General features: G+C 42.7%; 4 non-coding genes across 4 annotated transcripts; all 4 read right to left on the bottom strand.

Annotated features, from left to right (window-relative positions):
- Positions 1 to 503: 503 nt before the first annotated feature.
- Positions 504 to 694, bottom strand: LOC140397808 (U2 spliceosomal RNA). Its single transcript, XR_011937235.1, has one exon. It is a non-coding gene; the product is annotated as a U2 spliceosomal RNA (small nuclear RNA).
- Positions 695 to 1,479: 785 nt separating this feature from the next.
- Positions 1,480 to 1,670, bottom strand: LOC140397591 (U2 spliceosomal RNA). Its single transcript, XR_011937024.1, has one exon. It is a non-coding gene; the product is annotated as a U2 spliceosomal RNA (small nuclear RNA).
- Positions 1,671 to 2,456: 786 nt separating this feature from the next.
- LOC140397132 (U2 spliceosomal RNA) lies at positions 2,457 to 2,640 on the bottom strand. The gene has a single exon (XR_011936718.1). It is a non-coding gene; the product is annotated as a U2 spliceosomal RNA (small nuclear RNA).
- A 6,145-nt stretch (positions 2,641 to 8,785) lies between these two features.
- On the bottom strand, positions 8,786 to 8,975 carry LOC140397842 (U2 spliceosomal RNA). The gene has a single exon (XR_011937267.1). It is a non-coding gene; the product is annotated as a U2 spliceosomal RNA (small nuclear RNA).
- Between the last annotated feature and the right edge of the window lie 51,973 nt (positions 8,976 to 60,948).

The raw sequence follows: 60,948 nt of genomic DNA, 5'->3' as shown, positions 1-60,948 counted from the left end.
GCCGAACAAAGGGCAATCCGTGCAAGCAGCAAGTACTGGCGGAATCCAACAGAGGGCAATGTCTACTCTCCCTGAGCTCCACCCTGGCGTGTTGGTCGTGGAGTCAGGAGAACGAAAAGAGACGCCGTGAAGGTGTACCTACATCCAAACAGGATGCCGTTCAGTCTGTCGCCACACTTCCCCGTTGTGCAGGATGAAGGGATGTGGTAACTGAAGTGAGGAGAAGGCAAGTCGGCATCCGAGGGTGAGGGTGAGTGGCCTGTAAAAAGCAGCAGGAAATCTGTGCGGCATATCAGCTGAAAACGGAGCCTCGCTGCCGAAAGTCCTCGAGTCCATCGACTCGCAACATTAGTGCACGAAGCTCCCGCCAGCAGAAAAGCTAGCAATGCTTTGGAGCTTGAAATGCCTTAAATTGGTCACAATGAGGCAACTGGACAACAGAGAAAAGGGGTAGGCAGGTTTTGCGGCATTTTCTGCTTTTATACATTTCCGCCCCAAAGCAGGGTGAAGGCACCATTCCTGGAAGCACTGCAAGCCCAGGTTGATGCGTGGAGCGGAAGGAACAAGCCCCTGAACCATCTCCGAGTCCTAAAAATCAATTTAATATTCGGTCTCCATATTGAGGACATATCAGATATTAAACTGATAAGAACAGATACTACACTTGATCTGAGCTAAAAGACCGAGAAGCGATAGCCCATATTTTCCGGCAATGGCTCTTGTCCTCCTCATCCACCGACATTCAGGTGCACCTTGCTGCGCTCGACTGTGCTTTGGAACTTTTGGTCTACGCTCACTGTTGGTCAAGAAACCTCCAGCTTGGCCGAGCACGGTGGAGTCTGTGTATGCAGAACCAGTAAAACACAACACGAAGACATCGTCTGGCAAGCCGTCCCCTGTCGTCACCAGATGAAATGGAGACGCTGTGAAGGCCAGTGACACACAACGGAGGGAGTGGAAGAAATCTCCACCTTTGCCGAAAAAAGGACAATCCGTGCAAGCAGCAAGTACTGGCGGTATCCAACAGGGGGCTATGTCTAGTCTCCCTGAGCTCCACCCTAGCGTGTTGGTCGTGGAGTCAGGAGAACGAAAAGAGACGCCGTGAAGGTATACCTACATCCAAAGAGAATGCCGTTCAGTCTGTCGCCACACTTCCCCGTTGTGCAGGATGAAGGGATGTGGTAACTGAAGTGAGGAGAAGGCAAGTCGGCATCCGAGTGTGAAGGTGAGTGGCCTGTAAAGAGCAGCAGGAAATCTGTGTGGCATATCAGCTGAAAACGGAGCCTGGCTGCCGCAAGTCCGCAAGTCCATCGGCTCACAACATTCGTGCACGAAGCTCCCGCCAGCAGAAAAGCTAGCAATGCTTTGGAGCCTGACAGGCCTTAAATTGGTCAGGATGAGACAACTGGACAAGAGAGAAAAGGGTAAGCCAGGTTTTGCGGCATTTTCTGCTTTTATACATTTTGCACCCCAAAGCGGGGAGAGAGCACCATTCCTGGAAGCACTGCAAGACCAGGTTGATGCGTGGAGCGGAAGGAGCAAGCCCCTGAACCATCTCCGAGTCCTAAAAATCAATTTAATATTCGGTCCCCAGATTGAGGACATATCAGATATTAAACTGATAAGAACAGATACTACACTTGATCTGAGCCAAAAGGCCGAGAAGCGATAGCCCATATTTTCCGGCAATGGCTCTTGTCCTCCTCTTCCACCGACATTCATGTGCACCTTGCTGCGCTCGACTGTGCTTTGGAACTTTTAGTCTACGCTCACTGTTGGTCAAGAAACCTCCAGCTTGGCCGAGCACGGTGGAGTCTGTGCATGCAGAACCAGTAAAACACAACACGAAGACATCATCTGGCAAGCTGTCCCCTGTCGTCACCAGATGAAATGGAGACGCTGTGAAGGCCCAGTGACACCCAACAGAGGGAGTCGAAGTCATCTCCACCTTTGCCGAACATAGGGCAATCCGTGCAAACAGCAACTACTGACGGAATCCAACGGAGGGCAATGTCTAGTCTCCCTGAGCTCCACCCTGGCGTGTTGGTCGTGGAGTCAGGAGAACTAAAAGAGACGCCGTGAAGGTATACCTACATCCAAACAGGATGCCGTTCAGTCTGTCGCCACACTTCCCCGTTGTGCAGGATGAAGGGATGTGGTAACTGAAGTGAGGAGTAGGCAAGTCGGCATCCGAGTGTGAAGGTGAGTGGCCTGTAAAAAGGAGCAGGAAATCTGTGTGGCATATCAGCTGAAAACGGAGCCTGGCTGCTGCAAGTCCGCGAGTCCATCGGCTCGCAACATTCGTGCACGAAGCTCCCGCCAGCAGAAAAGCTAGCAATGCTTTGGAGCCTGAAAGGCCTTAAATTGGTCAGGATGAGACAACTGGACAAGAGAGAAAAGGGGAAGCCAGGTTTTGCGGCATTTTCTGCTTTTATACATTTTGCGCCCGAAAGCTGGGAGAGGGCACCATTCCTGGAAGCACTGCAAGACCAGGTTGATGCGTGGAGCGGAAGGAGCAAGCCCCTGAACCATCTCCGAGTCCTAAAAATCAATTTAATATTCGGTCCCCAGATTGAGGACATATCAGATATTAAACTGATAAGAACAGATTTTTTTTTTTTTTTTTTTTCAAAAAAATATACTTTATTCATAAAAATTTATCATGAGCATTTCAGAAACATTTCAAATTGTCTTGACTGTACATTTCCGGCAGGGTTACATGTTGCCTTGACTTTCTTTCATTCACTTTTGATATTGTCGTACACATATCACTCTTTACATTACAATTCCTTCTTAAATATTTACAGTGGCATGTTTGTTTTATACATTGAAGTGTTGGTTGCCCCAACTGAGGGGCTTTACACTGTTACCGGCCCCTCGGTGTACATTTGCTGGAAAGACTTTACACAGTGGTCTTTCCCCATTGCGCCTTGGCGGCAGCTGCCCCAAGCTTGAGTGCGTCCCTCAGCACGTAGTCCTGGACCTTGGAATGTGCCAGTCTGCAACACTCGGTCGAGGACAATTCTTTGCACTGGAAGATCAGCAAGTTTCGGGCAGACCAAAGAGCGTCTTTTACCGAGTTGATGACCTTCCAGCAGCAGTTGATATTTGTCTCGGTGTGTGTCCCTGGAAACAGTCCGTAGAGCACAGAGTCCTGTGTCACAGATCTGTTTGCGATAAACCTTGACAAATACCACTGCATCTCTCTCCAGACCTTCTTTGCAAAGGCACATTCCACAAGGAGGTGTGTGACCGTCTAATTTCCCCCACAGTCACTCCGAGGGCAGCGTGCATTGGTGCAGAGCCTTCGGGTGTGCATGAAGAATCTGACAGGGAGGGCCCTTCTCACCACCAGCCAAGCTAGGTCTTGGTGCTTGTTTGAAAGTTCTGGTGATGAGGCGTTCTGCCAGATGACTCTGGCAGTCTGCTCAGGGAACCATCCAACGTCCTCCACGGTCTCCTTTTCCCTGAGGGCCTCGAGGACATTACGTGCTGACCACTGCTTAATTGCCTTGTGGTCAAAGGTGTTTTTCTTCAAAAACGTTTCCACGAAGGACAGGTGGTACGGTACAGTCCAACTACTTGGAGCGTTCCGCGGCAATGAGGCCAGGCCCATCCTTCCTAACACCGGGGACAGGTAGAACCTCAGTATGTAGTGACACTTGGTGTTTGCATACTGGGGGTCCACGCACAGCTTGATGCAGCTGGACACAAAGGTGGCCAACAGGATGAGGGAGGCGTTGGGTACGTTCCGCCCTCCCTTCTCCAGAGGTTTGTACATGGTGTCCCTTCGGACACGGTCCATCTTGGATCGCCAGATAAATTTGAAGATGGCCCGGGTAACTGCTGTGGCGTAGGGTCGGGTTATGGGCCAGACCTGCGCCACGTACAGTAGCACCGAGAGTACCTCACACCTGATGACCAGGGTTTTGCCCGCAATGGAGAGGGAGCGTTGCTCCCACCAGCCCAGTTTCTGTCTTACCTTTCCTATGCGTTCCTCACAGTTTTTGGTGCACGCCCCAGCAGCTCCGAACCATATCCCCAGCACCTTCAGGTAATCTGACCTGACAGTGAAGGGGACAAAGGACCGGTCGGCCCAGTTCCCAAAGAACATGGCCTCGCTCTTGCCCCGGTTTACCTTGGCTCCAGAGGCCAGTTCAAACTGGTCGCAGGTGGTCAAGAGCCTGCGTACAGACGCAGGATCCGAGCAGAAGACGGCAACGTCGTCCATGTACAGGGAGGCCTTGACTTGCATGCCTCCACTGCCTGGAATCGTCACTCCTCTTATACCCGGATCCCTCCTGATGGACTCGGCAAAAGGTTCTATGCAGCACACAAAAAGGGCAGAGGAGAGAGGGCAGCCCTGCCTGACTCCAGATCTGATCTGGAACTTTTCTGATTCCCACCCATTGATTGAGACTGCGCTATAGATGTTTGTGTAGAGCAGTTTGATCCAATTGCGGATTCCCTCCCCAAACCCCATTTTGGAGAGCACATCCATCATGTAGGTGTGCGATATTCTGTCAAAAGCCTTCTCCTGGTCAAGGCTGATGAGGCAAGTGTCCACCCCCCTGTCCTGCACGTAGGCGATCGTATCCCTGAGTAGCGCGAGGCTATCAGAGATCTTCCTGCCGGGTACAGCACAGGTTTGGTCAGGGTGGATCACCGACTCCACAGCAGACCTGACCCGATTGGCGATGACCTTTGCTAGAATTTTGTAGTCCACATTCAACAGTGAAATGGGTCGCCAATTTCGAATTTCTTCCCTTTCCCCCTTCTGCTTGTAGATGAGGGTGATGATGCCTTTCCTCATGGACTCTGACATGCTGCCTTCCAGAAGCATACTCTCGTACACTTCCAGCAGGTCTGGGCCCATCCAGTCCCACAGAGCCGAATACAACTCAACCGGTAAGCCGTCGCTTCCGGGAGTTTTACTCGTCTCGAAGGACTTGGCGGCCTTTGTCAGCTCGTCCAGAGTTAGTGGTTTGTCCAGGTTTTCCAGCTCGCTGTCGCCTATGACCTCCGTGATGGTCGACAGGAAGGTCTGGGAAACAGTGCTATCTGTTGGCTTCAGGTCATACAGTCCGGCATAAAAGGATTGGCTGATCCTCAGGATGTCAGGCTGCGATGACTTTTCAGAGCCATCTTCTTCCTTCAGGCTGCTGATCACAGAGGTCTCTCTGTGCACCTTTTGGAAGAAGAAGCGTGAGCACTTTTCGTCCTGCTCCACGGAGCGGACTCTGGAACGGAAGATAACCTTGGAGGCCTCCGAGGTGTAGAGCGAGGCTTGCTGGCTCTTCACCTCTTGGAGATCCTCCTTGACATCTACCCCCATCGACTGCAGCTGGAGCACATTTTGCATACTTTTCTGGATCCTGGACATGACCCCTCGTCTCTCTCTCACCTTTTGAACGCCCTTGAGGATGAAAAACCTCTTGATATTCCCCTTGATTGCTTCCCACCAGAGATGCGGGGCCTCAAAGAGGGGTTTCACGGTTCTCCAACCATTGTAATCCCTCCTGAGTTCCTCGATGTTCTCAGGGGTCAGCAGTTTTACATTTAGCTTCCATGTCCCCCTGCCTACCCCCTGGTCTTCCTGCAGGTGGCAGTCGGCCAGTAGGAGGCAGTGGTCAGAGAAGAACACGGGCGTTACGTCGGTGGACCTGACCGTGAAAGCTCGGGACACAAAAAAGAAGTCTATCCTGGAGCGGACGGACCCGTCTGGCCATGACCATGTGTATCTACGCTGCGCGCCGTCTGCAGGGTTGCTGCAGACGTCGAGCAGCTTGGCGTATTTTACCGTTTCCATCAGGAGTCTGGACGTAGCGTCTAGTTTGCTGTCGGCTTTGCTGGATCGTCCAGCCGCATCGATGATGCAGTTGAAGTCACCACCCAGGATGACCGGATTGGAGGTGGCCAACAGCAGTGGGAGTTGCTGAAGGACTGCCAGCCGCTCACTTTTTACGGCCGGGGCGTACACATTAAAAAGTCTGAGAGGGCTGTTTTTGTATTTCACGTCTGCTACGAGGAGGCGCCCGCCCACCACCTCCTTAACGTCAGAGATGGTGAAGTTGCCTCCCCGAAGCAGAATACCCAGGCCGGAGGAGCGGCAGTCGTTTCCTCCTGACCAGATGGATGGTGCGTGGGACCACCAGCTCGACCAGCGCCTGTAGTTGCTGAGGTGCGGAATTCCGCACTCCTGCAGGAACAGTAGGTCAGCTTTTGCATTTGCCAAATAGTTGAGTGTGGCTACAGACCGCGAAGTATCTTTGATGCTTCGCACATTTATGGATGCAATTTTTAAACCCATTATAAAAAGGTAGATTTACCAGTCTCAAGAGTCCAGAGTCTATACAGTTGGCTGTTCCAGCTGTTGAATGTTCCCCAGCATGCCGGTCGTGCTCGCAAACTTTAGCACAGGTGCAGGGCTGAGGAAGCTGTTCTGGTCCGTACTGGCCCCGTGGTTTTGATGCAGATGCATTGGGGGTGGGGGGTGTATTCCTGGGGTTCGTCGTGGCAGTCAGTAGGTGTTGGGGTTGCAGGCCGGTCTTCACCTGGGTTGTTGCTGCTCGTTACTATCGGGGGTTGGTCTGTGACCTTGTTTTCTTCCCGGTCGGTGGTCTGGGGGGTCTGTGCCTTCCGTTCCACGTTGGTGCTTTGTCTGTTTATTTGAGGCCGATTCTTGTCCTGTTTTCCCTCATCGGATGAGGTGTCGGCGCTAAGTGCGCCGGCTGAAAGGTGTCGCTTTTTGCCACTACCCCTCGGGGGGTTCTTCAGTTTGTTTTTTTGTTTCCGCTTTCGTTTGTCCCTGTTCACTGTTTCCCAGGGCTCTTTATTCTTTGTCCCATCCTCTTCCTCTTCCATTGAGTGTTCCTCATCAGATGGGGCTGGGGCTGGGTTGTCAGGAGGTGCTGGGGCCTCCTCTTTTTGTTGGCGGCCCTTCTGTTGCTTTTCCTCATTCTGAGCCGTGGTGTCTTTTTCGGTGGAGGGTGTATGCACCTCCTCTCTGGTCGCCTTTTTGACTCCACTGCTGATGATTTCAGCGTATGTCGCCCCGCGTTTCGGGCAGGCCCTGTAAAGATGGCCGGCCTCCTCACACAGGTTGCAGGACTTGTCTTCCTTGCATTCCTTAGTCATGTGTCACTCCTGCCTGCAGTTTTTGCAGAAGGTCACACTGCAGTTTGCTGCAAAATGCCCCGTTTTGCCACAGGTGTGGCATACTCGTGGCTGTCCCACGTAGTAGAAGTAGCCACGATTTGCTCCAATAGCGAAACTGGAGGGGGGATGCAGGATGGTTCATTTGCTGTCTGTTCATAGAGTCACCTTGACCTGGTGCTCACTTGTCCAGATGCCGAAGGTGTCTTTCACTTGCACGCTGTCACTTTTCAGTTCAGCGTACCTGGCGAGGAACGTGAGCACATCAGACACAGGGACGTGGGGGTTGTACGTGTGCAGTGTAACAACCCGATTTCGCTGCGACGGTAGCGTAAACAGAGGATCCGCAGTCAGGATCGACAAGGGACTCTGGTTACCTTTTTCCTTGAAGACAATCAAGAATTTGCTGCACGCTGCGACGCTCTTGAAGGTGACATCAAAAAAAACATTGTTGGGGAAGTTTTGCAAGCAGAAGATCTCTGTTGCTTTAAACCCTCAACACTCGAGCAGCACCCTCTTCACGAAATGTTTCCTGTCCACAGGTGACTCTTCTTCCGTTTTCTTCACTGTGACTCGGACAGTGTTTCGCACTCCCCAGCCTGGTGGTCGGGGTGAAGCTGCATCCATAGCTCGTACGTTGGGTCTGAACTGTATCGGCGTTAGGCCTAAATCAGAGGTTTAGGCCAGTATGTAGATCCACCAATAGCAGCCGGGCTCCAAACGTTTCCTCTTTGACGACTTCAATCCCTCCGAGTTCTCCAATCCACGATCGTCATCGAGATTCTCAGCTTCCCTCGATCAAATGAGACTACACTTGATCTCAGCCAAAAGGCCGAGAAGCGATAGCCAATATTTTCCGGCTATGGCTCTTGTCCTCCTCGTCCACCGACATTCAGGAGCACCTTGCTGCGCTCGACTGTGCTTTGGAACTTTTAGTCTACGGTCTCTGTTGGTCAAGAGACCTCCAGCTTGGCCGAGCACGGTGGAGTCTGTGCATGCAGAACCAGTAAAACACAACAGGAAGACATCGTCTGGCAAGCCGCCCACTGTCGTCACCAGATTAAATGGAGACGCTGTGAAGGCCCAGTGACACCCAACGGAGGGAGTCGAAGAAATCTCCACCTTTGCCGAACAAAGGGCAATCCGTGCAAGCAGCAAGTACTGGCGGAATCCAACAGGGGGAAATGTCTAGTCTCCCTGAGCTCCACCCTGGCGTGTTGGTCGTGGAGTCACGAGAACGAAAAGAGACGCCGTGAAGGTATACCTACATCCAAATCAGGATGCCGTTCAGTCTGTCGCCACACTTCCCCGTTGTGCAGGATGAAGGGATGTGGTAACTGAAGTGAGGAGAAGGCAAGTCGGCATCCGAGGGTGAGGGTGAGTGGCCTGTAAAAAGCAGCAGGAAATCTGTTTGGCATATCAGCTGAAAACGGAGCCTGGCTGCCGCAAGTCCGCGAGCCCATAGGCTCACGACATTAGTGCGCGAAGCGCCCGCCGGCAGAAAAGCTAGCAATGCTCTGGAGCCTGAAAATTTTTTAATTGGTCAGGATGAGACAACTGGACAAGACAGAAGAGGGGAAGCCAGGTTTTGCGCCATTTTCTGCTTTTGCACTATTTGTGCCCAAAGCGGGGTGAAGGCACCATTCCTGGAAACATTGCAAGACCAGGTTGATGCCTGGAGCGGAGCAAGAAAGCCCCTGAACCATCTCCGTGTCCCAAAAATCAATTTAATATTCGGTCCCCCGAAGGGGACATACCAGATATTAAACTGATAAGAACAGATACTACACTTGATCTGAACCAAAAGGCCGAGAAGCGATAGCCCATGTTTTCCGGCTATTTCCCGAGTTATCCTTTTACCCTTAATGAGCTGGTAAAATTACTTAGGACGTTCGTTCATTTTACCTGCCTGTATCCTTTCATGTACCGTTTTTGCTCTCCTAATTTCCTTAAGTTCCCAGTCCACATTGCGACAGCGGCCCCGGGTCACTGGCCGCGTGGAGTTTGCACATCCTCCCCGGTTCTGCGTGAGTCTCACCCCACAACTCAAAGATGTGCGAGGTAGGTGGATTAGCCACCATAAATTGGAAAAATAATTGACTCCTCTAAATTTTAAGAACTGTGTATTTCATTGTTAAACAAAAAAGAGGCTGTCAGAGACCCCAGAGATTGTCCTGCACGGTGAATCTGTGCAGTGCAGAGTCCAGGAGGCTGCAATCCGGTGTCACAGTAGTTTGCACGCTTGCCTCAGCGCGCCAGCAACCCAGGTTCAATTCCAGCCTCGGATGTCTGTCCATGTGGAGTTTGCACTTTCTCTGACACGGTTTCCTCTGGGTTCTCTGTTTTCCTCCCACAGTCCAAATATGTGCAAGTCAGGTGGATTCGCCGTGCTAAATTTCCCTTTAGGTTAGTTTGGGTTGCGAGAATTTGGATAGGGTGGCGGTGTGGGCTTAAATAGGATGCTCTTTCTAAGGGCTGGTGCAGACTCGTTGCGCCGAATGACCCGCCTTCCGCTCTGTAGGGATTCTATGAATCTATAAAGAATCGTAACCTGCATTCGAGCCTGACGTGGGATTTCGAAACAATCCAAGGCGAATGGCACAGGCAGATTGGCTTCTGAAGTACAGCTTGGGTCAGTGGGTGTGGACAGTGGTTAGGAAATGAAACACATACATGTTCGGCTGCAGGGCAGGTGCATGTGTCCGTTGGAGCACCAGGTTAGAACGCAAGAGCGAAATATTACTACAGACTATATCTGGATGTGTTCAGCAGAGTGCACTGGGGACACGCAGATCTCGTACAGCTCAGCTTGATCTGTTTTTATGAACAATAGAGCCAAAAATGACACAGAAAAGTCAGTCCAAAGTATATCTCGACGTAGTGCGCTGATGTGTGAACAGCAGTGTGGATAGGAAGGCAGAATTGTCCTTCTAAAGTTCACCAGCTTCTTCAATATAGAACAGTCGGCTGGATAGGAAAACAATTATTCTTCCTGAGCATTGCTGGATATGGTATTGTGGAAAGTCCGGTGGATTGGGACACTAACTAAGGTGGGATTTATGCAGTCGAGCAATTGGGGGCAGAGGATCTATCCATTTCTATCATTTAAAAAAAATCTTTATGACGTTGAAGACTTGTTTAAATTCCCCCTAACCTCCTGCGCTCCAGAAAGACGAATCCCAGCTTCTACACACAACTGGGTTGCAGGACAGCCACATCCATCGTCACAGGGATGTGTGGGGCGGGCGGGACCATGAGGAACGAGGGCTCACCACTGCGCTATCCTTCTCCCAGTTTTACTGGTGCTTCCAGTCCCATTTTCAGCCTGTCTCACAACTGGCGTGTCCCGTCCATCGATGAACTGTTTCATCCCTAAGCTGAGGGCTTTTAGGTGAATAGCCCCCGGTAGAAGGTCTCAAATGCCTCGTAGACATTTTTTGGCTCTGCCACTGGATTCGGTCTGCTGCTTCTAATCTGAGCTATTACCCCCGTGGCTGCCTGCTTTCTCAGCTGGCGAACCAGCAGTGGCTGGCTTTATCTCCGTGTTCGTAAAGGGTCTCCCGTACCTGGCGGAGTTGCTGCAATGCTTCCCTCGTGGAGAGCAGATCAAAGTCCATTTGTAGCTTTTTCCTCTCCGCCAGGAGTTCTTTGGTCGGGCCCTCAGAGTATCGCCTGTCGACCTCCAGTATGGAGTCCACAACTGTCGCCTAGCCGCCCTCTCTACCTTGTCTCTACGTGCGTTCTTGGCCATGATATCACTCCTGATCACAGCCTTCGTGGCCTCCCAGAGCGTGAAGGGCGGGACTTCTCCATTCTAGTTATTAATAATATAGTCATCTGTGGCCTGTGATATTTTCTTGCACAAAGCATTCTGGGCAAGTCGGGCCATGTCCAACCTCCATGTGGGGGGCGTGGTAGCAGGCATTGAGCAAAAACGTATTAATCTGGCTGCATATTAATATGGAACCATATTGATATGGAACAGCATTAATTTGGCTGGATATTAATATGGAACATTATTCATATGGAGCAGTATTAATATGGCTGCATATTAACTTGGAACCGTATTAATATGGAATAGTATTAATATGGCTGAATATTAATATGGAACAGTACTAATATGGAACAGTATTAATATGGAACCATATCTTCACAGCTCCAGGGTCCCAAATTTGATTCCTAGCTTGGGTCACTCTCTTTGCGGAGCCTGCATGTTCTCCTGGTGTCTGCGTGCATTTCCTGCGGGTGCTCCGGTTTCCTCCCACAAGGCCAGAAAGACGTGCTTGTTAGGTGAATTGGACATTCTGAATTCTTCCTCTGCGTACCCGAACAGGCGCCAGAATGTGGCGACGAAGGGCTTTTCACAGTAACTTCGTTGTTGTGTTAATGTAAGACTACTTGTGACAAAGATAATTATTATTAATATGGAATGTGGCTGGATGTTAATATGGAACTGTATTACTATGGAACAGTGTTAATATAGCCGGATATTAAAATGGCCAGATATTAATATGGAACAGTACTAATATGGAACAGCGTTAACATGGCTGGATATTAATATGTAACAGTAATCATATAGAACAGTATTAATATGAAACACTACTAATATGGAAAAGTTATAATATGAGCGAGTATTAATATGGAACAATGTTTATATGCTGGACATTAATATGGAACAGTACTCATTTGTAACGGTCTTAAAATGAAGCAGCACGAATATGGAACAGTATTAATATGGAACAGTATTAATGTGGAAGAGTATTAATATGGAACAGTATTAATATGGAGCCGTTTTAATATGGCTGCATATTAAAATGGAGCAGAATTAATATGCTGTATAGAAATATGGAACAGTATTATTTTGGCTGGATCCCGTTCAGTTTTTGGAAGGGCATATACTGGCCTCGGGAAAGTTGTTTTTTAGGTCTCCAAAGCAATTCGCTTTACATAAACATGTTTAATGTTTAAAAACATGATTTATTATCGGGCACATTTTAAGTCCGATTACAGTAGGGCACTTTTAATTGGTGTGTTACTGTAAGGCTCTGTTTAAATAAGGTCCGTTTGACTGTAGGGCACTGTTTAAATACATTTGATTGACTATAGGGCACTGTTTAAATGCATTTGGTTTACTGCAGGGCACTGTATAAATGCATTTAATTTCCTGTAGGGCACTGTTTAAATGCATTGATTTACTATGGGCACTGTTAAAATGCATTTGGTTTACTGTAGGGCACTGTATAAATGCATTTGGTTTACTGTAGGGCACTGTTTAAATGCATTTGATTTCCTGTAGGGCACTGTTTAAATGCATTGATTTACTATGGGCACTGTTAAAATGCGTTTGATTTATTGTAGGGCACAGTTTAAATGCATTTCATTTACTTCACCGCACTATTTAAACGCATTTGGTTGACAACAGGGCACTGTTTAAATTCTTTTAATTTACTGTAGGGCACTACTTATATGCATTTGAGTGTTGGGCACTCTTTAAATACATTTAGTTAACTGTCAGAAACTGTTTAAAACCATTTCGTATACTGTAGGGCACTGTTTGAATGCATTTGATTCACTGCAGGGCATTTTTAAAATGCATTTAGTTCACTGTAGGATACTGTTAAAATGCATTTGATTTATTGTAGCGCCTGTTTAAAAACATTTGATTTACTATGTCACTGTTTAAATGCATTTGGTTTACTGTAGGGCACTGTTTAAATGCATTTGATTTAACGTAGAACGCTGTTTAAATGCTTTTGATTTACAGGAGGGCAATGTTTAAATGCATTTGAGTATCGGACACTGTTTAAATGCAATTAGTTTACTGTAGGGAACAAAATGCATTTGATTTACTGTAGGGCACTGTTTAAATGCATTTGATTTACTGTAGGATACTGTTTAAATGCATTTGATTTATTGTAGCGCCTGTTTAAAAACATTTGATTTACTATGTCACTGTTTAAATGCATTTGGTTTACTGTAGGGCACTGTTTAAATGCATTTGATTTAACGTAGAACACTGTTTAAATGGTTTTGATTAACAGGAGGGCCATGTTTAAATGCATTTGAATATCGGGCACTGTTTAAATGCAATTAGTTTACAGTAGGGAACAAAATGCATTTGATTTACTTTTGGGCACTGTTTAAATGCATTTGATTTACTGTAGGGCACTGTTTAAATGCATTTGATTTACTGTAGGGCACTGTTTAAATGCATTTGATTTACTGTGGTGCACTGTTTAAAAGTATTTGTTTTACTCTTGCACAGTGTTTAAACGCATTTGATTGACTGTCGGGGCACTGTTTAAATACATTTGATTTATTGTCGGCACTGTTTAAATGCATTTAATTTACTATAAAGAACTGTTTAAATACATTTGGCACCGTTTAGATATAATTGATTTATTTTAGGCCACTGTTCAAATGCATTTGATTTACTGTAGGGCACTGTTTAAATGCATTTAATTGACTCGAGGGCACTGTTTAAATGCATTTGATGGACTGTTGTGCGCTATTTAATTATATTTGATTTACTGCAGTACACTGTTTAAATACTTTGGATTTATTCTGGGGCACTGTTTAAATACATTTGATTTACTGTCGGGCAGTTTAAATGCATTTGATTTACTGCAGGGCACTGTTTAAATGCCTTTAGTTTGCTGTCGGGCACTGTTTAAATGCACTTGACTTACTGTAGGGCATTGTTTCAATGCGTTTGATTTCGTGTCGGACACTGTGTAAACGCATTTAATTTATTCTAGGGCGCAAATTTAACTACTTTTGATTTACTGTCAGGCACTGTTTAAATGCAATTAATTTACTATAAATCACGATTTAAATATATTTGGCTCACTGTGGGGCACTGTTTGAATGCATTTGATTTACTTCATGGCACTTTTTAAATGCATTTAGTTTCCGGTAGGGCACTGTTTAAACGCATTTGATTTATTGCAGCGCCTGTTTAAATACATTTGATTTACTGTGTCACTGTTTAAATGCATTTCATTTACTGCAGGGCACTATTTAAATGCATTTGATTGACTATAAGGCACTGTTCAAAAACGTTTGGTTTACTGTAGGGCATTGTTTAAATGCATTTGATTTAACTTCGGGCACTGTTTAAATGTATTTGATTTACAGTCGGGCACTGTTGAAATGCATTTAATTGACTCGAGGGCACTGTTTAAATACAATTGATGGACTGTTGTGCGCTATTTAAATATATTTGATTTACTGCAGTGCACTGTTTAAATACTTTGGATTTATTCTGGGGCACTGTTTCTGTACATTTGATTTACTGTAGGGCACTGATTAAATGCCTTTAGTTTGCTGTAGGAAAAAGAAAGGGAGAAAGAAAGAGATAGAGAGGAATAAGAAAGGGAGAGAGACGGAAATAAATGAGAGAGAGAGAAGAAATAGAAAAGGTGAGAGAAGAAAGTAGAAAAGGAAGAATAGCCCCAGCAGAACAAAGAGAAAGAGAAAGGGAGATACAGATCAGGGGAAAAAATAAAGAGAGAGAGTTTGAACTTCAGAAAATAGCCATGAAACATGACAGTCAGTTAAAATTGGTAGACGCAAAGGGAAACGTACAGTTGGATGATAGTGATGAGGATAGTGAGAAAGAGCGTCAAAGTTGAAGGCTTGGTGGAATTTTTATTTAATATGTCCAAGCAGTGCCAAGGTTTGACGAGAAGGAGGTAGAAGCCTTTTTCATTTAATTTGATAAGGTGGCTAAACAAATAAAATGGCCCCAGGACATGTGGGTATTACTGATTCAAACAAAGCTGGAAGGTAGAGCCAGTGAAGTGTTTGCATCACTACCGCAGGAGGTATCTGGGACGTATGAGGAGGTGACAAAATCCATCTTAGGTGCATATGAACTCGGGCACGAAGCTCACTGACAAAGGTTTAGAAAATTAAAGAAACAATTTTGTCATACATACATGGAGTTTGAAAGGCTCAAACAAATTAATTTTGATAGGTGGATAAGGGATTTGAAAATAGACCAAACGTACAAAGCTCTCAGAGAAATTATACTTTTGGAGGAGTTTAACATTGAATTCCTGATGCAGTATGCACTCATGTGCATGAACAGAGCGTTAAAATTGCGAGATTAGCAGCAAAATGGCAGATGATTATGAATTAGTTCATAAATCAAAGCTTGGTTTCCGACATCAGTTTCAGCCTGTGAGGGATAGAAACTGGGGACATGAGAAATACTCAAGTGGTAAAAGTAAAGGTGATGTGATGGGATATAATAAGGAGAGTGTACCTCAGAGTAAAAATCCAGGAGGGTGGAAGAGACATGAAAAGGTTCAAATGTTTTCACTGTAATAAACAAGGCCATGTAAAGTCACAGTGTTGGTGCTTGAAGAAAAGCGCTGGGAAGGCTGATGTGGTAAAACAGGATAAGACAGTGGGGGTAGTTAAAGTGGTAAAGGAAAGCCCAAATGAAGCGAAGGAGTTGCAAAAGATTGTACACCTGATCAAGAGGTGATTTATCAAATGGTGCCAGATCTCTTTAAAGAATTTACTTGTGTTGGTAAAGGTTACTCATGTGTATCATGAGGAGTAGGTCAAGAAGTCACAATTTTAAGAGATACGGGAGCTAATCAATCTTTAATGGTAGGAGATGAGGAGTTATGTAGTTTGGGAAGAATGCTGCCAGAAAAGGTGGTAATATGTGGAATTCAGGGTGAGAGGAGTAGTGTTCAATTATATAAGGTAAGGTTGGAAAGTCCAGTGAAGAGGCGTGAGGTGGTAGTAGGAGTAATAGAGAAACTATCTTGTCCAGGAATACAGTTTATCTCTGGTAATGATACAGCTGAATCGCAGGTGGGACTGATGCCCACGGTGGTTGATAATCCAGTGGAAAATCAGACAACTGAAGTGTTGAAGTATTTTTCCGGATTCTGTAGTTACAAGGTCGCAAAGTCACAGGTTAAGACAGGAGGGGAATTCAGAGAGTGAAGATGAAGTTGAAGTGCAATTATCAGAAAGGATTTTTGATCAGATGGTTGACAAAGGTGGAGGATGAGGCGGATATTTTTAGTTCAGGAAAATTGGCAGAGTTACAACAGAAAGGTGTAGAAATAAAACGGATGTATCAGAAACATACACGGAAGAGTGTATAACAGAGTGTTATTACCGTAAAAGTAATGGCTTGATGAGAAAATGGAGACCTTTACATATGCAGGCTGATGAAAAGTGGGCAGAAGTTCATCAAGTAGTATTGCCGTTGGGTATGGAAAGGAGGTGTTGCGAGTTTCACATGAGGTTCCAGTGGGAGGTCATTTGGGAATAAGGAAAACTTAAGCTAAAATACAAAAACAATTTTATTGGCCTGTACGCCAGAAAGATGTAATTAAATGTTGTCAGTCATGTCACACATGTCAAATGATAGGGAAACCTCAAGCAGTGATAAAAGCAGCGCCCTGAATACCCGTTGCAGCATTTGAGGAACCTTTTCCAAGGGTCCTAATTGATTGTGTAGGACAACTTCCTAAAACAAAATGTTGGAATCAATATCTTTTGGCGATAATGGAGGTGTCTACTAGGTTTCCGGAGGCCATCCAGTAATATTACAGCTAAAAAGATTCTGGAGGAATTACTTGAATGATTTACTAGCAATAGACGACCCACAGAAATACAACCGGATCAAGGGTCAAATTTTACCTCCTGATTATTCAAAGAAGTTATGGATAGTTTCGGAATAAAACAATTTAAATCAACTGCGTACCACCCAGAATCGCAGGGAGTATTAGAAAGGTAAATGTCAGAAATTAAAGACAGTGTTGAGGGCTTAGTGTCACGATAATTGAGAGGATTGTGATAAAGAAATTCCATTCGTACTGTTTGCAATTATGGATGCACCTACTGAGTCAACCAAATTTAGTCTTTTGAACTAACCTTTCGTCATGAGGTACGAGGGTCACTTAAATTGAGTAAGGAAAAATTGGTGCGTGAGTAATCAGAAATTACATTATTGGATTACGTGGCAAATTTTAGGGAACTATTAAATAGAGCAGGTCAATTGGCTAGACAACATTTCAAAGTTGCACAAAATGCGATGAAACGGGTAGCGGACAAGAAATCCAAAGTTTGTTGTTTCGCCTGTGGAGATCAAGCTTTAGTATTGTTCCAAGTGGGAGGTGAACTTTTAAAAGCTAGGCTTTGTGGACCATATCAGATTGAAAGGAAATTAAGTGAAATGAATTACGTGGTAACAACACCAGATAAAAGGAAGACTCACCGAGTGTGTCATGTGAATATGCTTAAAAGGTGCTTGGAAAGGGAAGGAGAGAAAAAGGTTTTAATGATTCTAACTCAAAATGACCAACCAAATCCAGATGACTGTGAATTTGACACACCTCAAATTAAATTGGAAAACGGGGATGTTCTTAAAAATTGGGATAAATTGTAGAGTTACCTTCCAGAGGAAAAACGGACTGACCTGAAAGTTATCACATGGGCAAGTTTGTGGACATAAATTGGGAAGTACTAAAATGGCTATACATGATGTAGATGTGGGAAATGCTGTTCCAATCAAACGACATCCATGTAGACTTAATCCTTTAAAATTGGCACAGGTTAACAAAGAGATGGTGATTATGCTTTAAAATGGCATAATTGAAGTGGGTTGCAGCCAATGGAGCTCGCCCATAGTGATGATACCAATACCAGACGGTACCCAACAGTTGTGTGTAGACAATAGAAAGGTTAATGCAGTTACAAGAACGGGCTCTTACCCTATCCCACGTTTGAAGAATTGCATTGAGAAAGTGGGACAATCAGCTTTTATTTCCAAACTGGATTTACTTAAGGGTTGCTGGCAGGTACCTTTATCCGAAAGGGCGAAGGAGATTTCAGCTTTTGTGACTCCAGATGGTATATAACAATTCAAAGTTATGCCATTTGGCATGAAAAACGCCGAACCACGTTTAAATGGTTAACTAACAAAGTTGTTTCAGGATTACCCAATCGTGTGGTATACATCGACGATCTGATAGTTTTCAGCCAGACATGGAAAGAACAGTTGAAACGTCTGATGGAATTATTCGATCGACTTCAGGAGGCGGGTTTGGTGATAAACCTAGCCAAAAGTGAATTTGGAAAAACCCAAGTCACTTTCATTGCGAAGTTTCCGATACCCTCAAACGTAGGGAAATAATGCGATTTCTTGGCATGAGTGAATTTCATTAAACATTTAAGTAAAATTTCATGTTGAAAGTGACTGTCAATCGAGAAGGGCTTCAGTTGAAGGAAGAAGAACACAAATGGACTATATTATTATCCCTGTTTGCGTGTGTTGTTTTTAGAAACGCAAAAGTGTGTTTACTTCGTGCATTTCTTAAAGGATAGTGACAAGGTGAAAAATGAAACCATCTTGAAGTTGATGGTTTATATTTTTTCTTGGGCGGAGGTGTCATGTGAGAGTACCTTTAAGAAATGGGTGTTTAAGAAATGAACCTTTAAGAAACGGGTGTTTATCAGTGATGTCAGAATATGGGTGGAGCTGGGATGTCTGGCAGCTTTTTACTTTCGTTTTAGGCTGTTTGCTGCAGGGTGTGTTTTAGTTTCAGTGTTGGAGCAGAAGCCAGACAGAGCAGGTGTACTCTTGATCTCTCTGCCATGAAGCGCCTATCTCTTGATCATTTGGTGAAGTCAGAATTATAAACGTTTTCAGGAGTGACGTTAACCAGATGTGCTTCTGTTAAAGGTTCTGTTTTTTGTAAGTCTTCTGGATGTTAAAAGGACAGCGTAAGCATTACTTAGTGTTGTATTCTTTGGGGGTTGTAGTTGAATTAATGGTTGCTAAGAAGTTCACTGTATGTTTTAAAAAGGTTAACTTAAATTCATAGAATAAACATCGATTTGTTATTTAAAATATATTTTCCATTTCTGCTGTACCACTCCTGTAGAGTGGGCCGTGTGCTCCCCATACCACAGTCTATTAAAAGTTCTGGGTCAGGGGCGTGAGGTGAACTTCATGATACACTTTGGGAATCTCTAAACCCTGGCCCAGAACAAATAAGATTGATGTACTGTAGGCACTATTTAAGTGCATTTGGTTTATTGTAGGACACTGTTTAAATGCGATTGATGTACAGTAGGGCACTGATTAAATGCCTTTGGTTTACTGTAAAGTACTGTTTAAGTGCCTTTGATTTACTGTAGTACACTGTTTAAATACATTTGATTTAATGTCGGGCACTGTTTAATTACCTTCATTTAACTGTCGGGCACTGTTTAAATGTATTTGATTTACTGTAGGGCACTGTTTAAATGCATTTCATTTACTGTAGGGCACTGTTTAAATGCATTTTATTTACTGCAGGGCACTGTTTAATTCCAAGTGATTTTGCATCAGCGCACTGGTTAAATACGTTTGGTTTGCTGTAGGGCACTGATTAAATGCATTTGATTTTCTTCAGAGCACAGTTTAAATGCATTTGCTTTAGTGTCGGGCACTTTTTAAATACATTTGATTTACTGTGGTGCACTGTATAAATGCATTTGATTTACTGTAGTGCACTGGATAAACGTATTTGGTTTATTGTAGGCCGCTGTTTTCATGCATTTTATTTACTCTGGCGCGCGGTTTAATGCATTTGGTTTACTGTAGGGCACTGTTTAAATGCATTTGATTTACTGTAGGGCACTGTTTAAATACATTGGATTTTCTGTCGGGCACTGTTTAAATACATTACATTTTTTGTTGTGCACTGTTGAAATGCATTTGGTTTACTTCAGGGCACTGTTTCCCGTATTTCCCGTACCGACTCCCCGAACAGGCATCGGAATGTGGCGACGAGGGGCATTTCACAGTAACTTCCTTTGAAGCCTACTTATGACAATAAGCGATTTTCATTTCATTTCACTGTTTAAATTTGTCTGATTTACTGTAATGCACTTCAAAGGCATTTGGTTTTTGTCGGGCACTATTTAAAAGCATTTTATTTACCGTAGGGCACTGTTTAAATGCATTTGATTTACTGTAGGGCACTGTTGAAATGTGTTTGATTTACTGCAGGGCACTGTTTAAATACATTTGATTTACTGTCGGGCACTGTTTAAATGCATTTGATTTACTGTAGGGCACTGTTTAAATGCATTTGATTTACTGCAGGGCACTGTTTAAATGCGTTTGATTTACTGCAGGGCACTGTTTAAATGCATTTGATTTACTGCAGGACACTGTTTAAATGCATTTGATTTACTGCAGGGCACTGTTTAAATACATTTGATTTACTGTCGAGCACTGTTTAAATGCATTTGATTTACCGGAGGGCACTGTTTAAATGCGTTTGATTTACTGTCGGGCACTGTTTAAATGCGTTTGATTTACTGTGGGACACTGTTTAAAAGCATTTGATTTCCTGCAGGGCACTGTTTAAATGCGTTTGATTTACTGTAGGACACTGTTTAAAAGCATTTGATTTACGGTAGGGCACTTTTTAAATGCATTTGATTTACTGTTGGGCACTGTTTAAATGCATTTGATTTACTGCAGGGCACTGTTTAAATGCGATTGATTTACTGTAGGACACTGTTTAAATGCATTGGATTTACTGTCGGGCACTGTTTAAATGCGTATGATTTACTGTAGGACACTGTTTAAAAGCATTTGATTTACTGTAGGGCACTGTTTAAATGCATTTGATTTACTGTAGGGCACTGTTTAAAAGCATTTGATTTACTGCAGAGCACTGTTTAAATGCGTATGATTTACTGTAGGACACTGTTTAAAAGCATTTGATTTACTGTAGGGCACTGTTTAAATGCATTTGATTTACTGCAGGGCACTGTTTAAATGCGTTTGATTTACTGTAGGACACTGTTTAAAAGCATTTAATTTACTGTAGGGCACTGTTTAAATGCGTTTGATTTACTGCAGGGCACTGTTTAAATGCGTTTGATTTACTCTAGGCCACTGTTTAAAAGCATTTGATTTACTGTAGGGCACTGTTTAAATGCATTTGATTTTCTGCATGGCACTGTTTAATTCCAAGTGATTTTGCATCAGGGCACTGGTTAAATACGTTTGGTTTGCTGTAGGGCACTGATTAAATGCATTTGATTTTCTTCAGAGCACAGTTTAAATGCATTTGCTTTAGTGTCGGGCACTTTTTAAATACATTTGATTTACTGTGGTGCACTGTATAAATGCATTTGATTTACTGTAGTGCACTGGATAAACGTATTTGGTTTATTGTAGGCCGCTGTTTTCATGCATTTTATTTACTCTGGCGCGCTGTTTAAATGCATTTGGTTTACTGTAGGGCACTGTTTAAATGCATTTGATTTACTGTAGGGCACTGTTTAAATACATTGGATTTTCTGTCGGGCACTGTTTAAATACATTACATTTTTTGTTGTGCACTGTTGAAATGCATTTGGTTTACTTCAGGGCACTGTTTCCCGTATTTCCCGTACCGACTCCCCGAACAGGCATCGGAATGTGGCGACGAGGGGCATTTCACAGTAACTTCCTTTGAAGCCTACTTATGACAATAAGCGATTTTCATTTCATTTCACTGTTTAAATTTGTCTGATTTACTGTAATGCACTTCAAAGGGATTTGGTTTTTGTCGGGCACTATTTAAAAGCATTTGATTTACCGTAGGGCACTGTTTAAATGCATTTGATTTACTGTAGGGCACTGTTGAAATGTGTTTGATTTACTGCAGGGCACTGCTTAAATACATTTGATTTACTGTCGGGCACTGTTTAAATGCATTTGATTTACTGTAGGGCACTGTTTAAATGCATTAGATTTACTGCAGGGCACTGTTTAAATGCGTTTGATTTACTGCAGGAATCTGTTTAAATGCATTTGATTTACTGTAGGGCACTGTTTAAATGCATTTGATTTACCGGAGGGCACTGTTTGAATGCATTTGATTTACTGCAGGGCACTGTTTAAATACATTTGATTTACTGTAGGACACTGTTTAAATGCATTTGATTTACCGGAGGGCACTGTTTAAATGCGTTTGATTTACTGTAGGGCACTGTTTAAATGCGTTTGATTTACTGTAGGACACTGTTTAAAAGCATTTGATTTCCTGCAGGGCACTGTTTAAATGCGTTTGATTTACTGTAGGACACTGTTTAAAAGCATTTGATTTACTGTAGGGCACTGTTTAAATGCGATTGATTTACTGTAGGACACTGTTTAAAAGCATTTGATTTACTGCAGGGCACTGTTTAAATGCATTTGATTTACTGCAGGTATCTGTTTAAATGCATTTGATTTACTGCAGGGCACTGTTTAAATGTGTTTGATTTACTGCAGGGCACTGTTTAAATACATTTGATTTACTGTCGGGCACTGTTTAAATGCGTTTGATTTACTGTAGGGCACTGTTTAAATGCGTTTGATTTACTGTAGGACACTGTTTAAAAGCATTTTATTTACCGTAGGGCACTGTTTAAATGCATTTGATTTACTGTAGGGCACTGTTGAAATGTGTTTGATTTACTGCAGGGCACTGTTTAAATACATTTGATTTACTGTCGGGCACTGTTTAAATGCATTTGATTTACTGTAGGGCACTGTTTAAATGCATTTGATTTACTGCAGGGCACTGTTTAAATGCGTTTGATTTACTGCAGGGCACTGTTTAAATGCATTTGATTTACTGCAGGACACTGTTTAAATGCATTTGATTTACTGCAGGGCACTGTTTAAATACATTTGATTTACTGTCGAGCACTGTTTAAATGCATTTGATTTACCGGAGGGCACTGTTTAAATGCGTTTGATTTACTGTCGGGCACTGTTTAAATGCGTTTGATTTACTGTGGGACACTGTTTAAAAGCATTTGATTTCCTGCAGGGCACTGTTTAAATGCGTTTGATTTACTGTAGGACACTGTTTAAAAGCATTTGATTTACGGTAGGGCACTTTTTAAATGCATTTGATTTACTGTTGGGCACTGTTTAAATGCATTTGATTTACTGCAGGGCACTGTTTAAATGCGATTGATTTACTGTAGGACACTGTTTAAATGCATTGGATTTACTGTCGGGCACTGTTTAAATGCGTATGATTTACTGTAGGACACTGTTTAAAAGCATTTGATTTACTGTAGGGCACTGTTTAAATGCATTTGATTTACTGTAGGGCACTGTTTAAAAGCATTTGATTTACTGCAGAGCACTGTTTAAATGCGTATGATTTACTGTAGGACACTGTTTAAAAGCATTTGATTTACTGTAGGGCACTGTTTAAATGCATTTGATTTACTGCAGGGCACTGTTTAAATGCGTTTGATTTACTGTAGGACACTGTTTAAAAGCATTTAATTTACTGTAGGGCACTGTTTAAATGCGTTTGATTTACTGCAGGGCACTGTTTAAATGCGTTTGATTTACTCTAGGGCACTGTTTAAAAGCATTTGATTTACTGTAGGGCACTGTTTAAATGCATTTGATTTTCTGCATGGCACTGTTTAATTCCAAGTGATTTTGCATCAGGGCACTGGTTAAATACGTTTGGTTTGCTGTAGGGCACTGATTAAATGCATTTGATTTTCTTCAGAGCACAGTTTAAATGCATTTGCTTTAGTGTCGGGCACTTTTTAAATACATTTGATTTACTGTGGTGCACTGTATAAATGCATTTGATTTACTGTAGTGCACTGGATAAACGTATTTGGTTTATTGTAGGCCGCTGTTTTCATGCATTTTATTTACTCTGGCGCGCTGTTTAAATGCATTTGGTTTACTGTAGGGCACTGTTTAAATGCAATTGATTTACTGTAGGGCACTGTTTAAATACATTGGATTTTCTGTCGGGCACTGTTTAAATACATTACATTTTTTGTTGTGCACTGTTGAAATGCATTTGGTTTACTTCAGGGCACTGTTTCCCGTATTTCCCGTACCGACTCCCCGAACAGGCATCGGAATGTGGCGACGAGGGGCATTTCACAGTAACTTCCTTTGAAGCCTACTTATGACAATAAGCGATTTTCATTTCATTTCACTGTTTAAATTTGTCTGATTTACTGTAATGCACTTCAAAGGCATTTGGTTTTTGTCGGGCACTATTTAAAAGCATTTGATTTACCGTAGGGCACTGTTTAAATGCATTTGATTTACTGTAGGGCACTGTTGAAATGTGTTTGATTTACTGCAGGGCACTGCTTAAATACATTTGATTTACTGTCGGGCACTGTTTAAATGCATTTGATTTACTGTAGGGCACTGTTTAAATGCATTAGATTTACTGCAGGGCACTGTTTAAATGCGTTTGATTTACTGCAGGAATCTGTTTAAATGCATTTGATTTACTGTAGGGCACTGTTTAAATGCATTTGATTTACCGGAGGGCACTGTTTGAATGCATTTGATTTACTGCAGGGCACTGTTTAAATACATTTGATTTACTGTAGGACACTGTTTAAATGCATTTGATTTACCGGAGGGCACTGTTTAAATGCGTTTGATTTACTGTAGGGCACTGTTTAAATGCGTTTGATTTACTGTAGGACACTGTTTAAAAGCATTTGATTTCCTGCAGGGCACTGTTTAAATGCGTTTGATTTACTGTAGGACACTGTTTAAAAGCATTTGATTTACTGTAGGGCACTGTTTAAATGCGATTGATTTACTGTAGGACACTGTTTAAAAGCATTTGATTTACTGCAGGGCACTGTTTAAATGCATTTGATTTACTGCAGGTATCTGTTTAAATGCATTTGATTTACTGCAGGGCACTGTTTAAATGTGTTTGATTTACTGCAGGGCACTGTTTAAATACATTTGATTTACTGTCGGGCACTGTTTAAATGCGTTTGATTTACTGTAGGGCACTGTTTAAATGCGTTTGATTTACTGTAGGACACTGTTTAAAAGCATTTGATTTCCTGCAGGGCACTGTTTAAATGCGTTTGATTTACTGTAGGACACTGTTTAAAAGCATTTGATTTACTGTAGGGCACTGTTTAAATGCGATTGATTTACTGTAGGACACTGTTTAAAAGCATTTGATTTCCTGCAGGGCACTGTTTAAATGCGTTTGATTTACTGTAGGACACTGTTTAAAAGCATTTGATTTACTGTAGGGCACTGTTTAAATGCGTTTGATTTACTGCAGGGCACTGTTTAAATGCGTTTGATTTACTCTAGGCCACTGTTTAAAAGCATTTGATTTACTGTAGGGCACTGTTTAAATGCATTTGATTTTCTGCAGGGCACTGTTTAAATGCGTTTGATTTACTGTAGGACACTGTTTAAATGCATTTGATTTACTGTAGGGCACTGTTTAAATGCGTTTGGTTTACTGTAGGGCACTGTTTAAAAGCATTTGATTTACTGTAGGGTACTGTTTAAATGTGTTTGATTTACTGTAGGACACTGTTTAAATGCGTTTGATTTTCTGTAGGGCACTGTTTAAAAGCATTTGATTTACTGTAGGGCACTGTTTAAATGCATTTGATTTACTGCAGGGCACTGTTTAAATGCATTTGATTTACTGTGGGACACTGTTTAAATGCATTTGATTTACTGTAGGGCACTGTTTAAATGCGTTTGATTTACTGTAGGGCACTGTTTAAATGCGTTTGATTTACTGTAGGACACTGTTTAAAAGCATTTGATTTACTGTAGGGCACTGTTTAAATGTATTTGATTTACTGCAGGGCACTGTTTAAATGCATTTGATTTACTGCAGGGCACTGTTTAAATGCGATTGATTTACTGTAGGACACTGTTTAAAAGCATTTGATTTACTGCAGGGCACTGTTTAAATGCATTTGATTTACTGCAGGAATCTGTTTAAATGCATTTGATTTACTGCAGGAATCTGTTTAAATGCATTTGATTTACTGTAGGGCACTGTTTAAATACATTTGATTTACTGTAGGGCACTGTTTAAATGCGTTTGATTTACTGCAGGAATCTGTTTAAATGCATTTGATTTACTGTAGGGCACTGTTTAAATACATTTGATTTACTGTCGGGCACTGTTTAAATGCGTTTGATTTACTGTAGGGCACTGTTTAAATGCGTTTGATTTACTGTAGGACACTGTTTAAAAGCATTTGATTTCCTGCAGGGCACTGTTTAAATGCGTTTGATTTACTGTAGGACACTGTTTAAAAGCATTTGATTTACTGTAGGGCACTGTTTAAATGCGATTGATTTACTGCAGGGCACTGTTTAAATGCATTTGATTTACTGCAGGAATCTGTTTAAATGCATTTGATTTACTGCAGGGCACTGTTTAAATACATTTGATTTACTGTCGGGCACTGTTTAAATGCATTTGATTTACCGGAGGGCACTGTTTAAATGCGTTTGATTTACTGTAGGACACTGTTTAAAAGCATTTGATTTCCTGCAGGGCACTGTTTAAATGCGTTTGATTTACTGTAGGACACTGTTTAAAAGCATTTGATTTACTGTAGGGCACTGTTTAAATGCGTTTGATTTACTGCAGGGCACTGTTTAAATGCGTTTGATTTACTCTAGGCCACTGTTTAAAAGCATTTGATTTACTGTAGGGCACTGTTTAAATGCATTTGATTTTCTGCAGGGCACTGTTTAAATGCGTTTGATTTACTGTAGGACACTGTTTAAATGCATTTGATTTACTGTAGGGTACTGTTTAAATGTGTTTGATTTACTGTAGGACACTGTTTAAATGCGTTTGATTTTCTGTAGGGCACTGTTTCAATGCGTTTGGTTTACTGTAGGGCACTGTTTAAAAGCATTTGATTTACTGTAGGGTACTGTTTAAATGTGTTTGATTTACTGTAGGACACTGTTTAAATGCGTTTGGTTTACTGTAGGGCACTGTTTAAAAGCATTTGATTTACTGTAGGGTACTGTTTAAATGTGTTTGATTTACTGTAGGACACTGTTTAAATGCGTTTGATTTTCTGTAGGGCACTGTTTAAAAGCATTTGATTTACTGTAGGGCACTGTTTAAATGCATTTGATTTACTGCAGGGCACTGTTTAAATGCATTTGATTTACTGTGGTGCACTGTTTAAATGCGTTTGATTTACTCTAGGGCACTGTTTAAAAGCATTTGATTTACTATAGGGCACTGTTTAAATGCATTTGATTTACTGCAGGGCACCGTTTAAATGTGTTTGACTTACTGTAGGACACTGTTTAAATACATTGGATTTACTCGGGGGCACTGTTTAAATGCATTTGATTTTCTGCAGGGCCCTGTTTAACTATCTTTGATTTACTGTCGGACACTGTTTAAATACATTTTATTTACTGGAGGGGACGTAGATCACTGTTCAAACGCATTTGGGTTACGGTAGGGCACTGTTTGAATGCATTTGAGTTACTGTAGGACACTGTTTAAATGCATTTGAGTTACTGCAGGACACTGTTTAAATGCTTTTTATTTACTGTAGGGTTCTGTTTAAATGCATTTGACTTAACGTAGGGCACTGTTTAAATGCATTTGGGTTACGGTAGGGCACTGTTTAAATGCATCTGATTTGCTGCAGGACACTGTTTAAATAAATCTGATTTACAGTAGAGCACTGTTTCAAGACATTTGATTTAGAGTCGAGCACTGTTTAAATGCATTTAATTTACTCTAGGACCCTCTTTAAGTACATTTGAATTCCTGAAATGCGCTGTTAATGCTATTTGTTTACTGTCAGGCACTGTTTAAAGGCATTTGGTTTCCAATTGGGCACTGTTTAAATGCACTTCATTTCCTGTAGGACACTGTTTAAATACATTAGATTTAGTGACGGGCACTGTTTAACTGCCTCAGTTAACTGTCGGGCACTGTTTAAATGTATATGATTTACTGTAGGGCACTTTTTAAATGCATTTGATTTACTTCAGGGCACTGTTTAAATCCAAGTGATTTTACATTAGGGCACTGGTTAAATACGTTTGGCTTGCTGTAGGGCCCTGATTAAATGCATTTGCTTTAGTGTCGGGCACTTTTTTAATACATTTGATTTACTGTGGTGCACTGTATAAATGTCTTTGGTTGACTGTAGGGCACTGTTTAAATGCATTTGATTTACTGTAGTGCACTGGATAAACGTATTTGGTTTATTGTAGGCCACTGTTGAAATGCATTTATTTCCTCTGAGGCGCTGTTTAACTTCATTTGATTGACTGCAGGGCACTTTCTAAATGCATTTGATTGAGTGTGGGCCACTGTTCAACTGCATTTGTGTTGTGCATGGCACTGTTTAAGCACATTTAATTTACTGTGGGGCACAGTTGAAATGCATTTGGTTTACTGCAGGGCACTGTAAATGCATTTGATTTACTATAAAACACTGTTTAAAAACATTTGGTTCACTGCATGGAACTGTTTAAATGTGATTTATTTACTTTGAGGCACGGTTTATATGCGATTGAAAAACTGTAGGGCACTATTTAAGAGCATTTGGTTTACTGGAGGGCACTTTGTAAATGCGATTTTATTTGCTATAGGGCGCTGTTTAAAAGCATTTGACTTACCGCAGGGCACTGTTTAAATACATTTGATTTTTTGTTGTGCACTGTTGAATGCATTTGGTTTACTTCAGGGCACTGTTTTCCGTATTTCCCGTAACGACTCCCTGAACAGGTATTGGAATGTGGCGACGAGGGGCTTTTCACAGTAACTTCCTTTGAAGCCTACGTATGACAATAAGCGATTTTCATTTTATTTCACTGTTTAAATTTCTTTGATTTACTGGAAGACACTTCAAGGGCATTTGGTTTTTGTCGGGCACTATTTAAAAGCACTTGAATTACTGTAGGGTACTGTTTAAATGTGTTTGACTTACTGTAGGACACTGTTTAAATGTGTTTGACTTACTGTAGGACACTGTTTAAATACATTGGATTTACTCGGGGGCACTGTTCAAATGCATCTGATTTTCTGCAGGGCCCTGTTTAACTATCTTTGATTTACTGTCGGGCACTGTTTAAATACATTTTATTTACTGGAGGGTCCAGTTTAAATGCATTTGATTTGACGTAGATCACTGTTCAAACGCATTTGGGTTACGGTAGGGCACTGTTTAAATGCATTTGATTTACTGTAGGGCACTGCTTCAGTGCATTTTATTTACAGTAGGACACTGTTTAAATGCATTTGAGTTACTGCAGGACACTGTTTAAATGCATTTTCTTTACTGTAGGGTTCTGTTTAAATGCATTTGACTTAACGTAGGGCACTGTTTAAATGCATTTGGGTTACGGTAGGGCACTGTTTAAATGCATCTGATTTGCTGTAGGACACTGTTTAAATACGTTTGATTTACTGGAGGGCACTGTTTAAATAAATTTGATTTACAGTAGAGCACTGTTTAAATGCATTTAATTTACTTCAGGACCCTCTTTAAGTACATTTGAATTCCTGTAATGCGCTGTTAATACGATTTGTTTACTGTCAGGCACTGTTAAAAGCATTTGGTTCACTGTAGCGCACTATTTTAAAGCATTTGATTTTCTGTAGCGCACTGTTTAAATGCCTTTGATTTACTGTCGAGCACTGTTTAAAAGCATTTTCTTTAATGTAGCGCATTGTTCAAATTCATTTGGTTTCCATTTGGGCACTGTTTAAATGCACTTGATTTCCTATAGGACACTGTTTAAATACATTAGATTTAGTGACGGGCACTGTTTAACTGCCTTTAGTTTACTGTTGGACGCTGTTTAAATGCATTTGATTTTCTGTAGGGTACTTTAACAGCATTTTATTTACTGTAGGGTACTGTTTAAATGCATTAGATTTAGTGACAGGCACTGTTTAACTGTCTTTAGTTTACTGTTGGACACTGTTTAAATGCATTTGATTTTCAGTAGGGCACTTTAACTGCATTTTATTTACTGTAGGGCACTGTTTAAATGCATTTGCTTTCGTGTCGGGCACCGTTGAAATACATTTGATTTACTGTGGGGCACAGTTGAAATGCATTTGATTTACTGTAGCGCACTGTTTAAATGCATTTGATTTTCTATACAGCACTGTTTAAATACATTTGGTTTACTGTCGGGAACTGTTTAAATGTGATTGATTTACTTTAGGGTACGGTATAAATACATTTGAGTTACTGTAGGGCACTGTTTAAATACATTTGATTCACTGTAGGTGCACTGTTTAAATGCACTTGATTTATGTCGGGTACTGTTTAAATACATTTTGTTTGCTGGAGGACACGGTTTAAATGTCTTTCGTTTACTTTAGGGCACTGTTTAGAAGGAAAAAGAATAAAGACACGTACAGCACAGGAACAGACCCTTTGGCCACCCAATCCCGTGCCGACCATCCTGCCCGGCTAAACTACAATCTTCTACACTTCCTGGGTCCGTATCCATATATTCCCATCCTATTCACGTATTTGTCAAGATGCCCCTTAAATATCACCTCCTCCGGCAGCGAGTTCCAGGCACCCACTACCCTCTGCGTAAAAAACATGCCTCGTACATCTACTCTGTACCTTGCCCCTCGCACCTTAAACCTATGCCCCCTAGTAATTGACCCCTCTACCCTGGGAAAAAGCCTCTGACTAGCCACTATGTCTTTGGCCCTCCTCATAGCTAATGCCCTCCATAGCAGGCAACATTCTGGTAAATCTCTTCTGCACCCCCTCTAAAGCCTCCACACCCTTCTGGTAGTGTGGCGACCAGAATTGGACACTATACTCCAAGTGTGGCCTAACTAAGGTTCTATACAGCTGCAACATGACTTGCCAATTCTTTTACTCAATGCCTCGGCCAATGAAGGCAAGCATGCCGTATGCCTTCTTGACTACCTTCGTCGCCTGTGTTGCCCCTTTCAGTGACCTGTGTACCTGTACACCTAGATCTCTCTGACTTTCAATACTCTTGAGGGTTCTACCTATCACTGTATATTCACTACCTGCATTAGACCTTCCAAAATGCCTGACCTCACATTTGTCCGGATTAAACTCCATCTGCCATCTCTCCGCCCAATCTCCAAACAATCTAAATCCTGCTGTATCCTCTGACAGTCCTCATCGCTATCCGCAATTCCACAAACCTTTGTGTCGTCTGCAAACGTACTAATCTGACCAGTTACATTTTCCTCCAAATCATTTATATATACTACAAACAGCAAAGGTCCCAGCACTGATCCCTGCGGAACACCACTAGTCACAGCCCTGCAATTAGAAAAGCATCCTTCCATTGCTATTCTCTGCCTTCTATGACCTAGCCAGTTCTATATCCACCTTGCCAGCTCACCCGTGTGACTTCACCTTTTGTACTAGTCTGCCATGAGGGACCTTGTCAAAGGCCTTACTGAAGTCCATATAGACAACATCCACTGCCCTACCTTCACCAATCATCTTTGTGACCTCCTTGAAAAACTCTATCAATTTAGTGAGACACGACCTCTCCTTCACAAAACCATGCTGCCTCTCACTAACACGTCCATTTGCTTCCAAATGGGCAGCACGGTGGCATTGTGGATAGCACAATTGCTTCACAGTTCCAGGGTCCCAGGTTCGATTCCGGCTTGGGTCACTGTCTGTGCGGAGTCTGCACATCCTCCCCGTGTGTGCGCGGGTTTCCTCCGGGTGCTCTGGTTTGCTCCCACAGTCCAAAGATGTGCAGGTTAGGTGGATTGGCCATGATAAATTGCCCTTAGTGTCCAAAATTGCCCTTAGTGTTGGGTGGGGTTACTGGGTTATGGGGATAGGGTGGAGGTGTTGACCTTGGGTAGGGTGCTCTTTCCAAGAGCCGGTGCAGACTCGATGATTCGCATGGCCTCCTTCTGCACTGTAAATTCTATGATAATCAAATGTGAGCAGATCCTGTCTCGAAGAATTCTCTCCAGCACTGGGTGATACTGGGTGATACTGCCGATGATCTCTTGAGTGGGGCAACACTAATGGAAATGAATATACAAATTGGGGAAATGAAGTGAGAAAACTACGTTAAATTCTGATTACAGCCTTCAGGACCCGATTGTCAGGGGCAGTGATGGAATGAATGTGTGGGACTTTGCTGCTGGGAGAATGCAGTGATCGCTGTTCCTCGAATACATGATGTACGGGCTCAATAACTGGGCAGTAAGATGTCTAACAACACCAGGTTAAAGTCCAAGAGATTTGTTTCGAATTACTAGCTTTCGGAGTGCAGCTCCTTCACCTGAGAAAGGAGCTGAGGTCCGAAAGCTAGTAATTCGAAACAAATCTGTTGGACTTTTATCTGGTGTTGTAAGACGTCTTACTGTGCTCACCCCAGTCCAACGCCGGCATCTCCACATCATCAATAACTGGAGATAAAACAGAGAAATAATGCATTTATCACTCCTAATCTTAATGTAATGGTGCAAGAGTGAGGGATTTTACCAAATGGTCTTCCAATACACCTGACATGAAACAGCATCAGTTATTTAATTATAATGCCGGTTCGGTTCCACAATGCACTGCGATTTAACACAGCTTTAACATGGGCAGTGCAATACTGGATATACATTCTATTTTGTTTTTCATTTCTAAAGAGACAGAATGCAGATTCTTTCACACAAAATAAGGAGAGAAATGTGATTCTAAGAAACACAACAGGAAGTAATCTCTCATTCAGTCAAATACAATATTGATATCGGGCAGCAAAGCATAATCAAAGCGATGACATTTTGGAAAAGTTCTGATGTCTTCCATCAGATTTAATGTAGAATCATATATCTGTGGACGTCACCTCAGGGATGTGGAGTTGACTATTATCTGAGATGGGTGAAAAGAAAGAAGAGATCATCGAAAGAAATCACATCTACATGTTTTCTCTTTCGTAACATTTCAAGTGCAACTGGCCTTTAAAAATTCTAACAAAAACATTCTCCGTTTTTTCTCATAAACTCTCACTCAGTGAACCGTGGGAATAGTCCAGGAGACCCAAAATTATACGGGACATGGAACGCCCCAGCAGCGCGCCACATACAGAGGGAAATGGAACTAACCATCACCGTTTAACAGTGCAATGCAGATTTGTAAACTTTAGATGTAAACGGTCACTGCCCAATGATGGTAGAACCCCCCCCCCCCCGGCCTGTGACACAGATAACATTGGTATTGTGAGAAGGTGTGGAAGGAACCGAGAATGCTGGGTCAATGAGGATATGACTGTTGTACACTGTGGGGATGAGCATACTGCAGTTAAACATTGGGCTGAAAGTTAGATGCTTTCTTTAAATTATTTGCATTCGCGACATGAACAATTGCAAATCCCACTTTGTTCCATGATCGATTAGAATAACTTCAATCCAGAGAGAGTTAATTCCTCACAAGAAGGTTGGTGACTGAGGGAATAACCAGAGCTGATAATCTAATGGGAACGCAGTCGCAACAGAAGACAGCAAGAGGGACGTGGAAAAGTACAGGGATGTCATCAAACATCCAAGCAAATTGAAACATGCGCGACGACCAATGGAAGGACCTGGAATTTGAAAGCCCAATAATGTAGAAGGGTCACCCCCAATGGCATGAAGCACATCAAGAGACTTCGTGGAAATGCGCAAAGCCGAACTTGAATTGTGAAAAGTTGATGATCCTCCTGTTAAACAACCTGTTTTCCCAGCCCATCAAGCTGCCCCAGATGTAGCAAAATCTGCAGGTCGTCCATTGGGCTCATCGTTCATCCTAGAGCCTATCTCAGCGGAGCTGGGGAAAATCATCGACGGAACCGAGCGATTCTCAAAGAAACAGAAGAACAGAAGGATTATCTTACCCAGAGTGTGGATATCACCGCTGAACTCTCCCAATGTAATGCGATCATCAGACCCAGGATCCTGCAGCATGTGTCCACTCTGGGCGTCAATGGTTTCAGTCTCAGCATCGTCATAGTCGGCAGAAACAGGAGCTGAGAGGCACAGGTGTTTGCAGTTGATGTTACTTACGTCCAAAGGACAGTTAGAATGATATACTTTCATCATTCTCTCCCAAGTAATACCGGGGCAGGAAAGTAGATCGATTACGGTATGATGTCATTGAGTTTGAGTGGAGAGAATTATTGGGCCAGCTTGTGCGGCAGTATTTTCAATTTTAGTTTAAATTCATACTGTTCCCAGAAAATGTACATCCCACCAACCTGCAAACATTTCACAGCCTCCATAGGCTTGTGTAGAATCACAAGGAAACGTTTATTTTTAATTAATTTATTTTATTGGGAGAAATGATAAGACGTTGTTTCAGACTCAAGCAGTTTAGATGTTTCGGTTACTGAAATCATTGTGCAATACCTGAGATCCTTGAATCTCTCATTGAATAGTTGATCTGTTTTGGTATTTCAGATATTACAGAGTGAAGATCTGAAACGAGATGGTGGAAAGTAAATTTCTACATACCCTGCATATTTGAGCATTCATCTTCAGGATATGCGGATCCAGGATCAGTGTCACCCAAACTGTGACTGCTGTAATATTCAATCTGGTTGAGAGTGTTAATCGTTGCAGAATCTGCTAAACAGAAAGTGATTGGTTAATGGATCAGTTGTTTGTGGTGGAGTCATCATAAAGTCATCACGACACATAATGTTTCAACCAATCAGAGGCGAGGTATCAATAACTTCACCATCATTGTGACAATGTCCTGGAATTGATACATGACTCCACTTTGGAAGAACATTCAGCTTTGGGAGATCAGGCGAAGAAACTGCACAAACTTTTCAGGACAACTATACAGAGGAACATAGAGAGACATAGAAATATGGAACGTAGGAGCAGGAGTGGGCCATTCGGCCCTTCTAATTTGTTCTGGAAATCATCATTTGTGTTTTGGGCTCAATTACTTTTTGTAGTAGCAAATTACACAATATCATATCCAAGTGAAGGAAGTAATCCTGATTGCATTTTATAGGTTTCAGATAGATGCCACAAACGCTCTGCATTCGTCTGAACTCAAGCGTAAATTATCGTAAAGGACTCAATCTTTCCTCATATGTCAGACCCACCATTATAGCGATCCATCTGGTAAATATTCGTTGCACCCCCTTTATGGCAAAAACAAATCACCCCTCAGATAAGGTGACCAAAACTGTACAATATTCCTGGTGTGGTCTCACGAAGGCACTTTATAATTGCAGCATGACATCCTGTTCTTCTACTTTTATGGCCAGCAAACCAGTTGCCTTCTGTTCCACCTGCTGTACCTGCAGGATTACCTTCAGCGACTGGTGTGAGAAGACACCCGGGTCTCGTTGCACAAACCCCTTTCTCAATTTATAACCAATCAGATAATATTCTGTCTTCTTGCTTTTGCTGCCAACCTCACATTTATCCACATAACACTGCATATTCCCTGAATTTTCCCACTCAGCACGGCCAAATCACACTGAAACATCTTTGTATCCATCCTCCTTATAGCTCACCCTCTCACCCAGCGTGTGTCATCTGAGGTGTTGGGCATATTGCATTCTTTAAATCATTAATGTATATTGTGAACAGCTTGGGTCCCAGCACTGAAACATGCAATACCTCAATGGGCATGACTGCCATTCTGATTTTTTTCTTTTATCCCTACTCTTCTGCTTCTTTTCTGCCAAACAAAATTCCATCCATCTTAATATCCTCCTCCTAATCGTTTGGGCTTCAATGTCACTTGCTAATAATCGGGTGAGGGACATTGTAGAAAGCCTTCTGAAAGTCTAGGTAAACCAGGCCCACTGTCCCACCTTATAAATTCTACTGTTTATATGCTCAAATCATTCCAGTCGTATTCATAAGCATGTTTTCCTTTCCGTAATTCCATGATGACTCTGCACGATTTTATCACTGTTTTATAAGTGGTCTGCTATTAAGTTTTTCATAATGACTCTAGAATTGTCCCCACTACTGACGTTAGGTGTACTGATCTATCATTTCCCATTTTCACTCTCCCTCTCCTTCTGGATAATTGGATTACATGAGCTATCCTCCAATAATTAATTACAAAGTGCAAATAATCATAATAGATTACGCACAATGCATCAACAAGATCTAGCGCCACGTTGGTAAGTAGCCTGGAATGTATTTATCAAGTTCTGATATTTATCGGCCTTCACTGTCATCAGTTTCCTATCTCCACTTCCTTACTAATACTGAGTTTCTGCAGTAAACCCTATGTTCCAGAAAATGACTGGTTTATTAATTATGTCCATCAGGTGGACAATAAATGTCACTTCTGTCATCTAACAGTTCCGTCCGTTTGGATAGTTAATGTGTCAGATATCCCAGTGGATTAAATAATATAAGGCATAATCCGTGAGGTCTGCATCAGCCGTTGGGTGTTTGATACAGAACCGCTTCCCCTCCCACAATAATTCCCTCTGTTTCAATTTCACTGAAGGTAAATACATCAGAAGTGGATTTAGATCGTGGAACCCGCGGGCAATGGTTCAGGGAAGAGCCAGAATGCACCAAATGGGGTCATTTTGCTTCCTTCCTGTTCAGCCATTCTGGATAAACAGCACCCCTCAATACTGTTCACGTTCTTGTACATTGTGTTCAGCCCTCCCCTGAACTGTTCTTGCACTTTCGTAATATCCTGTTCAGAGCCATACAATCTACTCCAATTCCATGCAACCAAAGTTCGATTGACTTTGATCTTCATTCTTCTACCTTCCAGTTATACCTGGTTGAAAATAAACTTTTATAAAAGCAACACACTGCGGATGCTGAAAATCAAATTATGTCACAGTCAGATGGTCTGGCAGGAAGAGTCACATGGTCTCAAAGTGTTGGATTTGTTGGTCTCTCCCAGAATCCTGCCACACCTGCTGACTTTGTCCGGAAATGTATGTTTTCCCGGTGTTGGAAATTAACATTTGTGTTTTATTTGGTTTCAGTTGACCTTTTACTTTACATCAGATTACTTTTCTACCTTTGTGTTCTTAATCCCTTTAGTAAGTATGCCATTTAAATTATTCTTAAATTAATACATGACATGGTGCCTTTTCTCACAAAGTTTCCATTTATGTTAGTTACTTATGTGAAAATTAATTTTCCAATCGTATATCTATTCTATCAAGTCAGTACATCTCCGCCTACCACAATTTGAGACCATCGTCAAAATGTAGTTTTGACTCCAAACTCAAATTTGATCCAACAAATTACAAACAACATTCAGCTTAGCGCCTATTCATGCAGAACACATTCCTAACTTCCTTCCGTCTATATGGATGCATTTATTCCCAGAATTTAGTCCTTCGATCACTACCAACTGGGACTAATTCTTCTGCTTTCCACGTGACTTCATACTCATGAAATAACTACTTGTTTTTCGTGTTTTTCATGATCAGCAGGTTTTAAACTCTTTGCAGCTAAAGATGTGCAATTAAAATTAGTCGCTGTTACAATATGGGAACACAGCAGTCAAATTGTGAATTACCACGGACATCACAGCATTTCAACAAAAAGAACATGTCACCTGATTGTGTGAATTTGCGACAGGGGTCATTATTGGTCAGGGCAAACGGCAAACCCTCAAGATTTCTTCAGCATGGTCAATTGATACTTTATACTCAGAACAGAGGACATGATGTTACTCTCTTCAATAGCTCCAATGAAAGCTGACATCCGAAGATGCACAGCTCCCCGCTCAGCAATGCAACGCAGTGCCAGACTTCATTTATCTGTCCAAGTTATGGGGTGGAACCTGAACCTGAAAACGTCTGACTCAGAGGCCACATTGCACCTACTTATCACCTAGCTGACAGCTGTGCTCTGGTCTCATTCATTAGTGTATTAGGTGATAATTTCTAGCTTAATATTAGACACCAAGATTTACAGTGTAAACCATATCTGCTCCGGCGCCTTTAAAACAATTCAGTGTTGTTGATTATCTGAGAGGTCCTATTTGAAAGATGCGCTGACCGTTCTAATATTCTTTTATTTGTATTGATTTTCTTCCCTCCTTTAGTCGGAATTTTCCTCTCGATAATGTTCAGCGGATTGATGTTTATTTTCCGAGATATTCTTCTCATCCTTTATTAGTAATATCATTTAGTAATATTATTTATTAGTAATATCCCTAGCTTTCCGCTAGGAACCTGACATTACACCTTTAGCCATGACTAGTAAATAACTGCAGTACTGCCTCTGCTATCTTTTCAATTTATGTCCCACTCTCCCCAAGTGCTATATCTTGCCGCCTCGTGAATACATTCTGTGGGAATGGATTCCACAGGCTCACCACACATTGGGTGAAGAAACGTGTCCTCATCTCTGTCCGAAATAGTTTACCCTGAATCCTCAGACTGTGACTCCTGGTTGTGGACACACTCATCATTGGTAACATCTTCCCTTTATGGCAAAAACAAATCACCCCTCAGATAATGTGACCTGAATGCAAACCTGAATCACGGGCCTGGATGCAAACCTTGTCAGGTGGAGTATTATATATTTCTGCATAAATTGGTTGGTAGAAACCAGATGGTGAGTCCCAGCCGCCAGTGAGAGGACCTGTTGGCGGGAGAGCGGAACGATTAGCATATTGTTACAATCATAGTTAGACATATAATTCCAGATTGACTCATTTCAAATCTCCCTCTTTGCCGAGGCTGTATTTGTACCACGGAACTAAGAGCATTACTTTGTGTCTCTGCATGATTGGCCCAGTAATATTTCCACTGACTCGATTTCAAGGATCAGTAACGGAGGGATTTCCGGGCCACTATTGCTCTGTCCATCAGATATGAATCAAAATAACTTGGTGCGAGTTAAGATACAGGGAGCAGTTTTGTTTCTCAGCCCCAATCATAGTGGTTCACAAGACAAAGGTTCATCAGATTCTATAGCCAAAATTCTGTATGGAAAATGTCGCCAGCCTGTCGCCAGACGGTCAGAAATCCATACCAAGCTTGACGGAGCAGGACTTTCCCCCACTTTACCTGTGTGTCATTGTGGCCTTGGAAAGAACTTTCAAGTTGTTTTGATTTTCCTTGGTATATGAAGTCTTTGGACCTGAAGCGGAGCTTCTGACTCGGCTGTGGGACCAGTACTCACTGCACCACCAGCAGAGATCCACTGATATCAGAGTGTTTTTTGTGCTGGGATGCAGAATGTAAAAGATAGAAAATGTTCCATCACTTCTGAAAACGGCGGCTGATTCCATTCAGAGAAGTTGACAGTGGACATCGGCACAGACTGTGCAGGCTTACAACGAATACTGAATGGAATAATATATATAAGCAGCTAAAGAAAATACTGAGCTCAGAGTTTAAAGTATTTTCATTCCATGTGTTGATCTATTGTTACAAAAATGAAACTAATTTCGAGTCTCCTGGACGGCTGATGAAAATTCCCTATTTTAAGTGTAATGTTTTGAATCTATTCAAAGATGTGGAGGTTAGCCGGATTGACCATTCTAAATTTCCCCTTAGTGCCTATGGTTAGGTGCGGGTACGGGAATAGAGGGTTGGATCAGGCCTACGTCGGGTGCTCTTTAGGAGGGTTGGTGCCGATTCGATGGGGCGACTGGTCTCCCTCTGTACTGTACAGTTTTTATGATTCTATGATGTTACTGTTTCTCGAATACCTTGAACGAAATGACTGACCAATAGCATGTTATTTCTGTCTTAGAACCGACTGGGTACAGTTTGGGGAAAGAGACATTGAAGAGAAGATAAAGCAACATTCAAAATTCAGTGTGAGGTTCACAATCCGATTCGAGCCGCACCTTTTATTGACATCTTCCTCTGCATTACTGTCACCAGGGCGAGTAACTCACAGATCAATAGGACTCCGAGTGATATGCAGATAACAAGAGGAATGGAAGTGTTTTCATCTCCAGGAGCTGTATTAAAGATTCAGGAAAGTTTTCACAGATAAAGGTTTCACCGTGTAATTTTCAATGTTTAAATGATTATCATTTTGAGAAATCCTCACAACAAGGCAATTCCAATGTCCAATTATTCCCCGAATATAAAAATAACAATAATATTGAATGATTTCTATCAACGAGATGTACCTTCAGGCGTGGATGGAGAAGAAGTTGGAGAGAAAAGCGGATCTGTGGAACATGTCGAAAAAAATAAACAATTATTTGGGTTTGATGTTCGAAATTTAGCTGTTATTCTTAATTTATATACGTGCTTTATATTCAGAAGATTTAATCTATAGTGTCCAAAATTGCCCTTAGTGTTGGGTGGGGTTACTGGGTTATGGGGATAGGGTGGCGGTGTTGACCTTGGGTAGGGTGCTCTTTCCAAGAGCCGGTGGAGACTCGATGGGCCGAATGGCCTCCTTCTGCACTGTAAATTCTATGATAATCTATGAAACCAAGAAACAAACACCCCTGTCCAGCTCAAGCTCCCACCACTCTGTGCGATGCTTACCGGAACAAACCACACTGGCGTCTTTCTTGTGATCACAGTCAGCTTGAGGCCACAATGATAAAGGACAATCAGAGAGAAAGGATTCATTTCCAGTGCACTCCACCTCATCCAGCCAGGTAGTACCGTTACCCTGGCCAAAAGAGGCCCCTCCTGGGGCCAATAGAGGGGGACCACACTCCAACTGCCTGCACACAACTCTGGCATCGTTCATATCCCAGGAATCATGGCATACCGTGCCCCAAGTGTTGTTACACAATATCGCCACTCGCCCGGAGCATTTGGTGTCACCTCCAGCCAAGCGCAAGATTTGTCCTGAATTTGTCAAAGAAAAAATAATTATTACACTTGACGTGACACAAGCGCAGAATACAATCAGGCAGCTGTTAGAAAAGATGAAGGAGAACCTGATTCTCCACCGCAGTCCTTGAGACTGTAGTGTGGTCCCTTTATTGTGTTTCCCCCTGTTGATAAGACAGACATGTTGAATGAAGATGACATTAATATGTTAAATTACATCTGCAAACAAAGTAGTTCATTGTGTTACCTGAACAAACAATACCCGCATCTTCCCGATGTTCACAGTTGTGTTGACCCCACGGGTCTCCCTGACATTGCCAAAGCGTCGTCTCATGTGACAGACATTCGATCTCATCGAGCCAAATGTGGCCGGTACCCATTCCAAATGATTTAGCGTCATAGTCAATGAAATCGGCGGTGCCGCACTCTAACTGTTTACAGATCACATCTGCATCACGGTTCTCCAGTTTGTCAGAGCACACTGTGCCCCAGGTCCCATTGTAGAACACTTCCACTCTCCCCTCACAGCGATGCTTTCCATTAACCAGACGTAGCTCTTTGTGTTCTATCAATGAAATAACAAACACCCTGTTGGTTCAATTGACCAATTGTTTATCCACAGTACACTGCAATACATATGTTGCGCCAGTTGAGTTAACATTTTCATTGATATTATTTCAGAAAATTAACAGAAACGAGCAGCTGCAATCAAACGATACAGTCCATAATAAGTAAATGTGAATTCCAAACCAGATATTTACATGATGTACCGCATTGAATGACTAGGAAACTTTGCAAAGTTTAGTGTTGGGTGGAGTTACTGGGTTATGGGGATTGGGTGTGGAGGTGTTGACCTTGGGTAGGGTGCTCTTTCCAAGAGCCGGTGAAGACTCGATGGGCCCAATGGCGTCCTTCTTCACTGAAAATTCTATGATAATCTATGATGAATCCGTTCCTTTAAATCAGCCTGGATTGTCAGCAGAGCTTTGACAAGTTCCCACATTGTTAACTCAGGTCATAAAATGAGAAACCAGCGAGTCAGTAGGAAAGTTGCTGTAAAATTAGCTGTAAATTATTCTGTTAGTTAAATAGCAGAAGTACGAACGGGATGTTCACATGGATTGGTGCTGGTTTTACTGTTCCTGATGATATACATCAACCAGTCGTACTTTGCCCTCACAAGTAAAAGTTCCAAATTTATAGGAGGCAGAAAATGGGGCAAGCAGTTAATTCTGAAGAGGGCTGCACAATATATAACAGACTCGATGGGCCGAGAGCTCTTTTCTGTGCTGTGGATTTGTATGACCCTGTTACGACCATATCTTGTACGAATAACATTCACAGTGAGTTCAGGAGAACATGTTTTTCTTCTGATTGCCAGAAGGTTGGAGGAAAGTGAAACTCAGAAAACATAAGATACTTGAGGCGGACAGCACCGATACTTTTACACTGAGAGTATAAACGGAAGTGAGAGGAGAAAGAATCGGAAGGGAACATAGATCCGGTAGGCTGAATCAACGCTTTAATGCTATTTGTGTGCAGAATAAACGCCACACTCGGCGTTTGTCCGACTAACCTACGTCAGTGCAGTTCCGACCAAATTCGGGGATATATCTTCAGTATGAAACTTCGCTTATAACTGAAGGAAATACGATCTTTACCTGAGCACATGATCTCCACATCTTCTTTATGATTACAGTCGTGGTTTCCCCACAATGCATGGGGGCATTGCCAGATAGACGATTCGTTCCCGGAGCAGTCCAGCTCTTCAAGCCAAATGGTGCCTGTGCCTGGTCCAGACGGAGCAGGAAATGGAAGCTGCAATGCATTTCCACAGCCCAGCTGTTTGCAAACAACGTCAGCGTCTGTCAGGTCCCAGGAATCGTCACAAACCGAGCCCCAGGTCCCAGAGTAATAAATCTCCAATCGGCCAGCACACCGGCTTGCCCCGTCAGACAGCCTTAACTGTTTGTGTCCTGATAGAAAATAATGCAGTGGAATATTATCCTTCTAACACAAATTCATATCACTGTTTAATTCAATCTATTGTGTAATAGCCGGCTGAATCAAAATCTCCCTTTCAAGCTGCTGTTCACAGGTAAATGAATACTTGTTGTCCAACACTTTTGTAGTCTTACCTAAATGTATAATATGGTGACTGGAAAATAACGCCGTGAAGGCAATGTGGAACTGCTCTTCAATGGGACGAAGGGAAATGCCTGTTCCGAAAATCTGAATCAACCGATACAAATCATTTGGAGATTGATAAAGCGGGCAGTGGTTAGCACGCTGCCTCACCGCGCAGCGGTCCCAGGATTAATCCCGGCCCTGGGTCACTGGCAATGTGGAGAATTCACATTCTGCCCGTGTCTGCGTTGTTCTCACACTCACAACCCAAACATGAATAGCGTATGGTGATTTGGTCACGCTAAATTGCCCGTTAATTGGAAAAAATTAGTGGGTACTCTCAATTTATGTTATAAAATCTGCACCGTGGTTTTCGGGATTGGCCCATTCTATGCTGGATAGTATATTTCGCCCGCAATTGTCTAATTATGCTAATTAATTGGTCTAAACACAATCCCTTTAAGCAAACATTTTATGTTATGTTTTTCACTGCATACTGTTTTGCTGCCCATATTTCATCAGATATCGCCATAATGTTCTTAATGGTACAAATCAGAAAATGTTCAATGGGTTGGTAGCATCATTGAGAGAAAAAGCGGCTTAACCGCTCAAGCACTGACCCTCCCCGCGAATTCACCACACTTCCGGCTGAAAGTTTCAGAAGATCCATGTTCTTTCAAGACAGGAGGATTTCTCAAATGCCTAGCTGGGAAACCAATCTTGCTCCCTTCAAAAACGCTATTGCAAACAACACTTTCCAAAGTGAACCGCGCAAATTTGATCTCACCAGAAATGCCCACCGCAATTACATTGCCTCACACACTCCCCCCGCCTACCAAAATCACCTATTTGATCTATCCTGCACTTTCATCCTATAATATAATTTAGCTTTAGAATATCATTGTCATGTTCAAATGCACAAATACATCAATCGATCCCCCATACTTAATGAGGAGGCGTCTTCGTAGCGGTATTGTTACTGGACTACTAATGCAGAGACCTGGGGATATCTCTGGGGGCGCGGCTTCTAATCCCATCTTGCGAAATGGTGGAATTTGAATTCAACTAAAATCTGTAATTGGACGTCTATTGATGACCATGTCACCATTGTCGATTGTCGTAAAATCCCATCTCATTCACTTATGCACCTCAGTGAGGAAATCTGTTGTCCTAACCCGCTCTGACCTACATGTGACTATAGCCCCACACACCAATGCGGTTAAGTCTTAGTTTCCCCCAGTCTGAAATAGTCTAGAACTCCACTCAGTTCAAGGGCAATTAGATTTGGGTAACAATTGCTGGCCCAGACAGCGACGCCCACATCACAAGAACGAACAAAAAAAAAATCAACAGCCCCGACATTGGCTTTTGACAGACAATATCAGAATTCCTTTACATAAACCTTTTCTCTCCCTTTCAGTTGCGCTGATGAAATCTACCCCTTTGACCAATTCATTTGTCATCGTTGCCATTGGTCCTTATTGGCTTTGTCTGTATTTACTGTGGGCGGGACCTAGAGATTTATCGCGTTGTTCAATCTGTCAACATAGTTCCAAATATGTGTTATTACTGCCCATGTTCATCCTGGCTCCAGTGTTAAATAATTGTTCCACAGGCCCCTGAGGAAGAAATGACATGTTCCCATTGCCCATGACACATTTCCCATTCATTTCAGTCACATGACGTGTTTATTCACCTGAACACAGAACCCCTACGTCGATGCTGTCAGTGTGAGGCAACATCGGTGGGAATGAGCTGCAGTTCCAGACATGCGATTCGTTTCCTTTACAATGGACATAATTCAACCACACTGACCCTTCACCCTCTCCGTATTGTGAAGAGTTATATGCGGCTATCGCGGCTCCGCAGCCCAGCTGTCTGCAGACCACGTGAGCGTCATTCAGGTCCCAGAGGCTGTCCTGGACTCTGCCCCAGCTGCGGTTGTAGTAAATCTCCACTCGGCCATCACACCTGCTACCCCCATTCATCAATCTCAGTGACCAATTTTCATCTGTGTGAAGTGAGACGTTGAGAACAATGGTAACAGTGAAACAAATTAACGCAGATTTAGATCATCTTCACCCCGACTGCTTCTCTGGTGCAAGAGTGAAGGGTGTGACTGAGCGGATGCTGAGCAAATGCAGCTCTGTTTTTGTAACATTAGGAAACGCATGTACACCTTGCTGGATATTAGATGCTGGGGTTTGGACATAAATTTCCTCCAATATGGGCAACAGTTCTGCGGAAGAGTGATCAGGGAATGTTGGGATAGGTTGCAGCTGAACGCAGTCGCGTCCCATATCCTTCCAGTTCAATTGGCTAGTTCCATCGGTATGGTCAGGACAGATTTGGAAAACATTTTGGAGCTATGAGGTAACATTAGGGGAAATCGATCACGTTCGGAGAATCGGTGCAGGCAGCTAGCACGAGAGGATGGACTATTGCGGCATTATCTGGGATTATAGGAGAAGAGAATGTAACTCCTTTGAAATTATGCTTGCATTCTAGGGATGTAAATTCAGAGTGTGGGAAAGAATTTGCCTGCAGTGCCGAATACCGAGAACTATTATTCTGCCATTGCAACGGTGAATTGTCTCAAACAGCTGCAGGAATATGCAAAATGAAAAAAAAAAATAGAGACATTAAGGAGGAGACCAAAGTCCCGCAAACAGCCATGTGAGAGTAGCCATTAATCTGTCCTGTGTGATATTGAGTGAAAGAAAATACAGGCGTGGACACGCGGGACTTCTCCTCTAATTACCCTCAATGCAGTGCTGAGGATTTTTTAACTTCCCGATTTGACCGTGTGTTCAGAGTCCTGAGTTCTGTGTAACACAGATATGGACGCACTGTTCCCGTCGGCATAGCGCGAGGATGGGAGGAGGTTCAGATTTAAGATACTTGACAAAATAACAATTGTGACCTCAGAGTACTTTCATCGGCAGTGAGTGGTTTGGATCGGAAATGGACAGTGTGGGTATAATGGAGGTGGAGATCAATCATGTCATTGAAAAGAGAATTGATCAATTATGTGGAAGGGAAATAATACAGTCTGCGAGGGCACTCCAGGGCTGTGATGAGGTGAGTTACATTTCCAAAACGCTTGCACGGTCACTTTCTGTACCACATTTTACTTTGCTCGGATTATCTGGATTGAGGGCACTCACCCGAGCAGATGACACTGGCTTCATTTCCATGGGAGCAGCTAAAATCGTCCACGGATGAAAGCGGACACTGCCACAACCTGGACTCGTTCCCGCCGCACCTGTAGTTCTCCTTCCACACTGGGCCGGTTCCCTTTCCAAAGGCAGCACCTCTCGTGATGTTCTTTACCGCCCCGCACTGAAGATGCTCACAGATCACACTGGCGGCTTCTAAACCAAAGTAAACATCACACAGCGTCCCCAGCGATCTCCGTGTAACAACTCCACCCGTCCTGAGCACCTGTCCTGGCCACCAACCAATCGGGGACCATGTTGTCCTGTTTCGGATATAAACACGGACCCACGTAACTTGTAGATATCCATTAGAATAGTCACACGTCAAAAGTAAGGAAAGTAAATTATACCAAGGCACCTATACCCACTGCTCATGTTCACCAAATACTCATTTTAAACGAGTTAAAATGGTGCTGGACACTTTTAAGAAGCTGCCACGACTCAAATGTGTGTGTTCATCCTGAAAATCAATCTGATGGAATATTGCCGATTATAGTGGGTTTAAAGGCGACATTGTATAGATTACAACTAAGTATAAGATGTTTAATTAAGCTTTGCATGATTAGGCCAGTTTGAAAAACGTATCGTATCGACTCAGTCCAGAGTTGACTGAATTATGTTTAAAATGTTGAAGGACTTTCAATGTTTAGACAGGGCGCTGATCGGGAAATGCAGAAAGAGGCAGTTTATTGGAATAGTTTTAATTCTTGGGGTTATGACGTTCTTGGAAAATTCTCCATGTATTGTTCATTTCTATACTCAACTGCTTGAAAACTATCCACTACAAGTGCTGGTGTCCGAATGTTAACCGGGCATTTGCAATTATGTTACAGAGCTAACTTCATTAATTTCTATCGGCAGCAAAAAATGATGTATATACTTTAGGCGCAGCACGATACCACAATGGTTAGAACCGTTGTTTCACAGCTACAGGTCCCAGGATCGGTTCTCGACTTGGTTCACTGTCTGTGCGGAGTCTGCACGTTCTCCCCGTGTCTGCATTGGTTTCCTCCGGGTGCTCCAGTTCCCTTCCATAGTGGAAAGATGTGCAGGTTCGATGGATTGGCCATGATAAATTGCCCTTAGTATCCAAAACAGGTTAGGTAGGGTTACTGGGTTACGGGGATAGGACGGAGTTGAGGCCTTAAGTGGGGTGCTATGTCCAAGGGCCGGTGGTAACGTGATGGGCCGAATGGCCTCCTTCTACACTTCAAATGCTATTACTGTATGGTTCTACCTCTTCATCTTTTTCCTTTTGTCAATACCCTAGATCTTTCTCTATTAACAATGTAAACACCGTTAATTACTAAATTACCTATTGTTAGAGTCCATAAAGTGGATCATGACTGGGGAGACAGAGCTTGTCTATTGAAGTGTACGATATAAAGTTACATCAATGTGTAATTAGCAATGATAATTTGTTGTTTTCACAAGATCAATTAAATGTAGATATTTACCATTATCAATATCCGTGCTTACTTTGTAAGGTCACGCCAGAAATATGAAATTAATCACTGATTGGCCGGGCATCGTGATCTCTAAATAAGTGATTAGAACTGAATATCTCGGACTTGGATTGTCTTTTGCTCAGTTACTGAAATATTGGACAAAAATGATCTATCATTCATAATTCAACACTCACCAGAACAGATCACACTGACATCGTTGCTGTGAGTGCATTGGGTCCGATTTACTGGAACAAGAGGACAGTCCTCCAGGCTTGTCTCGTTGCCTATGCATTGAAATCTATCGCTGTGTATCAGTCCAGTGCCCTCTCCAAAATCACCCCCTCTTCTCACAGACACGGCGACTCCACACTGAAGTTGAGCACAGACTACCATGGCATCATTCCAGTCCCAGTCAAGGTTACAAACTGTTCCCCAGGTTATACCGACCTGGATCTCCAGTCTTCCAGCGCAGTGTGCACCTTGGGATACCAATCTGGGAAATCTGTGGGCTGAGCAACAATAGATTACAATGATACAAATGATTTACAAATCTGTACACATCTGCTGAATGAGAATCTGTCACGATTAGTTTGGACATTGGCTCATTTCCGCTCCAACACTAATCAAGCAACTTACCTCCTTCCACCAAATGTTTTTGCTTCTCTCGCGACCATAATTTTTCCTTTCAGATTAACTTAATTGTCCGGCTGTCTAAAAGAGACCGTCAGTGTCATGTTGCAAACACGCACTTTATCACCAGTGTTGTAACGTTGAAGTCTTGATTGATAGAATGCCAAATTGAGGGGAAGTAACCCCTGACCTACCAATAGCAGCGCTGGCTCTATTCCCTGTTTCTCACGTCCATTTTCTACTTCAGAAACTAAAGGTCGAAATGTTGCCACTGATGGAGCCGCGAATTTCTCCCTGCACATGAAAGCGAATGGGCGTTTACCCGCAACGTTAACCCAGCACAGGATGCAGGCCTTGGATGGTGAAGTAACCCATTTTATTAATCAGGATGTCCTATATGTTCAAATTCACTGCCGCTATTTTCAGTGAACAGATTCCATTCGGTAGAGAATAGACGAAGAAAGATTTTTACCTGAACAAATTACTCCAGCATCATTGGAATGCGGCAAGGGATAGGCATCCCAATGGTATGAAGGACAATCCCGCAGAGCGGATTCGCTCCCTTTGCATTGCACCTGCAACGTCACAATGGGTCCGGAGCCTTTACCAAAGTGAGCGCTGCGCGGTGCAGCGCGCGCGGTGCCGCAGTCCAGCTCCCGACACACAACAGCGGCGTCCTTCGTGTCCCATTCATCATCATCCACTGTCCCCCACTGTCCCCGATAGTGAATCTCCACTCTCCCAGCGCACCGACTGCCCACATTGCTCAGTCTCAGCTTCACCGCCTCTGTAAAATACAGAAATAAAATGCAGAGTTATTGGTCCCCGATACAGCGGGAAATATCGGAATCATTGGTAGCATTGGGCCGTTTACAGGAGCTCAACAAACACGCAGCAAATATTAGACATTGCAAATGTAAGAGAGCATCTTTCTAAATGGTATAAACACGGGGCGAATAGTGGGGTATTTAAAAACAATTCTACCGGCTGCGTCACCCTGGAGTGTGCATCGGCACAGAATTTATTCGCTCAGGGCAGCATGGTGGTGCAGAGGGTGAGACCTGCTGCCTCACGGCGCCGAGGTCCCAGGTTCGGTCCCGGCGCTGGGTCACTGTCCGTGTGGAGTTTGCACATTCTCCCCGTGTCTGCGTGGGTATCACCCCCCCCCCCCCCCACAACCCAAAGATGTGCAGGGTTGGGGGATTGGCCATGCAAAATTGCCCCTTAATTGGAAAAAATGAATTGGGTACTCTAAATTTATATTATAAAAAGAATTTATTTTCTCTACACAGGTCAAGAGTGGAATAGTCAGCGGTCAATCACACGGATTGGCCGAGCACAGTGAGATTCCAATCCTAGTGCGGATTACAAGATATCTGCCATCACCGCCGAGCCAGCTGCGCCCTCCCGCTCTCCGCTGGAAGGGACAGATATGTAATGTGCTGCCCGCTCAGGGAGGGGGCGGGAGGGGAAAATGTGGTGAACCCACTGCCTTCAGTGGAACCGGATGATGTCGACGGCGGAAGGACCGTAAAATTCCACGATATGTCAGCGCTGGCTGGCAATTCGGGAACTGAATATCTGTTTCAGACCGACAGCTGTGTCTGATTTTTCTCTAAGCCCACGGACACAATCAATTGTCGCTCTGAAATATCCAGCATTAATCTCGCAACAGGAATTAATTGATAACGTGTCAATACTTAAACAGAAAAGCACTGAGATTGTCTCACAGATTTAAAATTCAGTTGGATGCGTTGGGAAGGAAAATATCAGCTATGAGAATGAAAGCGATTACCTGCTGAATCAGCCTGGCTGCTCCCGGGTCTGCCTGGAATAAATAGTTGAGAATCAGTGCTCACTGGAACACGACATGAATGAAACTGTCCAAATCAAGCATCACAAAGGCAACCCTGGAGCTGCGTGTGGCGCAGTGGTTAGCACTCGGACTGCGACGCTGAGGACATGGGTTTGAACCCCAGCCCTGGGTCATTGTCCATGTGGAGTTTGCACATTCTCCCCGTGCCTGCGTGGGTTTCACCCCCACAACCCAAAGATGTGCAGGGTGGGTGGATTGACCACGCTAATTTGTCCTTTGATTGGGGAAATAATAATTCGGTACTCTAAATTTAAAAGAATACAAACAAAGACAACACGGTGATTTGTTTTATTAATTCACACCTAATGATAAAATATTCCACCTAAATCCAGGATCCGACATTTTCTTTCGGGTTGAATTTCATGAATGTCAGGAAGAAGGAACACCGGGAATTGTGATTAAATCGATTGTAACATGGCTAATATCAGTAACGTGTCAACATTTACCCAGAATTGTTTTAACTGCCAAAATATTGAGCTGTTCCCAATATTCCTGAGGTCATTGTCTCCCACAGATCATCATGACTTTTGCCATAGTCACCCTGCAATACCGTCGGTCTATGTTGACAATCTCACGAATCGGCTAACTATTCAAAATGGCGCCACCATGATGTTGGGGACTCCATAAACCATGGTCACATTCTATATGTTGGCTCAATACTATTCATTTTTCCTTTATATACTCCCAGACGGTAAGCACGGTGGCGCACTGGGTTAGCCTTGCTGCCTCACGGTGCAGTGGTCAAAGGTTCGATCCCGCCTCTGGGTCACTGACCGCGTGGATTTTGCACATTCTCCCCTGGTTTGAGTGGATTTCGCCCCCACAACCCGATGATGTGCAGAGTAGGTACATTGGTCACGCTACGTTGCCCCTTAATTGGGGAAAAAAATGAATTGGGTCCGCTAAATTTATTTTAAAAAATAAAAATATATATTCGCAGACTGGTCAGCCAGCGTGTCTGTCAAATCTCCTGATTGCTTTTAATCGCTCGTATATACACTATTAAAACTATGAAAAACTATTAAAACTGGACAGAGATTCCTCCGTGCTGTTGGTTTGCCGAAATTTGTCACTTGATACCAAAATTAACAACGATAATGTAAATCCTGTATCTCCGCTTTCTATAATATCGATTGTTCGTCAAGTGTGGCCGATCCTGGAAATCCTCAGTCATCCTTAAGAACTCAATCCTGATAGTTATACTGCCTATAAATCCATCTTTTGATACCCATTGCCTGACTTATGGAACATATTCCAATAGCTACTCAGGAATGTCACAACCACAATGGTCTCACTGGAATATACGAAACGCATTTATTCCATTCCGTCTTTTGTTTTCCTGCTCCAGTTATAAACCATCCTTTTCCGAGTTAATCTTCGTAATGTTTCCTCAGTTATTTTCCATTAGTTTGCTCTAAAAGCGCATTGCCACAGACAATGACAAGCCACAAAACAGAATCATTAGGAGAACATCCAGATAAAAGCACATTTCTATCGATGGGCAGCTCAACCATGAACTTACTTGTCAGTGTGTCATCTGCAAAAATACATTGAATGGTGCTGGACAATTAAACAACGCACTGAAAAATGAGTATACACAAATATCCCCATCCACAGCGATGCAGGACCCCAGCAACAACTGTGCAAAAGTTATGACAACAATTATCAGACAGAAGTGCCCCGTGGGTGATTCATCTCGGCCTGCACCGGAGGCCCAAGCATCACGAATTCAGTCAATTCGCCCTCAACTCCTGACACAGTAAAGACTGCAAATCACCTACAAGGCACATGTCAGCCGTTTCATTAAACTTGCCACGTCCCTGAGACATTCCCGCTAAACCAACGACCACGACCATCGAGGAGAACGTCAGCAGTAGATTCCTGGGAACAGCGACACCTGGCAGACCCTCTCCAAGTCATTCACCATCCGAACTGGGAAAGATGTGGACCATTCCTTCACTGTAGCTCGGTAAAAACCTGCAAACGCCTCCCCCAGCCAAACAGCACGGTGGATGTACTTGCACATCAGGGATTGCAGAGGTGCATAAAGACACATCGCCACCAACCTCTGAAGGGCAAGGAGGGCGGGACAATAAACGCAGGTCTTGCCAGCGACACCCTCATGCAGTAAGTGGATTTTAAACAGTAAACTGTAGCAAAGCGTCAGACATACTTCCACAGCTGCTTCCAAACCCCGGACCTCTACCGCCCAGAAAAACACGGGCCGCAGACATGTGGGAGCACCAAGAAATGCAAGACAGCTGCAATGCGGCCAGGGAACTATATCGACATTCCTATATCGGGAATGATCCCTCCTTAACCTCACTATGCTTGTCCGTATGCAACGTGTTCCGCTGCCGGTGAATAAGCCGACTCATAATCATTTACCGATAAATACAGGCGGGATGTGAAGGTCAGAATATTTCTTGTGCATTTTAATGTAAATGTATCTTCCCATGGCGGATTGTTCTATGTGTCGATAATAATAATATTTTATTTTAAACTATGGCACGTGAATTGGAGAGTTGTCAGAAATAAATTTAAATGATACGAGCAGAATTATTAAAACAAATATTGATTATAGGTTAAAAGAAATAATTGTCAGCGGGCCCAGAATATGTGTGAAAAGTGCAACTTCAGTTTCATAAAGTTACACCACACCAAATGAACTCGTACTGGATGTGAGTTTAACCCGTTATGTATGATATAATTCCGGGACCGGATGACATTTTATGGGATCTTTCAGTGGAAGGTGAAGATACAAAATGCTTCACACGTGTTTTACGAAGAGACGATGGAGCAGGTGAAAGGAGATTGAGGAACAGGTTCTCATATCTCATTACATTCTGCAGAAACCCGCGTGAAATAGGGAATCTCTGTGGAGAGGCTGGAAAATCCTCATTGTTAGACAAACAGACAGATGTCCATTTATGTTTTGGAACATATTCGAGATTGTAATTGATATTAATCATACTGATAATAGTTAAAGTAACATTGGCTCCAGCTTAATTTAATTTCCACATTTACAATATTAATACACCGTGTCCAACAATCCAATTACCCAGAATAAGGTGTTTAAAACAGTTCACTGTACCGCAGACCAGGCACACAGCGGTTCCATTTAGATACAGCTTTGCCTAACCTGAGGGTGTGCTCAGTGGGCAGTAACTACAGCTGGAGTCAGCAACTTAACAGACATCCAGGACTGCGGTACAATCTATTCTAACTATTTGTAGCCGGGTCAGTTGAACTCGAATTTCAATTCCAGTCTGCTGTGTTTGCACAAAAGCCGCAGCGGAACTTTTTAAAACTACCTCAGTCTGGAGTTACAGTCCGTGTTCACTCTGTTTTTGATGTTAATACTGGTGACAAATTTAAAGTATCTATTAATCAGATGCAAGATACCCTACGTATGACACTGCTGTGACTATAGTTGGAAAATTATTTCCCTATTTGCCGACAACATATTATTCCATAAGATGCCTGTTCTTAACTTGACAGTAACATCAATATCAGTGCAGGGACGAGTGTCGGTGATTGTTATTAATAGTTAGAGGTTAAAAACTTTAACTTAAGAGACTCATTTTGAATAGCGAGGAACTGAACTGACTCATCGGCATAGGACTCAGCAGAATGCCCGAGATGAGAAAGGGAATGAAGAAACAATTCTGAAAATGTTGCTGAACACTGCCTGGTATACAGCAAAAATAAAAATATGGAATGGGTTTGCGCAAAATTAGTGACGACAAAAAGAAAGTAGAAACATTGCACAGAAATACTAATTTAACACGACGTGGTTATATACGAAAGCATTTCTGAGCCGCTTATGCAACAGTATTCACAAAGCAAGTTTCCCACAGAATGAGTAAATCTCAGCTTGTGAGAATGTTCCTCACCCCCCCCAAACAAAAGTAATTAATAACAGCATTAATTGCTCTTGTAATTCCTGTGTTAAGATACACTTTTCCCGCCGTCTGCGCACTCCCACCCAGAGGTTTCCCGGCGGTGTGGGGTGTCTTCAATGGGAAATCCCATTGACAAGCGGCGGGAGTGAAGAATCCCGCCGCCAAAGAACGGCACGCCGCCGAGAAACACGCGGCTGGGATAGTGGAGAATCCAGTCCGCTGTGTATCCAATTTGCACAACGCTGTAAGGTTGTTATGGAATATTAATTTTCCCCGGACACGGACTCATGTGGAAGGTCTACTGTGGAAAATCTCTGACAGATATATATGGAGCTTCATGGCGATGTTAGTGCAGTTTAAACTCACTGCATTGGCTTATACGTCGGCTTCCATTCAACAATAACAACATGACATTCTGGTGCAATTTAGCGTGGCCAAAGTCTGCACATCCTCGGCACCATGCTCACCACTGTGCTGCCGGGCAGCCTGGATTTAACTGCTTCAATCAGCGGCTACACACTTAAAACGGACAAGCTCACTTAAATACTTCAATGTGTTTCTATAATATGCTGTTTCTATAATATACAGGGGTGGCGGATGCCAAAGTAAACCCATCTGCTACGGTGTTTATGTTCAAGTACAGATTTAAATCTCAATTTGATGTAAATCTCAACTGAAAATTTTTAAAATATGTAAATCATTTATACTATATTCTAAATTTACTTGAAAGGGGTGGATTTTAATATGAAACAAAGAATCTAAAATATTAAATAACGAGAACTTCTGCCAGTTAATTTCCCAGCTTTATCGGGAAAGCTGAAGGTCACAGAAAGCTGAAAAGACATGACTGAAGGTCACAGTTGAAAATCCCCGGTCACCTTTTCCTAAAAGGAGCCCAGATTCCGAAACTCTGAGGGAAAAGTCAACTGTTTCTTCCAGGTTCAGTGTGAACTCTCCCTTTTGATTTTTAACTCCAATATCTGCAGCCTGCACAAGAATCTCCGGTGAACGGAGATTAAAGACAGTTTCCGCTGGAGACTAGTGAACTCAGAATTATTTGAGTCACAAACATAGGCCTATTGGTCCAACCTGAGTGTATGGATGGAAGGAAATTTGATCCAGTTTGTGCCTGTTACCTGATCTTAGTTCTTTCTTCGTGCGAAACAATAATTCAATCCAAGAATCAAGAATGATGGAAAAACGCTGAGGATTTCAGTTTTTCAGACACTGAGCTTCCCTCCTCCCAGTGCAGTTTATTATATATTAATATCCCTTTAACTCCGGTATCCAATGTTAATATTCAAACGCCTATCTTCCTCAATGTAGCACATAAGCATTTTCATGACGAATAATTAGTACATCACTTCATTTGATGTAAATATTTATAATAGCTGATTTCTCAACAGGAATCAGAATAGTTTTAGTCAATAATAACTCACAGTTCAGAAGCTGCAGTGTAACTAGTGTCAGAAAGGAGCGCAGCATCGTCCCGGCAGTCCTTTACTGCGATCAGACTGGAATATTAACCAGATGTTGTGCACAGACACCAGACTGCCTTTCCTGCACGATCTGAAACCCAGACTGTTCAGACAATTATTTCTTTGAGAACAGTTTGTCCTCTTCTGCATAATCAATTCATGCTGTCATGTGGATAAGGTAAACCGCCCTTTGATAAAGTGCACCAATGAGAAACAATCAGAGCAATAACACGTGAGAAAAGCCCAGGTTTCATCCACCTTCTTGTCCTGTGCGGCCCATGAAGGGAAGTAGATGACGTATCCTGCATCATAGAGTCATAGAATCTCCCACCACAGACGCAGCGGCCTATTGCAGCTGCAACGCCAGAGCCTTTTGCTTTTCCTCCACAAATCTGGAAGTGAGTGTTCCTAACGCACATGTCCCAGCAGAGTTCCCAGAATCCCGTGGAGTCTGAATTCAGCAGTATTCTCACCGCGCGGTCCACATCTTAACAACTCGGTGAATGAATAACTTTCTGTTCAGCAACAAGTTAATCAACAATTTCAAATCTATGGAATCTGAATATAATAAATAACTTGTGGAGGAATTAAAATCTTTCCTACTTACTCTTACAGCAACTCGCAGATGTCATTTTATTCTTTCATGCTCGTGCTGCACGCATTTATTGCCCTTCCCAAAAGCTATTGAGGGGGCAGTTGAGAGTCAATCACATTGCTGTGGACCTGGAGTCACATGTAGGTTAGACCGACTACCAGACCAGGTCAGGATGGCAGATTTCCTTCTCTAAATGGCATGAGTGAACCAGATAGGTTTATCAGACAATAGATAATAGTTCATGGTCATCAGTAGACATTTTAACTTAGATATTTTGTTGAGATTAAATTCCATCACTTTGCATGGTGGGATTCGAACCCGGGTCCCCATTTCATATCCTGGGTCTCTGGATTTCTCGCTCTGCGACAATACTACTCTACCACCATTTCTATTTGGAGAACTATATTCTCGAAGGAGGCACAGCCCAAACGATGCAATTTCTCGAAATAACAGCAGACCCGTCCCTATGGTATTAATCTGCGAAATATAATCCATATCCTGTCAAGGAACCTCAATCGTGCAGCCTAAAGTATCTGAGAAAAATTGTACAACAGTGAGAAAACCCAATGATATAAGCCAATGCATGTCGAATATGATTTCTTAATAGTCTCCATCTGCACTTTATTAACTCTCCTGGCTGTTTCTATTTCTCTCTCTCTAGCTCTCTCATTCTCTCTTTCTCTATTACTCTATCTATCTATCTCTATCTCTCGCTTTCAATCTGTCTCTCTCACCTCTATCTAAATCTCTTCGCAATCTCTGCGTGTGATGGTGCGGTGTGTGTGTATGCACATGTGTATGTTTGTATGTACATCTGGCCTTCTGTTGTTGGTTCGACGTTCATAACTAAATATCTCTTTCCAAATATCTATCTCTGAAATTGCAATGCAACATAGGAACTGGAAAAGGTCATTCAGCCCATCGAGACTGCACTGTGATTAATTAGCTGATCCGGGGCCTAACTCTATCTGATTGGATTTCAGGGCTTGTTGAGTACTAAGTAATCCGTGGCCCATTTCCTTTAATGTCTTGGTTTATAGAAAGGTGTTTTTGTCTCCGATTTCAATTAACAGCTGATGGAGTATGAATTGCCGTTGTTGGAAGTTTGATCCAAATCTCTGCCACACTTTGTGTGACGCAGTGCTTCCGAACATCTCCAAGCAGCTGAATCACTTTAAATTTACCTAATCTATCCTTTGGTCTTGATATATTTAAGACGTCGATCAGATCACCTCTTAACCTTTCACATTCTAGAGGAAATTTGTCTAATCTCTCCACTTATCCCCTGACGTTAAAGTGTCATTCTCCTCAACCTAGCCTACACTCCACACAAGGCCAGAATATGCTGCCTGGAGTGTAATGGCCAGATCTGCCCACAGTACTCCAATTGTGGTATAACAAGGGTTTTGTAAAGCTGCAATACAACCCCTGCATATTTATATTGCAGTCCTCTAAGTATAAATGCCAGCATTCCATTATCCTTCTTGATTACCTTCTGCCCTTCTTCATGGAATTTGAAATATCTATTGCTTTTGGAAAATAGTGTGAGGGACAGGCTCTGTGATCATTTGGACGAAATGGACTAGTTAGTGACAGACAGCACGGTTTTGCACGTAGATGGCCATGCCTCACCGACTGATTGAGTTTTCTGAAGACGTAACAAAGAAAATTGATGAGGCAAGGGCTCTGGATGTAGTTTATAAAGACGTTAGTAAGGAGATTGACAAGGTTCCACATGGCAGACTGGTAGAAAAACGAAAATCTCATGGGATTCGTCGTGGGATGGCCAGATGGACACAGAATTGGCTTGGTTGTACAAGGCAGAGCGTAGAGGTGGAAGGGTGTTTTTCAGAATGGAGATCTGTAGCTAGGGATGTTCCGCAGGGATCGGTGCCGCGATCGCTGTATACATAAATGATCTGGAAGAAAATGTGGGTGGTATTTTCAGTAAGTTTGGGGATGACGCGAAGATTGGCGGAGTTGCTGATCGTGGCAAGGACTGCCAGAGTACAGAACAGGGTCTAGATAGTTTGGAAATTTGGGCAAACACATTAAAGTTGGAGTTTATTCCGGACAAAGGCGAGATGATGCATTTTGGAGTATCAAATCTAGGTATGAATTATACTGTAAGTGGCAGAACGCTCAGGAACATTAACAAACAGAGGGATCACGGCGTGCAGGTCCACACTTCCGTGAAAGTGGCAACACAGGTGGCCAAGGCGATTAAGAAGGTAAATTACATGATTGCCTTCATCAGCCGGGTCATTGAGTATCGGAGTTAGGAAATCACGTTTCAGCTATTTAAAACCTTGGCTAGGCGCATTTAGAATATTGAGTGCAGTTCTAGTAACCACATTATCAGAAAGACGTGTGAGTTTGGAGGGAGTGAAAAGTAAGTTCACCAGGATGGTGCCTGGTCTCGAAGGTGTTCACTGTGAGGAAAGATTGAATAAACAAGAATTGATTTCGCTGGAAAGACAGAAGCTGAGGAGACACCTGATAGAGTTCTACAAAATTATGCGAGGCATAGACCGGGTGGGTAGTCAGTGGCTTTTTCCAAGGGTGGAAGTGTCAATTAGAAGAGGGCAGAGATTCTACGTGAGAGTGGGAAAGTGTAAGGAAGGTGTGCGGAGTAAGGTTTTCACACAAAGTGGTGGGTGCGTAGACCACGCTGCCAGAGGATGTGGTGGAAGTTGGCATATGAGCAAAATTAAGAGGCTAGGTACATCCACATGGAGGAAATAGAGGAATACGGTCCGAGTACAGAAGGTTTTGTTCGGGTTAGGGCATCATGATTGGCTCAAGATTGGAGGGCCGAAGGGCATGTTCCTGTGCTGTACATTTCTTTGTTCTTTGTTCTGGGCAGTTGAACCCACAGGCCCCTCTCGGATTCCACTGAATTTAGCTTCATACCATCTAGATCCAGAAAGTACCCAGGTATCTCCTTTCTTGGCCCACAATGGGAGGCCTCACACTTTCCAGCGTCCTGCCCTAATGTGAATGCTCAGGCAAATAATTATTCACCGTGTGTGCAATGTTGTCACAGTCATTGACAATATCCTCACTTTCAGTCTGCCACGGGCCAATAGTGCTCCTGATCGCCGGCGTTCCTTTTGTACAGCTGTCAAACTTATTCTTTTTCATTTTGATGCCGCTTGCAAGTTTCCTTTCATTATTCGTTTTTGGAGGCCCTTCTAAGCTGCTTTGTGTCCCTTTGTCAGCAATATTCTTCTTTCACAAAGGTTCCCGTGTAGCATATAAGCACAATGCTGTTGAACCTGACGTACTGAATTATAAACGCGAAAAATAAAATGTTTGAATGACTTGAATGATGTAGCAGCATCTTTGGAGCGAAACATGCAACCGTTCATGACAAGGTGACCTCAGCAACATAGCATCCAGATTCAGATGAAAGGCAATTTCGCACTGAAACTGCAGCTCTGTCAGTCAGAGAGAGCCGTGCATGAGATGGAATGTTCACCTGAAATGAAGCAGGCATTGGAAGACTTAATTGTGTTTGCTAATCCGCCTAAATGCGGGGTTTATAATGGAGAAACAACACATCCACAGGAAAACCTGAAAACAAAGTAAAAATTAAGCTCCAAATGGATCTTTTTATCATCCTCATTTAAAATATAATGTTAAACCTGGCCACCAACAGATTCAGAGGCAGCTCATCGATTATGTTTGAAATTAGTCTGATTTTATATTTGAAACCTCTTGTGACATTTGGTTCCACATCCTGATTGCACTCAGTGTTTGTGCTGACACAGTGTGATTTTCACTTTTCAATGTCCATCACAGAATGCAAAATCCTTTACCGCATGTTCCGTACATTTTTAAAATCTAAATCAAAGCACACCCAGACGCACGCGGACATGTACTGCCGTGTCCCCAATCCAATTGGAACATGATAGAGACTGTGAAGTGAAATGTCTATTTCCAACTTGTCTCTCGATTCCTGAAGTTGAAACGGCCCTATTTTAAACTGATCTTTGATGTGGCTCCCGATGTTGTCATATGTTTCAAATAGACGTTGTGTCAAATTTATAACATTTTCCTGGCTATTCTGCAAGCAAACCAGCTGTGTTCGTGAAATATGCAGAGGATTATTCTCGGTGATACTGTACAGGGATAACTAAAGATTTGGGGATGCATTACAGATCATAAATCTACAAGACGTTGGGGCAGAAGTAGGTCATTTATCCAATCAAGTCTGTTCCACAATTCAATACTGTACAATACTGATCTGCAATGATAATCTTCCAGCCCACTTTTACCCGTTATCCCAATATCCCGTGATCCACTTATTGATTAAAATTGTATCTATCTCAGCCTTGAACATACTTAAATGAATGACACGCAGTTTAACTAAGGATTTCAGCAACCTATTGGGTTTTATATAACTTTAAGTCTAAATGTCAGCTCAATCTCAATTAACTTCTAATTTGCAGCGACTTATTGCAGAAATACGCAATTAAAGGCTCTGTTAAAATATAGTAATTCTTCAATTGAATTTAATTACTTTTCGATCAGACGATCGAGGCCAACATTACATTTCTGAGCATGTTTGCTGTCTGTGCCCAGCTTAGAGTGACAGAGTACGTCAGGCCAATGCCGCTCAGTACTCCTTCATTATTAATGCACCAAAATACTTGCACCTTCATCGATCAACTTGCCAGTCAGTTGAGTAAACGTGCTGCAATATTTATCGAGCCTCTGGCACAGAAGTAAAGCGCACTGCCATATTTGTTGTGAACACGAAGAGAAATGTTGATGAGAAGCTGACCAATTGGCATTGAGATATATTTTGGGTAATGCGAAAGCAGCTTTAAGTTTGCAGAGCCTCAGAAGGCTCGCTGTGTGTTTTCCTGTTCTGCAAAACTGTCAGGAAGCACCTGGCGTTCTGGCGATGTCTGTGTTTGCATTTCAGTCTTTGATCTCTGTTCGC

Source organism: Scyliorhinus torazame, chromosome 20, assembly GCF_047496885.1.
Source record: "Scyliorhinus torazame isolate Kashiwa2021f chromosome 20, sScyTor2.1, whole genome shotgun sequence".
Lineage (NCBI taxonomy): Eukaryota > Metazoa > Chordata > Chondrichthyes > Carcharhiniformes > Scyliorhinidae > Scyliorhinus > Scyliorhinus torazame.
Note: the sequence above shows the minus strand (reverse complement) of the source record. Positions and strands in the feature narration are given on the sequence as shown.